General features: G+C 43.1%; 7 non-coding genes across 7 annotated transcripts; 3 read left to right on the forward strand and 4 right to left on the reverse strand.

Annotated features, from left to right (window-relative positions):
• The first annotated feature begins 6,876 nt into the window (after window positions 1-6,876).
• LOC140276181 (U2 spliceosomal RNA) lies at window positions 6,877-7,060 on the forward strand. Its single transcript, XR_011908856.1, has one exon. It is a non-coding gene; the product is annotated as a U2 spliceosomal RNA (small nuclear RNA).
• Window positions 7,061-10,302: 3,242 nt separating this feature from the next.
• Window positions 10,303-10,417, reverse strand: LOC140275801 (U5 spliceosomal RNA). The gene has a single exon (XR_011908515.1). It is a non-coding gene; the product is annotated as a U5 spliceosomal RNA (small nuclear RNA).
• Window positions 10,418-30,418: 20,001 nt separating this feature from the next.
• Window positions 30,419-30,532, forward strand: LOC140275756 (U5 spliceosomal RNA). Its single transcript, XR_011908474.1, has one exon. It is a non-coding gene; the product is annotated as a U5 spliceosomal RNA (small nuclear RNA).
• Window positions 30,533-30,840: 308 nt separating this feature from the next.
• Window positions 30,841-31,024, forward strand: LOC140276057 (U2 spliceosomal RNA). The gene has a single exon (XR_011908746.1). It is a non-coding gene; the product is annotated as a U2 spliceosomal RNA (small nuclear RNA).
• An 18,451-nt stretch (window positions 31,025-49,475) lies between these two features.
• LOC140275989 (U2 spliceosomal RNA) lies at window positions 49,476-49,663 on the reverse strand. The gene has a single exon (XR_011908683.1). It is a non-coding gene; the product is annotated as a U2 spliceosomal RNA (small nuclear RNA).
• Window positions 49,664-49,938: 275 nt separating this feature from the next.
• On the reverse strand, window positions 49,939-50,052 carry LOC140275829 (U5 spliceosomal RNA). The gene has a single exon (XR_011908541.1). It is a non-coding gene; the product is annotated as a U5 spliceosomal RNA (small nuclear RNA).
• Window positions 50,053-50,463: 411 nt separating this feature from the next.
• LOC140275924 (U2 spliceosomal RNA) lies at window positions 50,464-50,654 on the reverse strand. The gene has a single exon (XR_011908625.1). It is a non-coding gene; the product is annotated as a U2 spliceosomal RNA (small nuclear RNA).
• Window positions 50,655-72,089: the final 21,435 nt, after the last annotated feature.

Genomic DNA, 72,089 nt, shown 5'->3' on the forward strand with positions numbered 1-72,089 from the left:
CAGAACTCATGAAAATAAGCTTATTCTTGGATTCCTAAAACTTTTGATTTGCTCTTTCTTTTATTGCAAAGTACAACGTTGTTTTTTTGTTTAAATCTATCGGGACATTGATAAATATGAAGGTAAAAGCCGTTTTAACATAGTTTGAGTGAAGGAATTAATTTTATAGATAAAATCCCAAACCATGCAGAACTCCTCAAAAGGGTCGTATGGCTTAATCACAAGTTTGGCTCTTTCTCATTCAGGGTAGTATGAGAAAGTTTATGCTTGAAATATATGTAGAAATGGGTACATATGAAGGACAAAGCAGTGTTAACTTAGTTTGCGTGAAGGCATTCATTTTATACATAAAATCCGAAATCGTGCAGAACTCATGAAAATAAGCTTATTCTCGGATTCCTAAAACTTTTGATTTGCACTTTCTTTTACTGCAAAGTACAACGTTGTTTTTTGTTGAAATCTATCTAGACATTGATAAATACCAGCCGAAACTCTGCTGCCGCTTTTGATAATTTATGGTTGGGCATTCTTACCTTTTCTTACCCGCTTTTTACAAATTATGATCTTACATTCACACCTACTTGCAGTCGAACACCTTCTCATCCACTTATGATCATGTGCGGTTGGGCTTTCGCACCTTTTCTTACCCCATTTTTCAGTAATTCTGGGTGGACATTAAGACCTTCTTGCAGCCGAAAACCTCCGCTCCTCTTTTGATCATACATTGTCGGGCATTCACACCTTGTCTTACCCGCTTTTTACAAACTTTAGTCGGACATTCAAACCTTCTTGCAGCTGAACCACCTCCGCTCCCTGTTTTGATCATATATGGTCTGGCAATAGTACCTTTTCTTACCCGTTTGTGAGTAATTATGGCTGGACATTCACACCTACTTGCAGCCGAACACAACCTCTCCCGCTTTTGATGATATATGGTCCGGCATTCTTACCTTTTCTAACACATTTTTCAGCAATTATGGTCGGACATTCACACCTACTCACAGACGAACACCTCCGCTCCCACATTTGATAGTGTATAGTCGGGCATTCTCACCCTTTCTCAACAGCTTTTTGCAAATTATGATCTGATATTCACACCTACTTGCAGTCGAACAGCTCTGCTCCCGCTTTTGATTATGTTTGGTTGGATATTCGAACATTTTCTTAACTGCTTTTTACAAACTTTGGTCGGACGTTCACACCGTCTTGCAGCCGAACACCTCCGCTTCCGCTTTTGATGGTATATAGTCGGGCATTCGAGCCTTTTCTTACCCGCCTATTACTTACTATGGTTGGACATTCAAACCTTCTTGTAGCCGAACACATCCGCTCCTGCTTTTGATGATGTATGATTTGGCATTCGCACCTTTTCTTACCCATTTTTCAGTAATTTTTGGTCGGACATTCAGACCTTCTTGCACCTGAACACCTCTGCTCCCGCTTTTGATGGTGTATAGTCGGGCTTTCGAGCCTTTTCTTCCCCGATTTTTACAAATTGTGGTTGGACATTCAGACCTTGCAGCCGAAAACCTCCGCTCCCTCTTTTGATCATACATTGTCGGGCATTCGCCCCTTGTCTTACACGGTTTTTACAAACTTTAGTCAGACATTCACACCTTGCAGCTGAACCACCTCCATTCCCTGTTTTGATCATGTGTGGTCTGGAAATACTACCTTTTCTTCCCCCGTTTGTGAGTAATTATGGCTGGACATTCACACCTACTTGCAGCCGAAAAACCACCTCTCCCGCTTTTGATGATGTATTGTCCGGCATTCTAGTCTTTTCTATCACATTTTTCAGCAATTATGATCTGACATTCACACCTACTTGCAGTCGAACAGCTCTGCTCCCGCTTTTGATTATGTTCGGTTGGATATTCAAACCTTTTCTTAACTGCTTTTTACAAACTTTGGTCGGACGTTCACACCTTCTTGCAGCCGAACACCTCCGCTTCCGCTTTTGATGGTATGTATTCGGGTATTCGAACCTTCTCTTACCCGCTTTTTCCAAACATAGTTGGACTTTAATACCTTCTTGTAGCTGAACAACTCCACTCCTGCTTTTGATGATTTATGGTTGGACATTCGCATCTTTTCCTACCCATTTTTCAGTAATTATGGGTGGATATTCACACCTTCTTGCAGCTGAACACCTCCTCTCCCGCTAATGATCATGTAAGGTTTGATATTCGAAAATTTTCTTTCATGTTTTAAAGCAATTATTAATGGACATTCACACCTACTTGCAGCCGAACACCACCTCTCCCGCCTTTGATGATGTATGGACCGGCATTCTTACCTTTTCTAACACATTTTTCAGCAATTATGGTTGGAGAATCACACCTACTCACAGCCGAACAACTCCGCTACCGCATTTGATGGTGTATAGTCGGGATTTCTCACCCTTTCTCATCAGCTTTTTGCAAATTATTCTCTGACATTCACACCTACTTGCAGTCAAACAGCTCTGCTCCCACTTTTGATTATGTTTGGTTAGATATTCGAACCTTTTCTTAACTGCTTTTTCACAAACTTTGGTCGGACGTTCACACCTTCTTGCAGCCGAACACCTACGCTTCCAGTTTTGATAGTGTATATTCGGGCATACGAACCTTTTCTTACCCGCTTTTTACAAACCATGGTCGGACTTTCACACCTTCTCTTAGCTTAACAACTCCGCTCCCTCTTTTGATTGTGTACAGTTGGGTATTTTAACCTTTTCTTACCCGCTTTTTACCAACTATGATCGGACATTCACACCGTCTTACAGCGGAACACCTCCGCTACCTCTTTTGATGGTGTATGTTCGGGCATTCAAACCTTTTCTTACCCGCTTTTTAAAACCAGGGTCGGACTTTCACACCTTTTAGTAGCCGAACAACTCCGCTCCCGCTATTGATTGTGTACAGTCGGGTATTTTAACCTTTTCTTACCCGCTTTTTACCAACTATGGTCGGACATTCACACCTTCTTACAGCGGAACACCTCCGCTCCCTCTTTTGATGGTGTATGTTTGGGCATTCGAACCTTTTCTTACCCGCTTTTTACAAACTATGGTCGGACATTCAAACCTTCTTGTAGCCGAACACATCCACTCGTGCATTTGATGATGTATGGTTGGGAATTCGCACCTTTTCTTACCCATTTTTCAGTAATTATGGGTGGACATTCACACCTTCTTGCAGCTGAACACCTCCTCTCCCGCTTATTATCATGTGCGGTTTGATATTCGAAAATTCTCTTTCGTGTTTTCTAGCAATTATTGATGGACATTCAGACCTTCTTGCAGCTGAACACCTCCGCTCCAGCTTTTGATGGTGTATAGTCGGGCTTTCGAGCCTTTTCTTCCCCGGTTTTTACAAATTATGGTTGGACATTCAGACCTTCTTTCAGCCGAAAACCTCCGCTCCCTCTTTTGATCATACATTGTTGGGCATTCGCACCTTTTCTTACCCAATTTTTACAAACCTTAGTCGGACATTAACACCTTCTTGCAGCTTAACCAACTCCGCTCCCTGTTTTGATCATGTATGGTCTGGCAATACTACCTTTTCTTACCCATTTGTGAGTAATTATGGCTGGACATTCACACCTACTTGCAGCCGAACACCACCTCTCCCGCTTTTGATGATGTATGGACCGGCATTCTTACCTTTTCTAACACATTTTTCAGCAATTATGGTTGGAGATTCACACCTACTCACAGCCGAACACCTCCGCTCCCGCATTTGATGGTGTATATTCGGGCATACGAACCTGTTCTTACCCGCTTTTTACAAACCATGGTCGGACTTTCACACCTTCTTGTAGCTGAACAACTCCGCTCCCTCTTTTGATTGTGTACAGTTGGGCATACAAACCTGTTCTTACCCGCTTTTTACAAACTATGGTCGGACATTCAAACCTTCTTGTAGCCGAACACATCCACTCCTGCTTTTGATGATGTATGGTTGGGCATTCGCACATTTTCTTACCCATTTTTCAGTAATTATGGGTGGATATTCACACCTTCATGCAGCGGAACACCTCCTCTCCCACTTATGATTATGTGCGGTTTGATATTCGAAAATTTTCTTTCATGTTTTATAGCAATTATTGATGGACATTCATACCTTCTTGAAGCCGAACACATCCACTCCTGCTTTTGATGATGTATGGTTGGGCATTCGAACCTACTTGTTGCCCGTTTTTCATTAATTATGGGTGGACATTCACACCTTGTCGCAGCCAAACACCTCCGCTCCCTGTTTTGATCATGTATGTTTTGACATTCGCACCTTTTCTCACCTGCTTTTTACTATTGTCGGCCAATCACAGCTTCCTCTCCACCATACATGTATGGTAGGAAATTCTCACCCACTCTCATCCGAAGACCTCTCCTCCCGCTTTTGTTAATATATAGTCGGGCATTCGAACCTTTTCTTACACACTTTTTACAAATTATGGTCGAACATTCACACCTACTTGCAGCTGAATACTTCCGCTCCACCTTTTAGTGATGTATGGTTGGCATTTGCACCTTTTGTTACCCTCTTTTTATACTTATTGCTGAAGATTAAGTTGTTCAAACTACAATTTTTTTTCAATTGTTGAAACTTGATTTGAAGTGGATAAATAAGGAGGACAAACAGTTGTAAGTCACGCTGATAGAAGAAATTAATTTTATAGCAAAATCTGTATTTCGTCATATGTCGAGAGATGCTTATTGCTGAAGAAGTTCTTTCTCATTCTACAAAGTACAACGTTGTTTATCGTTGAAACTTGATTAGACATGAATAAATATGAAGGACAAAGCAGTCTTAACTTGGTTTGAGTTAATTAATTCGTTTTATAGGAGAATCCGAATTCGTGCTTATTTTCGGATTCCTGAAGAATGAGTCTGGTTCTTTCTCATAATACAAAGTTTGTTGTTTATTGTTGAAACTTCATCAGAAGTGAAGAAATAAATGAATGCCTATCAACAAATGTGGGATCTAAACTCTACTGCTTCCTCTAAAATAATTTCTTTTCTCAATTCAGAAATGTGTGTGTGTAAGTCACAACACCCGTGACACCAAAACGGCTTTCTTTTCTCTCTTTTCTCTACACTCTGCACTATGAGCACACACACCAAATCAGAAAGGCTTTTTTCTCTCTTTTCTACATTATGGACTGTGGGGACACAAAACCGCTCTCTCTTTTTTTTTTTGATTGTGTGCCAGGGCGTTGTCTCACGTATTAGATTATGCTTAAGATACGAATGGGTTTATCAGTCACATCAGAATCCATACATACTGATCCTCCCGTAATAAAATGGTCGGATCTTATCAAACACACTTTGTTTCTTGTGACAATCAAGTCAGCGAAACAGCGTATACACGTCAAGACACTGAATCAAGTTTGCCACAAGAACTCATAAGTTTGGCAGTATTGCTCTGCCGTCAGCAATCATACACCCATTTTATTTTCGTGAGACATGTGCAGGCACCTGTTCATCTACTGTTCTATCACTATGAATTAGTTTATCTATTATCAATAAGGATACTTCTACAACTACTATCAAAGTATGTCCAGACTTCTTATGTTGTCAGTTGCTATATATGAATAAGTGGGTAGATACTGACAAGCAATACGCATGTCACACAGCCCAAACATATAACATTTCAGGACACACCACACAGTTAACAACCACAGTGAAGTGTCAAAGCCCAAACATTCAACAGGACACTTACACAACACATTCAAATCAAACAGTCAGACAACATACAAGAACATATACCCCAGCCGGCATTGCTCCCTGCCTATTTTCCTACAGCTCACTATGTGTGCGCACACCTTTATTCACAAACTCTTCAACTTATACTCTTTTACCGAAGCTGCTACAGCTCGATTGGCCGAATACCCTTAGATCCTATTTCGGTGAATTTGACATCTGCCTTACATGTAACAGATTAGCGGTTTAGCAGTTTTAATTTAGTTTGAGTGAAGGAATTCATTTTATAGCAAAATCCGAAATCGTGAAGCACTCATGAAAGTAAGCTTATTCTCGGATTCCTGAAACTTTAGATTTGCTCTTTCTTTTACTGCAAAGTACAACGTTGTTTTTTTTGTTTAAATCTTTCTAGACATGGTAAATATGAACGACAAAGCAGTTTTAACATAGTTTGAGTGAAGGAATTCATTTTATAGATAAAATCCCAAGAGTCTGCAGAGAAAAGAGAGTGAATGCGAAGTAGACTTTAACACGGCTATGGGAGCGAGCCGAGTGTCGGCTAACCGGGAGAATTGCTTGAAAGAAACGCGACACCGAATGAGCGGTCAGAACAAAGCCTCAATACGGGATTCTCGTGGTGTTTTTGTTGCTGCCTTGTCTTTTGCATAGAGTAAAAGACAAGGCAGCCATCGAATAGGGCCCGATTGTTCCTACTTGGTCAGCCGAGGAGCAAGGGGGGGGGGGGGGGGGGGGGGCAAGCGTCTCAACCAAGCAAAGCTCACCATGGGGAAGGTGGCTATACCAACTAGCCTGATGCCCTGCTCCCGCAGTGACGGATAATCGTACTCTGGTTTCTCTTCATAACATACAAGTCTTTCGCCTTTTACTAAAGACCAAAAGAAATCTTGCTACTTTGCAGAGTGACTTCTCTGAGTAGAGTCGCCTTACTTGTTGCGACTGTGCCGATGTTCGAAGCTGGAGTGCAAAGTTGTTGCTTGAATGGTGCTTGCTGGAGCATGCGGGAGTGCAAAGTTATACCATTTAAAAGGGCTGAAGAGTGCTCAGTGCAGCGGGTGGGCGGAGGTGCAACGTGACACTCTGGCCACCTATGGCCATAAAAAGAACACTGCTACAAGTGCGCATTGTGCCAGCAAGGGCCCTCGGACCTGAAACAGTGGACAGTTATCGCTTTTCGGCCTTTTGGCTAAGATCAAATGTAGTATCTGTTCTTATCAGTTTAATATGTCCTCTATACGAGGACAACATATTAAATGGATTTTTAAGAATAGGAGTTGAAAAAGAAGCTTGCTCCGTTCACTCCAAGCCTCGACCCGGTACTGCAGTGCCGCTGGGAACGGTGCGCTCTCCTCTGCTCTTGTGAAAAAGCAAACAGCGGTGCAGGATGGAAGTTTCAGGGAGCCCAAGATGAAACTTTCTTTTAATGTGCTGAGAAAAGAGAGTGAATGCGAAGTGGACTTTAACACGGCTCTGGGAGCGAGCCGAGTGCGGGCTAACCGGGAGAATTGCTTGAAAGAAACGCGACACCGAATGAGTGGTCAGAACAAAGCCTCAATACGGTGTTCCCGTGGTGTATGTGGCTGCCTTGTCTTTTGCACAGAGTAAAAGACAAGGCAGCCATCGAATAGATTGTTTCTACTTGGTCAGCCGAGGAGCAGGGGGGGGGGGGGCAAGCGTCTCAACCAAGCAAAGCTCACCAAGTAGGAACAATCGGGCCCTTTTCGATGGCTGCAACACCTGAAAGATATTGATGCGAGACCCGATCAAATGCTTTTTCAAAGTCTAAATTTAAGATGACAAGCCGGGTGTTTCTGTCTCTAGCGTAATCAATGATGTCTCGAATCAGTACGAGGCTGTCGGTGAGTTGTCTCCCTGAGATGGCACAAGCTTGGTCTGGGTGAATTACCTCCTCTAAAACAGAGGACATCCGTGTTGCTAAAACCTTGCTAAAAAGTTTACAGTCAAAGTTTAAAAGTGTGATGGGCCTCCAATTCTTTAGGTCAGTCTTATCATTTTTTTATAAAGTAGAGTCACTATTCCCACTCTAAAACTGTCAGGCAGTCGGTCGAGTTTTTCAAAATCTTTAAAAACATCTAAAATGTCTGATGATAAAAGGTCCCAATAGGTCAGATAGAATTCTGCAGGAAGCCCGTCTAAACCCGGAGCTCGACTTCTCTTAAAACCTGTTAGGCATTTTTTTAACTCTAAAGCAGTAAAATTCTGTGTCAAGTGTGCATTCTCTTTTACGGTTTTGTCAACGAATTTTAAGATTTCTGCCGATGTTTCCAAGTGCACTGGTTTCTCTTTGTACATGTTACTATAAAAGGTATGTACAGTTTCAATCATCTCTTGTGTGGATTTTGTTAAAAACTCATCTTCTCTTTTTAGATTTTGAATACACTCCTTTTTATTTATAACTTTCTTTCTTTTTCACCTTCCTCAATTTCCTGCTCCCTGCTTCTTACAAAAATTCCTTTACTCTTTATTTCTGCTAAAACTGACATTTCCTTTTTGACATATTTGATTTCTTCTTTAAAGTCTATGCCACACTGATTTAGTTTAAAGTAGCGCTGTAAGCGTTTATGTAGTCCCATCATACATCTATTCTCTTTCCTTTTTTTACGTTTACCTTGCTGTTTAAAAAAAGTCTGGGTCGTTTCCTTCACCATTTCCCACCATTGTGCATGTGTTTCGTAGAGGTCTTGAAGGGTCTGCCACTCTTTATAACATTCCCTGTACTGACTGACTATGATTTCATCCTCCAACAGGGAACAGTTGAGTTTCCACAGACCACTTCCTACCGTCACACCAGAAGGGGGTGAAAGGGTGCAGGAGAGCATAAGGTGGTCTGAAAAGAAAACAGGGGTTAATCTAACATCAGTGGGTGGGCAATCTCTAGTAAAGAAATAATCAATGCGAGAAGCTCTGGTGCCATCATGACTAAACCAGGTGAAGCCCTCCTCTCTGGGATGCATGGTTTTAAAACAGTCAGTAAGCTTAAAATCCCTGCATATGCCCTGAAGTAAAATCGAAGTCTTATCCACTTTAAAATCTACCCCTGCTCTTTTTCTATCTTTCCTGCTCAAGATACAGTTAAAATCCCCTCCTACAACTAAAGGTACTTGCCCTAGCTTGTAAAGCTGTATATCTTCTAAAAGGTCATACCTTTCATTTTTTCCATTGAAACCATAAATATTTAAGAGGTTAAAGTCTTGCCCCATAAAATTCAAGTGTGCTAAAAGTGCCCGTCCGTCTCTCACCACTGTGCTACCTTTCACCAGAACATGCGGATTTTTAATTAGAATGGCCACACCATCATTTTTATTTTGATTTGAGCCACTCCATATCGATAAATGGGGCCACATTTCCTCCCATTGTCTATGGTTTTTTAAAAAAGGTAGTCCACATTCTTATATTAAAAACACATCTGATTTTATGGAGTCTAAGAAGGATAAAATACTCTGGGCTCTTGTCTTTGATTTCACACTTCTCACATTTAGTGTTGAGAAGGTGAGAACCATTAAAAGCATAAAGGAAAGTAGGTATGTCATTTTCGTTTTTCTAAGTTATCAAAACAAATTACACACAGGTTATTTCTTGGGAAACTAGCTCTTCCTTCATTTCTTTAGGTGAAAAGTGAGTAGGGTGATCCATATTTCCTTTTCGGACTCTCGGTGTTGGCCTCTGACGCAATGTTGCATTTAACTTTGAGTCCCTGGGGGTTGATTGCAGAGCTGAAGTTAAAAAGGAGACCTCATTTGGTGAGTCGGAGGGGAAGACTCTAGGTTCTTCCACTGAAGAACTGTCTGAAAGGGACCTAACCCTTCCCCTCTTCTCTGATACCACTGGGGAATCAGAGGCTCAGATGCCGTCCTCTTCGGCTGTTGACCTTCGGGGAGGTGAGTATCTTCACTAGACTCACCTGTCTGCTCTTCCTCCTCATTTAGCGTAGCTCCACCCTCTGCCTGTGAATTCTCACAGACTTCAACACTGAGTGGTGAGGCCTCTACAGGCCCCTCCCCTTTTTGCTCCTCACTTCCAATCCAAGCTTTTGGCGGGAAGTTTGAATTTATTGGGTCAACCTCTTCACTTTGTTCACCAACTGCCACCTTTGGTCCTTCTCTTTGTTGGCTTGACTGTGGCTTTACCGTCTTTAATTTGTTGGCAAAAGATTTAGGGCAATCTCTGAAGAGGTGATTTAATTCTCCACAGAGATTACATTTCCTGCCATTTGGACACTCTCGAAAAGTTTGCCCAATTTCTCTGCTCTTCCCACATAACACCTTGGTACAAGCCTCAACCAGGTGCCCATGCTCACCACACTTGCGGCAGAACTTGGGCTGCCCCTGGTAGTGGATGTAACCTCGGTTTTCAAGGTGGCCAGAGTGTCGCCCACCCGCTGCACTGAGCACTCTTCAGCCCTTTTAAATGGTATAACTTTGCACTCCCGCACGCTCCAGCAAGCACCATTCAAGCAACAACTTTGCACTCCAGCTTCGAACATCGGCACAGTCGCAACAAGTAAGGCGACTCTACTCAGAGAAGTCACTCTGCACAGTAAGAAGATTTCTTTTTCACAGACAGAAAGGGCTTCACTCGCAAAGGTAAAGCCTGCCAAAAATAGAAACAACTCATTAGTGCTGCTCTCCACAGAAATCTTTAGTAAAAGGCGAAAGACTTGTACGTTATGAAGAGAAACCAGAATTCCTTCACTCAAACTATGTGAAAACTGCTTTGTCCTTAATATTTACCATGTCTAGAAAGATTTAAAAAAAAAAAAACAACGTTGTACTTTGCAGTAAAAGAAAGAGCAAATCTAAAGTTTCAGGAATCCGAGAATAAGCTTACTTTCATGAGTTCTTCACGATTTCGGATTTTGCTATAAAATGAATTCCTTCACTCAAACTAAATTAAAACTGCTAAACCGCTAATCTGTTATATGTAAGGCAGATGTCAAATTCACCGAAATAGGATCAAAGGGTATTCGGCCAATCGAGCTGTAGCAGCTTCGGTAAAAGAGTATAAGTTGAAGAGTTTGTGAATAAAGGTGTGCGCACACATAGTGTGCTGTACGAAAATAGGCAGGGAGCAATGCCGGCTGGGGTATATGTTCTTGTATGTTGTCTGACTGTTTGATTTGAATGTGTTGTGTAAGTGTCCTGTTGAATGTTACATGTTTGGGCTTTGACACGCTTCACTGTGGTTGTTAACTGTGTGGTGTGTCCTGAAATGTTATATGTTTGGGCTGTGTGACATGCTTAATGCTTGTCAGTAGCTACCCACTTATTCATATATAGCAACTGACAACATAAGAAGTCCGGACATACTTTGATAGTAGTTGTAGAAGTATCCTTATTGATAATAGATCACTAATTCATAGTGATAGAACAGTAGATGAACAGGTGCTTGTCTCACGAAAATAAAATGGGTGTATGATTGCTGACGGCAGAGCAATACTGCCAAACTTATGAGTTCTTGTGGCAAACTTGATTCAGTGTCTTGACGTGTATACGCTGTTTCGCTGACTTGATTGTCACAAGAAACAAAGTGTGTTTGATAAGATCCGACCATTTTATTACGGGAGGATCAGTATGTATGGATTCTGATGTGACTGATAAACCCATTCGTATCTTAAGCATAATCTAATACGTGAGACAACGCCCTGGCACACGATAAAAAAAAAAAAGAGAGAGAGCGGTTTTGTGTCCCCACAGTCCATAATGTAGAAAAGAGAGAAAAAAAGCCTTTCTGATTTGGTGTGTGTGCTCATAGTGCAGAGTGTAGAGAAAAGAAAGCCGTTTTGGTGTCACGGGTGTTGTGACTTACACACACACATTTCTAAATTGAGAAAGGAAATTATTTTAGAGGAAGCACTAGAGTTTAGATCCCACATTTGTTGATAGGCATTCATTTATTTCTTCACTTCTGATGAAGTTTCAACAATAAACAACAAACTTTGTATTATGAGAAAGAACCAGACTCATTCTTCAGGAATCCGAAAATAAGCTCTATTTTATGAGTTATGCACGAATTCGGATTCTCCTATAAAACGAATTCATTAACTCAAACCAAGTTAAGACTGCTTTGTCCTTCATATTTATTCATGTCTAATCAAGTTTCAACGATAAACAACGTTGTACTTTGTAGAATGAGAAAGAACTTCTTCAGCAATAAGCATCTCTCGACATATGACGAAATACAGATTTTGCTATAAAATTAATTCCTTCTATCAGCCTGACTTAAAACTGTTTGTCCTCCTTATTTATCCACTTCAAATCAAGTTTCAACAATTAAAAAAAATTTGTAGTTTGAGAAAGAACAACTTAATCTTCAGCCATCAGTATAAAAAGAGGTGCAAATGCCAACCATACATGCCTAAAAGGTGGAGCGGAAGTATTCAGCTGCAAGTAGGTGTGAATGTTCGACCATAATTTGTAAAAAGCGGGTAAGAAAAGGTTCGAATGCCCGACTATATATTAACAAAAGCGGGAGGAGAGGTCTTCGGATGAGAGTGGGTGAGAATTTCCAACCATAATCTATAAAATACGGTGAAAAAAAATATGTGAATGCCTCATAGAACACTAAAAGCGGAAGTGTTCGGCTGCAAGAAGGTGTGAATGTCCGACTATATTTGGTGAAAAGCAGGTGAAGCAAGGTCTGAATGCCCAACCTTACATCATCAAAAGCGAGATCAGAGGTGTTTGGCTGCAAGAAGGCCATAGTTTGCCAAAAGCGGGTAAGGTGCGAATGACCGACTAAATATCAACAAAAGTGGGGGCGGAGGTCTTCGGATGCAAGTGGGTGTGAATATCCCACCATACAAGTATGGTGGAGAGGAAGCTGTGAATGGCCGACCATAGTAAAAGGCGGGTGAGAGAAGGTGTGAATGTCAAGCCATACATAATCAAAACAGGGAGCGGAGGTGTTCTGCTGTAAGAAGGTGTGAATGTCCAACCATAGTTGGTAAAAAGCGGGTAAGAAAAGGTTAAAATACCCGACTGTACACAATCAATAGCGGGAGCGGAGTTGTTCGGCTACTAAAAGGTGTGAAAGTCCGACCATGGTTTGTAAAAAGCGGGTAAGAAAAGGTGCGAATGCCCGACAATGTATGATCAAAAGAGGGAGTGGAGGTTTTCGGCTGCAAGAAGGTCTGAATGTCCAACCATAATTTGTAAAAACCGGGGAAGAAAAGGCTCGAAAGCCCGACTATACACCATCAAAAGTGGGAGCGGAGGTGTTCAGCTGCAAGACGGTCTGAATGTCCATCAATAATTGCTAGAAAACATGAAAGAAAATTTTCGAATATCAAACTGCACATGATCATAAGCGGGAGAGGAGGTGTTCAGCTGCAAGAAGGTGTGAATGTCTACCCATAATTACTGAAAAATGGGTAAGAAAAGGTGCGAATGCCTAACCATACATCATCAAAAGAGGGAGCGGAGGTGTTCCGCTGTAAGACGGTGTGAATGTCCGACCATAGATGGTAAAAAGCGGGTAAGAAAAGGTTAAATTACCCGACTGTACACAATCAAAAGAGGGAGCGGAGTTGTTCAGCTAAGAGAAGGTGTGAAAGTCCGACCTTGGTTTGTAAAAAGCGGGTAAGAAAAGGTTCGTATGCCCGAATATACACCATCAAAAGCGGAAGCGGAGGTGTTCGGCTGCAAGATATTGTGAACGTCCGACCAAAGTTTGTAAAAAGCAGTTAAGAAAAGGTTCGAATATCTAACCAAACATAATCAAAAGCGGGAGCAGAGCTGTTCGACTGGAAGTAGGTGTGAATGTCAGATCATAATTTGCAAAAAGCTGATGAGAAAGGGTGAGAATGCCCGACTATACACCATCAAATGCGGTAGCGGAGTTGTTCGGCTGTGAGTAGGTGTGAATCTCCAACCATAATTGCTGAAAAATGTGTTAGAAAAGGTAAAAATGCCGGTCCATACATAATCAAAGTCGGGAGAGGTGGTGTTCAGCTGCAAGAAGGTCTAAATGTCCATCAATAATTGCTAGAAAACATGAAAGAAAATTTTCGAAAATCAAACCACACATGATCATAAGTGGGAGAGGAGGTGTTCAGCTGCAAGAAGGTGTGAATGTCCACCCATAATACCTGAAAAATGGGTAAAAAAAAGGTGCGAATGCCCAACCATACATCATCAAAAGCAGGAGTGCATGTGTTCGGCTACAAGAAGGTGTGAACGTCCAACCAAAGTTTGTAAAAAGCAGTTAAGAAAAGGTTCGAATATCCAACCATACATAATCAAAAGCGGGAGCAGAGCTGTTCGACTGCAAGTAGGTGTGAATGTCAGATCATAATTTGCAAAAAGCTGATGAGAAAGGGTTAGAATGCCCGACTATACACCATCAAATGCGGTAGCGGAGTTGTTCGGCTGTGAGTAGGTGTGAATCTCCAACCATAATTGCTGAAAAATGTGTTAGAAAAGGTAAAAATGCCGGTCCATACATAATCCAAATCGGGAGAGGTGGTGTTCAGCTGCAAGAAGGTCTAAATGTCCATCAATAATTGCTAGAAAACATGAAAGAAAATTTTCGAAAATCAAACCACACATGATCATAAGTGGGAGAGGAGGTGTTCAGCTGCAAGAAGGTGTGAATGTCCACCCATAATACCTGAAAAATGGGTAAAAAAAAAGGTGCGAATGCCCAACCATACATCATCAAAAGCAGGAGTGCATGTGTTCGGCTACAAGAAGGTGTGAATGTCCGACCATAGATGGTAAAAAGCGGGTAAGAAAAGGTTAGATTACCCGACTGTACACAATCAAAAGAGGGAGCGGAGTTGTTCAGCTAAGAGAAGGTGTGAAAGTCCGACCTTGGTTTGTAAAAAGTGGGTAAGAAAAGGTTCGTATGCCCGAATATACACCATCAAAAGCGGAAGCGGAGGTGTTCGGCTGCAAGATATTGTGAACGTCCGACCAAAGTTTGTAAAAAGCAGTTAAGAAAAGGTTCGAATATCCAACCATACATAATCAAAAGCGGGAGAGGTTGTGTTCGGCTGCAAGTAGGTGTGAATGTCCAGCCATAATTACTCACAAACGGGTAAGAAAAGGTAGTATTGCCAGACCATATATGATTAAAACAGGGAGCGGAGGTGGTTCAGCTGCAAGAAGGTTTGAATGTCCAACTAAAGTTCAAATATATTAAAGAAAGCGGGAGGAGAGGTCTTCGGATGAGAGTGGTTGAAAATTTCCGACCATAATGTATAAAATGCGGTGAAAAAAAGGTGTGATAGAACACTAAAAGGTGGAGCGGAAGTGTTCGGCTGCAAGAAGGTGTGAATGTCCGACTATATTTGGTGAAAAGCAGGTGAAGCAAGGTCTGAATGCCCAACCTTACATCATCAAAAGTGAGATCAGAGGTGTTTGGCTGCAAGAAGGCCATAGTTTGCCAAAAGCGGGTAAGGTGCGAATGTCCGACTAAATATCAACAAAATTTGGGGAAGAGGTCTTCGGATGCAAGTGGGTGTGAATATCCAACCATACAAGTATGGTGGAGAGGAAGCTGTGAATAGCCGACCATAGTTTGGAAAAAGCGGGTAAGAAAAGGTTTGAATACCCGAACATACACCATCAAAAGAGGGAGCGGAGGTGTTCCGCTGTACGAAGGTGTGAATGTCCGACCATAGTTGGTAAAAAGCGGGTAAGAAAATGTTAAAATACCCGACTGTACACAATCAATAGCGGGAGCGGATGTGTTCGGCTACAAGAAGGTGTGAAAGTCCGACCATGGTTTGTAAAAAGCGGGTAAGAAAAGGTGCGAATGTCCGACAATGTATGATCAAAAGAGAGAGCGGAGGTTTTCGGATACAAGAAGGTTTGAATGTCCCACCATAGTTTGTAAAAAGCGGGTAAGAAAAGGTTCGAATTCCCGACAATACACCATCAAAAGCGGGAGCAGAGGTGTTCCGCTGTAAGACGGTGTGAATTTCCGACCATAGTTGGTAAAAAGCGGGTAAGAAAAGGTTAAAATACCCGACTGTACACAATCAATAGCGGGAGCGGAGTTGTTCGGCTACAAGAAGGTGTGAAAGTCCGACCATGGTTTGTAAAAACCGGGAAGAAAAGGCTCGAAAGCCCGACTATACACCATCAAAAAGAAGGTTTGAATGTCCATCAATAATTGCTTTAAAACAAGAAAGTAAATTTTCGAATATCAAACCGTACATGATCATAAGCGGGAGAGGAGGTGTTCCGCTGTAAGACGGTGTGAATGTCCGACCATAGTTGGTAAAAAGCGGGTAAGAAAAGGTTAAAATACCCGACTGTACACAATCAATAGCGGGAGTGGAGTTGTTCGGCTACTAAAAGGTGTGAAAGTCCGACCATGGTTTGTAAAAAGCGGGTAAGAAAAGGTTCGAATGCCCGAACATACACCATCAAAAGAGGTAGCGGAGGTGTTCCGCTGTAAGACGGTGTGAATGTCCGATCATAGTTGGTAAAAAGCGGGTAAGAAAAGGTTAAAATACCCGACTGTACACAATCAAAAGAGGGAGCGGAGTTGTTCAGCTGAGAGAAGGTGTGAAAGTCCGACCATGGTTTGTAAAAAGCGGGTAAGAAAAGGTTCGTATGCCCGAATCTATACTATCAAAACCGGAAGCGTAGGTGTTCGGCTGCAAGAAGGTGTGAACGTCCGACCAAAGTTTGTAAAAAAGCAGTTAAGAAAAGGTTCGAATATCTAACCAAACATAATCAAAAGCGGGAGCAGAGCTGTTCGACTGCAAGTAGGTGTGAATGTCAGAGAATAATTTGCAAAAAGCTGATAAGAAAGGGTGAGAAATCCCGACTATACACCATCAAATGCGGTAGCGGAGTTGTTCGGCTGTGAGTAGGTGTGATTTTCCAACCATAATTGCTGAAAAATGTGTTAGAAAAGGTAAGAATGCCGGTCTATACATCATCAAAAGCGGGAGAGGTGGTGTTCGGCTGCAAGTAGGTGTGAATGTCCATTAATAATTGCTTTAAAACATGAAAGAAAATTTTCGAATATCAAACCTTACATGATCATTAGCGGGAGAGGAGGTGTTCAGCTGCAAGAAGATGTGAATATCCACCCATAATTACTGAAAAATGGGTAGGAAAAGATGCGAATGTCCAACCATAAATCATCAAAAGCAGGAGTGGAATTGTTCAGCTACAAGAAGGTATGAAAGTCCAACCATGGTTTGTAAAAAGCGGGTAAGAGAAGGTTCGAATACCCGAATATATACCATCAAAAGCGGAAGCGGGGGTGTTCGGCTGCAAGAAGGTGTGAACGTCCGACCATAGTTTGTAAAAAGCAGTTAAGAAAAGGTTTGAATATCCAACCGAACATAATCAAAAGCGGGAGCAGAGCTGTTCGACTGCAAGTAGGTGTGAATGTCAGATCATAATTGCTGAAAAATGTGATAGAAAAGACTAGAATGCCGGACAATACATCATCAAAAGCGGGAGAGGTGGTTTTTCGGCTGCAAGTAGGTGTGAATGTCCAGCCATAATTACTCACAAACGGGGGAAGAAAAGGTAGTATTTCCAGACCACACATGATCAAAACAGGGAATGGAGGTGGTTCAGCTGCAAGGTGTGAATGTCTGACTAAAGTTAGTAAAAACCGTGTAAGACAAGGGGCGAATGCCCGACAATGTATGATCAAAAGAGGGAGCGGAGGTTTTCGGCTGCAAGGTCTGAATGTCCAACCATAATTTGTAAAAATCGGGGAAGAAAAGGCTCGAAAGCCCGACTATACACCATCAAAAGCGGGAGCAGAGGTGTTCAGGTGCAAGAAGGTCTGAATGTCCGACCAATAATTACTGAAAAATGGGTAAGAAAAGGTGCGAATGCCAAATCATACATCATCAAAAGCAGGAGCGGATGTGTTCGGCTACAAGAAGGTTTGTATGTCCAACCATAGTAAGTAATAGGTGGGTAAGAAAAGGTTCGTATGCCCGACTATACACCATCAAAAGGGGAAGCGGAGGTGTTCGGCTGCAAGACGGTGTGAACGTCCGACCAAAGTTTGTAAAAAGCATTAAGAAAATGTTCGAATATCCAACCAAACATAATCAAAAGCGGGAGCAGAGCTGTTCGACTGCAAGTAGGTGTGAATATCAGATCATAATTTGCAAAAAGCTGATGAGAAAGGGTGAGAATGCCCGACTATACACTATCAAATGTGGGAGCGGAGGTGGTTCAGCTGCAATAAGGTTTGAATGTCCGACTAAAGTTTGTAAAAAGCGGGTAAGACAAGGTGTGAATGCCCGACAATGTATGATCAAAAGAGGAGCGGAGGTTTTCGGCTGCAAGTAGGTCTGAATGTCCACCCATAATTACTGAAAAATGGGTAAGAAAAGGTGCGAAAGCCCAACCGCACATGATCATAAGTGGATGAGAAGGTGTTCGACTGCAAGTAGGTGTGAATGTAAGATCATAATTTGTAAAAAGCGGGTAAGAAAAGGTAAGAATGCCCAACCATAAATTATCAAAAGCGGCAGCAGAGTTTCGGCTGGTATTTATCAATGTCTAGATAGATTTCAACATAAAACAACGTTGTACTTTGCAGTAAAAGAAAGTGCAAATCAAAAGTTTTAGGAATCCGAGAATAAGCTTATTTTCTGCACGATTTCGGATTTTATGTATAAAATGAATTTCTTCACGCAAACTAAGTTAACACTGCTTTGTCCTTGATATGTACCCATTTCTACATATATTTCAATTATAAACTTCCTCATATTACCCTGAATGAGAAAGAGCCACACTTGTGATTAAGCCATACCTCCCTTTTGAGGAGTTCTGCATGATTTGGGATTTTATCTATAAAATTAATTCCTTCACTCAAACTATGTTAAAACGGCTTTTACCTTCAAATTTATCAATGTCTCGATAGATTTAAACAAAAAAACAACGTTGTACTTTGCAATAAAAGAAAGAGCAAATCAAAAGTTTTAGGAATCCGAGAATAAGCTTATTTTCATGAGTTCTGCACGATTTCGGATTTTATGTATAAAATGAATTCATTCACTCAAACCAAGTTAAAACTGCTTTTTCCTTCATATTTATCAATGTCTAGATCGACTTCAACAAAGAACAACATTGTATTTTGCAGTAGAAGAAAGAGCAAAACTGAAGGATCAGGAATCCGAGAATAAGCTTCTTTTCATACGTTCTGCATGATTTGGGATTTTATGTATAAAATGAATTCCTTCACTCAAACTAAGTTAACACTGCTTTGTCCTTCATATTTATCAATGTCTCGATAGATTTAAACAAAAAAACAACGTTGTACTTTGCAGTAAAAGAAAGAGCCAATCAAAAGTTTTAGGAATCCGAGAATAAGCTTATTTTCATGAGTTCTGCACGATTTCGGATTTTATGTATAAAATGAATTCATTCACTCAAACCAAGTTAAAACTGCCTTTTCCTTCATATTTATCAATGTCTAGATCGACTTCAACAAAGAACAACATTGTATTTTGCAGTAGAAGAAAGAGCAACACTGAAGGATCAGGAATCCGAGTATAAGCCTGCTTTAATGAGTTCACGCAGGCTTATACTCGGATTCCCTTAAACTTTAGATTTGCTCTTTCTTTTACTGCAAAGTACAACGTTGTTTTTTTGTTTAAATATTTCTAGACATGGTAAATATGAAGGACAAATCAGTTTTAACATAGTTTGAGTGAAGTAATGCATTTTATAAGCAAAATCCCAAATCATGCAGAACTCACGAAATGCTTTTTCTCGCTTTTCACTGCTTTTTACAAACTTTGGTCGGACGTTCACACCTTCTTGCATCCGAACACCTCCGCTTCCGCTTTTGATGATGTATATTCGGGCATTCGAACCTTTTTTTACCCGCTTTTTACGAACCATTGTCGGACTTTCACACCTTCTTGCAGCCGAACACCACCTCTCCCGCTTTTGATGATGTATGGTCCAGTATTCTTACCTTTTCTAACACATTTTTCAGCAATTATGGTCGGACATTCACACCTACTCACAGCTGGACACCTCCGCTCCCGCTTTTGATCATACAATGTCGGGACATCGCTCCTTGTCTTACCAGCTTTTTACAAACTTTAGTCGAACATTCACACCTTCTTGCAGCTGAACACCTCCGCTCCCGCTTTTGATGATGTATAGTCGGGCTTTCGAGCCTTTTCTTACCCGGTTTTTACAAATTATGGTTGGACATTCAGACCTTGCAGCCGAACACCTCCGCTCTCTCTTTTGATCATACATTGTTGGATATTCGCACCTTGTCTTACCCGCTTTTTACAAACTATAGTCAGACATTCACACCTTGCAGCTGAACCTCCGCTCCCTGTTTTGATCATGTATGGTCTGGCAATACTACCTTTTCTTCCCCCGTTTGTGAGTAATTATGGCTGGACATTCACACCTACTTGCAGTCGAACTGCTCTGCTCCCGCTTTTGATTATGTTTGGTTGGATATTCGAACCTTTTCTTAACTGCTTTTTACAAACCATGGTCGGACTTTCACACCTTCTTGTAGCCGAACAACTCCGCTCCCGCTATTGATTGTGTACAGTCGGCTTTTTTAACCTTTTCTTACCCGCTTTTTACCAACTATGGTCGGACATTCACACCGTCTTACAGCGGAACACCTCCGCTCCCGCTTTTTATGGTGTATAGTCGGGCATTCGAACCTTTTCTTACCCGCTATTTACAAACTATGGTAGGACATTCAAACCTTCGTGTATCCGAAAACCTCCGCTCTCTCTTTTGATCATACATTGTCGGACATTCGCACCTTTTCTTACCCGCTTTTTACAAACCATGGTCGGACTGTCACACCTTCTTGTAGCCGAACACCTCCGCTCCCTCTTTTGATGGTGTATGTTCGGGCATTCAAACCTTTTCTTACCCGCTTTTTACAAACCATGGTCGGACTGTCACACCTTCTTGTAGCCGAACACCTCCGCTCCCTCTTTTGATGGTGTATGTTCGGGCATTCAAACCTTTTCTTACCCGCTTTTTCCAAACTATGGTCGGCTATTCACAGCTTCCTCTCCACCATACTTGTATGGTGGGATATTCACACCCACTTGCATCCGAAAACCTCCGCCCCAAATTTTGTTGATATTTAGTCGGACATTCGCACCTTACCCGCTTTTGGCAAACTATGGCCTTCTTGCAGCCAAACAACTCTGATCTTGCTTTTGATGATGTAAGGTTGGGCATTCAGACCTTGCTTCACTTGCTTTTCACCAAATATAGTCGGACATTCACACCTTCTTGCAGCCGAACACTTCCGCTCCACCTTTTAGTGTTCTATCACACCTTTTTTTTCACCGCATTTTATACATTATGGTTGGAAATTTTCAACCACTTTCATCCGAAGACCTCTCCTCCCGCTTTTGTTAATATATTTGAACTTTAGTTGGACATTCAAACCTTCTTGCAGCTGAACCACCTCCGCTTCCTGTTTTGATCATATATGGTCTGGCAATACTACCTTTTCTTACCCGTTTGTGAGTAATTATGGCTGGACATTCACACCTACTTGCAGCCGAACACAACCTCTCTCGCTTTTGATGATGTATGGACCAGCATTTTTAATTTTTCTAACACATTTTTCAGCAATTATGGTCGGAGATTCACACCTACTCACAGCCGAACAACTCCGCTCCCGCATTTGATGATGTATAGTCGGGCATTCTCACCCTTTCTCATCAGCTTTTTGCAAATTATGATCTGACATTCACACCTACTTGCAGTCGAACAGCTCTGCTCCCGCTTTTGATTATGTTTGGTTGGATATTCGAACCTTTTCTTAACTTCTTTTTACATAATTTGGTTGGACGTTCACACCTTCTTGTAGCCGAACACTTCCACTCCTGCTTTTGATGATGTATGGTTGGGCATTCACACCTTTTTTTTGCCCATTTTTCAGGAATTATGGGTGGACATTCACACCTTGCAGCTGAACACCTCCTATCCCACCTATGATCATGTGCGGTTTGATTTTCGAAAAGTTTCTTTCATGTTTTCTAGCAATTATTGATGGACATGTAGACCTTCTTGCAGCTGAACACCTCCGCTCTCGCTTTTGATGATGTATAGTCGGGCTTTCGAGCCTTTTCTTACCCACTTTTTACAAACTTTAGTCGAACAGTCACACCTTTTTGCAGCCGAACACCACCTCTACCGCTTTTGATGATGTATGGTCCAGCATTCTTACCTTTTCTAACACATTCTTCAGCAATTATGGTCGGACATTCACACCTACTCAGAGCTGAACACCTCCGCTCCCCCATTTGATGGTCTATAGTCGGGCATTCTACAGCGGAAAAGACTCATTCTTATGTTTGGTTAGATATTCGAACCTTTTCTTAACTGCTTTTTACAAACTTTGGTCGGACGTTCACAATATCTTGCAGCCGAACACCTCCGCTTCCGCTTTTGATGGTGTATATTCGGGCATACAAACCTTTTCTTACCCGCTTTTTACAAACCAAGGTCGGACTTTCACACCTTCTCTTAGCTGAACAACTCCGCTCCCTCTTTTGATTGTGTACAGTCGGGTAATTTAACCTTTTCTTACCCGCTTTTTACCATCTATGGTCGGACATTCACACCGTCTTACAGCGGAACACCTCCGCTCCCTCTTTTGATGATGTATGGTTAGGCATTCGCACCTTTTCTTACCCATTTTTCAGTAATTATGGGTAGACATTCACACCTTCTTGCAGCTGAACACCTCCTCTCCTGCTTATGATCATGTGCAGTTTGATATTCGAAAATTTTCTTTCATGTTTTCTAGCAATTATTGATGGACATTCAGACCGTCTTGAAGCGGAACACCTCCGCTCCCACTTTTGATCATACATTGTCGGGCATTCGCACCTTTTCGAGCCTTTTCTTCCCCGGTTTTTACAAATTATGGTTGGACATTCAGACCTTCTTGCAGCCGAAAATCTCCACTCCCTCTTTTGATCATACATTGTCGGGCATTCGCACCTTTTCTTACCCGCTTTTTACAAACCATGGTCGGACTTTCACACCTTCTTGTAGCCGAACAACTCCGCTCCCGCTATTGATTGTGTACAGTCGGGTATTTTAACCTTTTCTTACCCGCTTTTTACCAACTATTGTTGGACATTCAAACCTTCTTGTAGCCGAACACATCCACTCCTGCTTTTGATGATGGGTATTCAAACCTACTTGTTGACCGCTTTTCATTAATTATGGGTGGACATACACACCTTGTCGCAGCCAAACACCTCCGCTCCCTGTTTTGATCATGTATGATTGGACATTCGCACCTTTTCTCACCCGCTTTTTACTATGGTCGGCCATTCACAGCTTCCTCTCCACCATACTTGTATGGTGGGATATTCACACCCACTTGCATCCGAAGACCTCCGCCCCCACTTTTGTTGATATTTAGTCGGTCATTCGCAGCTTACCCGCTTTTGGCAAACTATGGCCTTCTTGCAGCCAAACACCTCTGATCTCGTTTTTGATGATGTAAGGTTGGGCATTCAGACCTTGCTTCACCTGCTTTTCACCAAATATAGTCGAACAGTCACACCTTCTTGCAGCCGAACACTTCTGCTCCACCTTTTAGTGTTCTATGGGGTATTCACACCTTTTTTTTCACCGCATTTTATTGATTATGGTTGGAAATTCTCACCCACTCTTATCCGAAGACTTCTCCTCCTGCTTTTGTTAATATATAGTCGGGCATTCAACCTTTTCTTACCTGCTTTTTACAAATTATGGTCGAACATTCACACCTACTTGCAGCCGAACACCTCCGCTCCCGCTTTTGATGGTGTATAGTCGGGCTTTCGAGCCTTTTCTTCCCCGGTTTTTACAAATTATGGTTGTACATTCAGACCTTGCAGCCGAAAACCTCCACTCCCTCATTTGATCATACATTGTCAGGCATTCGCACCTTGTCTTACCCGCTTTTTATAAACTTTAGTCAGACATTCACACCTTGCAGCTGAACCACCTCCGCTCCCTGTTTTGATAATGTATGGTCTGGCAATACTACCTTTTCTTACCGGTTTGTGAGTAATTATGGCTGGACATTCACACCTACTTGCAGCCGAACACCACTTTTCCCGCTTTTGATGATGTATGGTCCGGCATTCTAGTCTTTTCTAACACATTTTTCAGCAATTATGGTTTGACATTCACACCTACTCACAGCCGAACACTTCCGCTCCCGCATTTCATTGTGTATAGTCGGGCATTCTCACCCTTTCTCATCAGCTTTTTGCAAATTATGATCTGACATTCACACCTACTTGCAGTCGAACAGCTCTGCTCCCGCTTTTGATTATGTTTGGTTGGATATTCGAAACTTTTCTTCAATGCTTTTTACAAACTTTGGTCGGACCTTCACACCTTCTTGCAGCCGAACACCTCCGCTTCCGCTTTTGATGGTATATATTCGGGCATTCGAACCTTTTCTTACCCGCTTTTTACAAACCATGGTCGGACTTTCACACCTTCTTGTAGCCGAACAACTCCGCTCCCGCTATTGATTGTGTACAGTCGGGTATTTTAACCTTTTCTTACCCGCTTTTTACCAACTATTGTTGGACATTCACACCGTCTTACAGCGGAACACCTCCGCTCCCGCTTTTGATGATGTATAGTCGGGCTTTCGAGCCTTTTCTTCCCCGGTTTTTACAAAATTATTGTTGGACATTCAGACCTTCTTGCAGCCGAAAACCTCCGCTCCCTCTTTTGATCATACATTGTCGGGCATTCGCACCTTCTCTTACCCGCTTTTTACAAACCAGGGTCGGACTTTCACACCTTTTAGTAGCCGAACAACTCCGCTCCCGCTATTGATTGTGTACAGTCGGGTATTTTCACCTTTTCTTACCCGCTTTTTACCAACTATGGTCAGACATTCACACCTTCTTACAGTGGAACACCTCCGCTCCCTCTTTTGATGGTGTATGTTCGGGCATTCGAACCTTTTCTTACCCGCTTTTTACAAACTATGGTCGGACATTAAAACCTTCTTGTAGCCGAACACATCCACTCCTGCTTTTGATGATGTATGGTTGGGCATTCGTACCTTTTCTTACCCATTTTGCAGTAATTATGGGTGGACATTCACACCTTTTTGCATTTTAACACCTCCTCTCCCACTTATGATCATGTGCGGTTTGATATTCGAAAATTCTCTTCCATGTTTTCTAGCAATTATTGATGGACATTCAGACCTTATTGCAGCTGAACACCTCCGCTCCAGCTGTTGATGGTGTATAGTCGGGCTTTCGAGCCTTTTCTTCCCCGATTTTTACAAATTATGGATGGACATTCAGACCTTCTTTCAGCCGAAAACCTCCGCTCCCTCTTTTGATCATACATTGTCGGGCATTCGCACCTTTTCTTACCCACTTTTTACAATTCATGGTCGGACTTTCACACCTTTTAGTAGCGGAGCAACTCTGCTCCCGCTATTGATTGTGTACAATAGGGTATTTTAACCTTTTCTTACCTGCTTTTTGCCAATTATGGTTGGACATTCACACCTTCTTACAGCGGAACACCTCCGCTCCCTCCTTTGATGGTGTATGTTCAGGCATTCGAACCTTTTCTTACCCGCTTTTTACAAACTATGGTCAGACATTCAAACCTTCTTGTAGCCGAACACATCCACTCCTGCTTTTGATGATGGGTATTCAAACCTATTTGTTGCCCGCTTTTCATTAATTATGGGTGGACATACACACCTTGTCGCAGCCAAACACCTCCGCTCCCTGTTAGGATCATGTATGGTTGGGCATTCGTACCTTTTCTTACCCATTTTGCAGTAATTATGGGTGGACATTCACACCTTTTTGCATTTTAACACCTCCTCTCCCACTTATGATCATGTGCGGTTTGATATTCGAAAATTCTCTTCCATGTTTTCTAGCAATTATTGATGGACATTCAGACCTTATTGCAGCTGAACACCTCCGCTCCAGCTGTTGATGGTGTATAGTCGGGCTTTCGAGCCTTTTCTTCCCCGATTTTTACAAATTATGGATGGACATTCAGACCTTCTTTCAGCCGAAAACCTCCGCTCCCTCTTTTGATCATACATTGTCGGGCATTCGCACCTTTTCTTACCCACTTTTTACAATTCATGGTCGGACTTTCACACCTTTTAGTAGCGGAGCAACTCTGCTCCCGCTATTGATTGTGTACAATAGGGTATTTTAACCTTTTCTTACCTGCTTTTTGCCAATTATGGTTGGACATTCACACCTTCTTACAGCGGAACACCTCCACTCCCTCCTTTGATGGTGTATGTTCGGGCATTCGAACCTTTTCTTACCCGCTTTTTACAAACTATGGTCAGACATTCAAACCTTCTTGTAGCCGAACACATCCACTCCTGCTTTTGATGATGGGTATTCAAACCTATTTGTTGCCCGCTTTTCATTAATTATGGGTGGACATACACACCTTGTCGCAGCCAAACACCTCTGCTCCCTGTTAGGATCATGTATGGTTGGGCATTCGTACCTTTTCTTACCCATTTTGCAGTAATTATGGGTGGACATTCACACCTTCTTGCATTTGAACACCTCCTCTCCCGCTTATGATCATGTGCGGTTTGATATTCGAAAATTCTCTTCCATGTTTTCTAGCAATTATTGATGGACATTCAGACCTTCTTGCAGCTGAACACCTCCGCTCCAGCTGTTGATGGTGTATAGTCGGGCTTTCGAGCCTTTTCTTCCCAGATTTTTACAAAATATGGATGGACATTCAGACCTTGTTTCAGCCGAAAACCTCCGCTCCCTCTTTTGATCATACATTGTCGGGCATTCGCACCTTTTCTTACCCGCTTTTTACAAACCATGGTCGGACTTTCACACCTTTTAGTAGCGGAACAACTCTGCTCCCGCTATTGATTGTGTACAATCGGGTATTTTAACCTTTTCTTACCTGCTTTTTGCAAACTATGGTCGGACATTCACACCTTCTTACAGCGGAACACCTCCGCTCCCTCCTTTGATGGTGTATGTTCGGGCATTCGAACCTTTTCTTACCCGCTTTTTACAAACTATGGTCAGACATTCAAACCTTCTTGTAGCCGAACACATCCACTCCTGCTTTTGATGATGGGTATTCAAACCTATTTGTTGCCCGCTTTTCATTAATTATGGGTGGACATACACACCTTGTCGCAGCCAAACACCTCCGCTCCCTGTTAGGATCATGTATGGTTGGGCATTCGTACCTTTTCTTACCCATTTTGCAGTAATTATGGGTGGACATTCACACCTTTTTGCATTTTAACACCTCCTCTCCCACTTATGATCATGTGCGGTTTGATATTCGAAAATTCTCTTCCATGTTTTCTAGCAATTATTGATGGACATTCAGACCTTATTGCAGCTGAACACCTCCGCTCCAGCTGTTGATGGTGTATAGTCGGGCTTTCGAGCCTTTTCTTCCCCGATTTTTACAAATTATGGATGGACATTCAGACCTTCTTTCAGCCGAAAACCTCCGCTCCCTCTTTTGATCATACATTGTCGGGCATTCGCACCTTTTCTTACCCACTTTTTACAATTCATGGTCGGACTTTCACACCTTTTAGTAGCGGAGCAACTCTGCTCCCGCTATTGATTGTGTACAATAGGGTATTTTAACCTTTTCTTACCTGCTTTTTGCCAATTATGGTTGGACATTCACACCTTCTTACAGCGGAACACCTCCACTCCCTCCTTTGATGGTGTATGTTCGGGCATTCGAACCTTTTCTTACCCGCTTTTTACAAACTATGGTCAGACATTCAAACCTTCTTGTAGCCGAACACATCCACTCCTGCTTTTGATGATGGGTATTCAAACCTATTTGTTGCCCGCTTTTCATTAATTATGGGTGGACATACACACCTTGTCGCAGCCAAACACCTCCGCTCCCTGTTAGGATCATGTATGGTTGGGCATTCGTACCTTTTCTTACCCATTTTGCAGTAATTATGGGTGGACATTCACACCTTCTTGCATTTGAACACCTCCTCTCCCGCTTATGATCATGTGCGGTTTGATATTCGAAAATTCTCTTCCATGTTTTCTAGCAATTATTGATGGACATTCAGACCTTCTTGCAGCTGAACACCTCCGCTCCAGCTGTTGATGGTGTATAGTCGGGCTTTCGAGCCTTTTCTTCCCAGATTTTTACAAAATATGGATGGACATTCAGACCTTGTTTCAGCCGAAAACCTCCGCTCCCTCTTTTGATCATACATTGTCGGGCATTCGCACCTTTTCTTACCCGCTTTTTACAAACCATGGTCGGACTTTCACACCTTTTAGTAGCGGAACAACTCTGCTCCCGCTATTGATTGTGTACAATCGGGTATTTTAACCTTTTCTTACCTGCTTTTTGCAAACTATGGTCGGACATTCACACCTTCTTACAGCGGAACACCTCCGCTCCCTCCTTTGATGGTGTATGTTCGGGCATTCGAACCTTTTCTTACCCGCTTTTTACAAACTATGGTCAGACATTCACACCTTCTTGCAGCCGAACACTTCCTTTCTACCTTTTAGTGTTCTATGGGGTATTCACACCTTTTTTTTCACCGCATTTTATAGATTATGGTTGTAAATTCTCACCCACTCTTATCCGAAGACCTCTCCTCCTGCTTTGGTTAATATATAGTCGGGCATTCGAACCTTTTCTTACCCGCTTTTTACAAATTATGGTCGAACATTCACACCTACTTGCAGCCGAACACCTCCGCTCCCGCTTTTGATGGTGTATAGTCGGGCTTTCGAGCCTTTTCTTCCCCGGTTTTTACAAATTATGGTTGGACATTCAGACCTTGCAGCCGAAAACCTCCGCTCCCTCTTTTGATCATACATTGTCAGGCATTCGCACCTACTTGCAGCCGAATACTTCCGCTCCACCTTTTAGTGATGTATGGTTGGCATTTGCACCTTTTCTTACCCTTTCTTACCCTACTGATTGCTTAAGATTAAGTTGTTTTTTCTCAAACTACAACATTTTTTTAATTGCTGAAACTTGATTTGAAGTGGATAAATAAGGAGGACAAACAGTTTTAAGTCAGGCTGATAGAAGGAATTAATTTTATAGCAAAATCTGTATTTCGTCATATGTCGAGAGATGCTTATTGCTGAAGAAGTTCTTTCTCATTCTACAAAGTACAACGTTGTTTATCGTTGAAACTTGATTAGACATGAATAAATATGAAGGACAAAGCAGTCTTAACTTGGTTAGAGTTAAGGAATTCGTTTTATAGGAGAATCCGAATTCGTGCATAACTCGTAAAATAGAGCTTATTTTCGGATTCCTGAAGAATGAGTCTGGTTCTTTCTCATAATACAAAGTTTGTTGTTTATTGTTGAAACTTCATCAGAAGTGAAGAAATAAATGAATGCCTATCAACAAATGTGGGATCTAAACTCTACTGCTTCCTCTAAAATAATTTCTTTTCTCAATTCAGAAATGTGTGTTTGTAAGTCACAACACCCGTGACACCAAAACGGCTTTCTTTTCTCTCTTTTCTCTACACTCTGCACTATGAGCACACACACCAAATCAGAAAGGCTTTTTTCTCTCTTTTCTACATTATGGACTGTGGGGACACAAAACCGCTCTCTCTTTTTTTTTTTTGATTGTGTGCCAGGGCGTTGTCTCACGTATTAGATTATGCTTACGATACGAATGGGTTTATCAGTCACATCAGAATCCATAAATACTGATCCTCCCGTAATAAAATGGTCGGATCTTATCAAACACACTTTGTTTCTTGTGACAATCAAGTCAGCGAAACAGCGTATACACGTCAAGACACTGAATCAAGTTTGCCACAAGAACTCATAAGTTTGGCAGTATTGCTCTGCCGTCAGCAATCATACACCCATTTTATTTTCGTGAGACATGTGCAGGCACCTGTTCATCTACTGTTCTATCACTATGAATTAGTTTATCTATTATCAATAAGGATACTTCTACAACTACTATCAAAGTTTGTCCAGACTTCTTATGTTGTCAGTTGCTATATATGAATAAGTGGGTAGCTACTGACAAGCATTAAGCATGTCACACAGCCCAAACATATAACATTTCAGGACACACCACACAGTTAACAACCACAGTGAAGTGTCAAAGCCCAAACATGTAACATTCAACAGGACACTTACACAACACATTCAAATCAAACAGTCAGACAACATACAAGAACATATACCCCAGCCGGCATTGCTCCCTGCCTATTTTCCTACAGCTCACTATGTCTGCGCACACCTTTATTCACAAACTCTTCAACTTATACTCTTTTACCAAAGCTGCTACAGCTCGATTGGCCGAATACCCTTAGATCCTATTTCGGTGAATTTGACATCTGCCTTACATGTAACAGATTAGCGGTTTAGCAGTTTTAATTTAGTTTGAGTGAAGGAATTCATTTTATAGATAAAATCCCAAGAGTCTGCTGAGAAAAGAGAGTGAATGCGAAGTAGACTTTAACACGGCTCTGGGAGCGAGCCGAGTGTGGGCTAACCGGGAGAATTGCTTGAAAGAAACGCGACACCGAATGAGCGGTCAGAACAAAGCCTCAATACGGTGTTCCCGTGGTGTTTTTGTTGCTGCCTTGTCGATTGCACAGGGGCAAGCGTTTCAACCAAGCAACGCTCACCATGGGGAAGGTGGCTATGGCAACTAGCCTGATGCCCTGCTCCCGCAGTGACGGATAATCGTACTCTGGTTTCTCTTCATAACATACAAGTCTTTCGCCTTTTACTAAAGACTTTCGTGGAGAGCAGCACTAATGAGTTGTTTCTATTTTTGGCAGGCTTTACCTTTGCGGGTGAAGCCCTTTCTGTCTGTGCAAAAGAAATCTTGTTACTGTGCAGAGTGACTTCTCTGAGTAGAGTCGCCTTACTTGTTGCGATTGTGCCGATGTTCGAAGCTGGAGTGCAAAGTTGTTGCTTGAATGGTGCTTGCTGGAGCATGCGGGAGTGCAAAGTTATACCATTTAAAAGGGCTGAAGAGTGCTCAGTGCAGCGGGTGGGCGGAGGTGCAACGTGACACTCTGGCCACCTATGGCCATAAAAAGAACACTGCTACAAGTGCGCATTTTGCCAGCAAGGGCCCTCGGACCTGAAACAGTGGACAGTTATCGCTTCTCTGCCTTTTGGCTAAGATCAAGTGTAGTATCTGTTCTTATCAGTTTAATATGTCCTCTATACGAGGACTACATATTAAATGGATTTTTAAGAATAGGAGTTGAAAAAGAAGCTTGCTCCGTTCACTCCAAGCATCGACCCAGTACTGCAGTGTCGCTGGGAACGGTGCGCTCTTCTCTGCTCTTGTGAAAAAGCAAACAGCGGTGCAGGATGGAAGTTTCAGGGAGCCCAAGATGAAACTTTCTTTTAATCTGCTGAGAAAAGAGAGTGAATGCGAAGTAGACTTTAACACAGCTCTGGGAGCGAGCCGAGTGTGGGCTAACCGGGAGAATTGCTTGAAAGAAACGCGACACCGAATGAGTGGTCAGAACAAAGCCTCAACACGGTGTTCCCGTGGTGTTTGTGGCTGCCTTGTCTTTTGCACAGAGTAAAAGACAAGGCAGCCATCGAATAGGGCCCGACTGTTCCTACTTGGTCAGCCGAGGAGCAAGGGGGGGGAGCAAGCGTCTCAACCAAGCAAATCTCACCAAGTAGGAACAATCGGGCCCTATTCGATGGCTGCAACACCTGAAAGAGATATTGATGCGAGACCCGATCAAAAGCTTTTTCAAAGTCTAAATTTAAGATGACAAGCCGGGTGTTTCTGTCTCTAGCGTAATCAATGATGTCTCGAATCAGTACGAGGCTGTCGGTGAGTTGTCTCTCTGAGATGGCACAAGCCTGGTCTGGGTGAATTACCTCCTCTAAAACAGAGGACATCCGTGTCGTTAAAACCTTGCTAAAAAGTTTACAGTCAAAGTTTAAAAGTGTGATGGGCCTCCAATTCTTTAGGTCAGTCTTATCATTTTTATCAGAAGTGAAGAAATAAATGAATGCCTATCAACAAATGTGGGATCTAAACTCTAGTGCTTCCTCTAAAATAATTTCCTTTCTCAATTTAGAAATGTGTTAGAAAAGGTAAAAATGCCGGTCCATACATAATCAAAATCGGGAGAGATGGTGTTCAGCTGCAAGAAGGTCTAAATGTCCATCAATTAGTGCTAGAAAACATGAAAGAAAATTTTCGAAAATCAAACCACACATGATCATAAGTGGGAGAGGAGGTGTTCAGCTGCAAGAAGGTGTGAACGTCCACCCATAATACCTGAAAAATGGGTAAAAAAAAGGTGCGAATGCCCAACCATACATCATCAAAAGCAGGAGTGCATGTGTTCGGCTACAAGAAGGTGTGAACGTCCAACCAAAGTTTGTAAAAAGCAATTAAAAAAAGGTTCGAATATCCAACCATACATAATCAAAAGCGGAAGCAGAGCTGTTCGACTGCAAGTAGGTGTGAATGTCAGATCATAATTTGCAAAAAGCTGATGAGAATAGGGTGAGAATGCCCGACTATACACCATCAAATGCGGTAGCGGAGTTGTTTGGCTGTGAGTAGGTGTGAATCTCCAACCATAATTGCTGAAAAATGTGTTAGAAAAGGTAAAAATGCCGGTCCATACATAATCAAAATCGGGAGAGGTGGTGTTCAGCTGCAAGAAGGTCTAAATGTCCATCAATAATTGCTAGAAAACATGAAAGAAAATTTTCGAAAATCAAACCACACATGATCATAAGTGGGAGAGGAGGTGTTCAGCTGCAAGAAGGTGTGAATGTCCACCCATAATACCTGAAAAATGGGTAAAAAAAAGGTGCGAATGCCCAACCATACATCATCAAAAGCAGGAGTGCATGTGTTCGGCTACAAGAAGGTGTGAACGTCCAACCAAAGTTTGTAAAAAGCAGTTAAGAAAAGGTTCGAATATCCAACCATACATAATCAAAAGCGGGAGCAGAGCTGTTCGACTGCAAGTAGGTGTGAATGTCAGATCATAATTTGCAAAAAGCTGATGATAAAGGGTGAGAATGCCCGACTATACACCATCAAATGCGGGAGCGGAGTTGTTCGGCTGTGAGTAGGTGTGAATCTCCGACCATAATTGCTGAAAAATGTGTTAGAAAAGGTAAGAATGCCGGTCCATACATCATCAAAAGCGAGAGAGGTTGTGTTCGGCTGCAAGTAGGTGTGAATGTCCAGCCATAATTACTCACAAACGGGTAAGAAAAGGTAGTATTGCCAGACCATATATGATCAAAACAGGGAGCGGAGGTGTTCAGCTGCAAGAAGGTTTGAATGTCCGACTAAAGTTCAAATATATTAACAAAAGCGGGAGGAGAGGTCTTCGGATGAGAGTGGTTGAAAATTTCCAACCATAATGTATAAAATGCGGTGAAAAAAAGGTGTGATAGAACACTAAAAGGTGGAGCGGAAGTGTTCGGCTGCAAGAAGGTGTGAATGTCCGACTATATTTGGTGAAAAGCAGGTGAAGCAAGGTCTGAATGCCCAACCTTACATCATCAAAAGCGAGATCAGAGGTGTTTGGCTGCAAGAAGGCCATAGTTTGCCAAAAGCGGGTAAGGTGCGAATGTCCGACTAAATATCAACAAAATTTGGGGCGGAGGTCTTCGGATGCAAGTGGGTGTGAATGTCCCACTATATTTGGTGAAAAGCAGGTGTAGCAAGGTCTGAATGCCCAACCTTACATAATCAAAAGCGAGATCAGAGGTGTTTGGCTGCAAGAAGGCCATAGTTTGCCAAAAGCGGGTAAGGTGCGAATGACCGACTAATTATCAACAAAAGTGGGGGCGGAGGTCTTCGGATGCAAGTGGGTGTGAATATCCCACCATACAAGTATGGTGGAGAGGAAGCTGTGAATGGCCGACCATAGTAAAAGGCGGGTGAGAGAAGGTGCGAATGTCAAACCATACATAATCAAAACAGGGAGCGGAGGTGTTCTGCTGTAAGAAGGTGTGAATGTCCAACCATAGTTGGTAAAAAGCGGGTAAGAAAAGGTTAAAATACCCGACTGTACACAATCAATAGCGGGAGCGGAGTTGTTCGGCTACTAAAAGGTGTGAAAGTCCGACCATGGTTTGTAAAAAGCGGGTAAGAAAAGGTGCGAATGCCCGACAATGTATGATCAAAAGAGGGAGTGGAGGTTTTCGGCTGCAAGAAGGTCTTAATGTCCAACCATAATTTGTAAAAACCGGGGAAGAAAAGGCTCGAAAGCCAGACTATACACCATCAAAAGTGGGAGCGGAGGTGTTCAGCTGCAAGACGGTCTGAATGTCCATCAATAATTGCTAGAAAACATGAAAGAAAATTTTCGAATATCAAACTGCACATGATCATAAGCGGGAGAGGAGGTGTTCAGCTGCAAGAAGGTGTGAATGTCTACCCATAATTACTGAAAAATGGGTAAGAAAAGGTGCGAATGCCTAACCATACATCATCAAAAAAGGGAGCGGAGGTGTTCCGCTGTAAGACGGTGTGAATGTCCGACCATAGATGGTAAAAAGCGGGTAAGAAAAGGTTAAATTACCCGACTGTACACAATCAAAAGAGGGAGCGGAGTTGTTCAGCTAAGAGAAGGTGTGAAAGTCCGACCTTGGTTTGTAAAAAGCGGGTAAGAAAAGGTTCGTATGCCCGAATATACACCATCAAAAGCGGTAGCGGAGGTGTTCGGCTGCAAGATATTGTGAACGTCCGACCAAAGTTTGTAAAAAGCAGTTAAGAAAAGGTTCGAATATCTAACCAAACATAATCAAAAGCGGGAGCAGAGCTGTTCGACTGGAAGTAGGTGTGAATGTCAGATCATAATTTGCAAAAAGCTGATGAGAAAGGGTGAGAATGCCCGACTATACACCATCAAATGCGGTAGCGGAGTTGTTCGGCTGTGAGTAGGTGTGAATCTCCAACCATAATTGCTGAAAAATGTGTTAGAAAAGGTAAAAATGCCGGTCCATACATAATCAAAATCGGGAGAGGTGGTGTTCAGCTGCAAGAAGGTCTAAATGTCCATCAATAATTGCTAGAAAACATGAAAGAAAATTTTCGAAAATCAAACCACACATGATCATAAGTGGGAGAGGAGGTGTTCAGCTGCAAGAAGGTGTGAATGTCCACCCATAATACCTGAAAAATGGGTAAAAAAAAGGTGCGAATGCCCAACCATACATCATCAAAAGCAGGAGTGCATGTGTTCGGCTACAAGAAGGTGTGAACGTCCAACCAAAGTTTGTAAAAAGCAGTTAAGAAAAGGTTCGAATATCCAACCATACATAATCAAAAGCGGGAGCAGAGCTGTTCGACTGCAAGTAGGTGTGAATGTCAGATCATAATTTGCAGAAAGCTGATGAGAAAGGGTGAGAATGCCCGACTATACACCATCAAATGCGGTAGCGGAGTTGTTCGGCTGTGAGTAGGTGTGAATCTCCAACCATAATTGCTGAAAAATGTGTTAGAAAAGGTAAAAATGCCGGTCCATACATAATCAAAATCGGGAGAGGTGGTGTTCAGCTGCAAGAAGGTCTAAATGTCCATCAATAATTGCTAGAAAACATGAAAGAAAATTTTCGAACATCAAACCACACATGATCATAAGTGGGAGAGGAGGTGTTCAGCTGCAAGAAGGTGTGAATGTCCACCCATAATACCTGAAAAATGGGTAAAAAAAAAGGTGCGAATGCCCAACCATACATCATCAAAAGCAGGAGTGCATGTGTTCGGCTACAAGAAGGTGTGAACGTCCAACCAAAGTTTGTAAAAAGCAGTTAAGAAAAGGTTCGAATATCCAACCATACATAATCAAAAGCGGGAGCAGAGCTGTTCGACTGCAAGTAGGTGTGAATGTCAGATCATAATTTGCAAAAAGCTGATGAGAAAGGGTGAGAATGCCCGACTATACACCATCAAATGCGGGAGTGGAGTTGTTCGGCTGTGAGTAGGTGTGAATCTCCGACCATAATTGCTGAAAAATGTGTTAGAAAAGGTAAGAATGCCGGTCCATACATCATCAAAAGCGAGAGAGGTTGTGTTCGGCTGCAAGTAGGTGTGAATGTCCAGCCATAATTACTCACAAACGGGTAAGAAAAGGTAGTATTGCCAGACCATATATGATCAAAACAGGGAGCGGAGGTGGTTCAGCTGCAAGAAGGTTTGAATGTCCGACTAAAGTTCAAATATATTAAAGAAAGCGGGAGGAGAGGTCTTCGGATGAGAGTGGTTGAAAATATCCAACCATAATGTATAAAATGCGGTGAAAAAAGGTGTGATAGAACACTAAAAGGTGGAGCGGAAGTGTTCGGCTGCAAGAAGGTGTGAATGTCCGACTATATTTGGTGAAAAGCAGGTGAAGCAAGGTCTGAATGCCCAACCTTACATCATCAAAAGCAAGATCAGAGGTGTTTGGCTGCAAGAAGGCCATAGTTTGCCAAAAGCGGGTAAGGTGCGAATGTCCGACTAAATATCAACAAAATTTGGGGCGGAGGTCTTCGGATGCAAGTGGGTGTGAATGTCCGACTATATTTGGTGAAAAGCAGGTGAAGCAAGGTCTGAATGCCCAACCTTACATCATCAAAAGCGAGATCAGAGGTATTTGGCTGCAAGAAGGCCATAGTTTGCCAAAAGCTTGTAAGGTGCGAATGTCCAACTAAATATCAACAAAAGTGGGGGCGGAGGTCTTCGGATGCAGGTCGGTGTGAATATCCCACCATACAAGTATGGTGGAGAGGAAGCTGTGAATGGCCGACCATAGTAAAAGGCGGGTGAGAGAAGGTGCGAATGTCAAACCATACATAATCAAAACATGGAGCGGAGGTGTTCTGCTGTAAGAAGGTGTGAATGTCCAACCATAGTTGGTAAAAAGCGGGTAAGAAAAGGTTAAAATACCCGACTGTACACAATCAATAGCGGGAGCGGAGTTGTTCGGCTACTAAAAGGTGTGAAAGTCCGACTATGGTTTGTAAAAAGCGGGTAAGAAAAGGTGCGAATGCCCGACAATGTATGATCAAAAGAGGGAGTGGAGGTTTTCGGCTGCAAGAAGGTCTGAATGTCCAACCATAATTTGTAAAAACCGGGGAAGAAAAGGCTCGAAAGCCCGACTATACACCATCAAAAATGGGAGCGGAGGTGTTCAGCTGCAAGACGGTCTGAATGTCCATCAATAATTGCTAGAAAACATGAAAGAAAATTTTCGAATATCAAACTGCACATGATCATAAGCGGGAGAGGAGGTGTTCAGCTGCAAGAAGGTGTGAATGTCTACCCATAATTACTGAAAAATGGGTAAGAAAAGGTGCGAATGCCTAACCATACATCATCAAAAGAGGGAGCGGAGGTGTTCCGCTGTAAGACGGTGTGAATGTCCGACCATAGATGGTAAAAAGCGGGTAAGAAAAGGTTAAATTACCCGACTGTACACAATCAAAAGAGGGAGCGGAGTTGTTCAGCTAAGAGAAGGTGTGAAAGTCCGACCTTGGTTTGTAAAAAGCGGGTAAGAAAAGGTTCGTATGCCCGAATATACACCATCAAAAGCGGTAGCGGAGGTGTTCGGCTGCAAGATATTGTGAAAGTCCGACCAAAGTTTGTAAAAAGCAGTTAAGAAAAGGTTCGAATATCTAACCAAACATAATCAAAAGCGGGAGCAGAGCTGTTCGACTGGAAGTAGGTGTGAATGTCAGATCATAATTTGCAAAAAGCTGATGAGAAAGGGTGAGAATGCCCGACTATACACCATCAAATCCGGTAGCGGAGTTATTCGGCTGTGAGTAGGTGTGAATCTCCAACCATAATTGCTGAAAAATGTGTTAGAAAAGGTAAAAATTCCGGTCCATACATCATAAAAATCGGGAGAGGTGGTGTTCAGCTGCAGGAAGGTCTAAATGTCCATCAATTGCTAGAAAACATGAAAGAAAATTTTCGAAAATAAAACCACACATGATCATAAGTGGGAGAGGAGGTGTTCAGCTGCAAGAAGTTGTGAATGTCCATCCATAATACCTGAAAAATGGGTAAAAAAAAAGGTGCGAATGCCCAACCATACATCATCAAAAGCAGGAGTGCATGTGTTCGGCTACAAGAAGGTGTGAACGTCCAACCAAAGTTTGTAAAAAGCAGTTAAGAAAAGGTTCGAATATCCAACCAAACATAATCAAAAGCGGGAGCAGAGCTGTTCGACTGCAAGTAGGTGTGAATGTCAGATCATAATTTGCAGAAAGCTGATGAGAAAGGGTGAGAATGCCCGACTATACACCATCAAATGCGGGAGCGGAGTTGTTCGGCTGTGAGTAGGTGTGAATCTCCGACCATAATTGCTGAAAAATGTGTTAGAAAAGGTAAGAATGCCGGTCCATACATCATCAAAAGCGAGAGAGGTTGTGTTCGGCTGCAAGTAGGTGTGACTGTTCGACTAAAGTTTGTAAAAAGTGGGTAAGACAAGGTGAGAATGCCTGACAATGTATGATCAAAAGCGGGAGCGGAGGTGTTCAGCTGCAAGAAGGTCTAAATGTCCATCAATAATTGCTAGAAAACATGAAAGAAAATTTTCGAAAATCAAACCACACATGATCATAAGTGGGAGAGGAGGTGTTCAGCTGCAAGAAGGTGTGAATGTCCACCCATAATACCTGAAAAATGGGTAAAAAAAAAGGTGCGAATGCCCAACCATACATCATCAAAAGCAGGAGTGCATGTGTTCGGCTACAAGAAGGTGTGAACGTCCAACCAAAGTTTGTAAAAAGCAGTTAAGAAAAGGTTCGAATATCCAACCATACATAATCAAAAGCGGGAGCAGAGCTGTTCGACTGCAAGTAGGTGTGAATGTCAGATCATAATTTGCAAAAAGCTGATGAGAAAGGGTGAGAATGCCCGACTATACACCATCAAATGCGGGAGTGGAGTTGTTCGGCTGTGAGTAGGTGTGAATCTCCGACCATAATTGCTGAAAAATGTGTTAGAAAAGGTAAGAATGCCGGTCCATACATCATCAAAAGCGAGAGAGGTTGTGTTCGGCTGCAAGTAGGTGTGAATGTCCAGCCATAATTACTCACAAACGGGTAAGAAAAGGTAGTATTGCCAGACCATATATGATCAAAACAGGGAGCGGAGGTGGTTCAGCTGCAAGAAGGTTTGAATGTCCGACTAAAGTTCAAATATATTAACAAAAGCGGGAGGAGAGGTCTTCGGATGAGAGTGGTTGAAAATTTCCAACCATAATGTATAAAATGCGGTGAAAAAAAGGTGTGATAGAACACTAAAAGGTGGAGCGGAAGTGTTCGGCTGCAAGAAGGTGTGAATGTCCGACTATATTTGGTGAAAAGCAGGTGAAGCAAGGTCTGAATGCCCAACCTTACATCATCAAAAGCAAGATCAGAGGTGTTTGGCTGCAAGAAGGCCATAGTTTGCCAAAAGCGGGTAAGGTGCGAATGTCCGACTAAATATCAACAAAATTTGGGGCGGAGGTCTTCGGATGCAAGTGGGTGTGAATGTCCGACTATATTTGGTGAAAAGCAGGTGAAGCAAGGTCTGAATGCCCAACCTTACATCATCAAAAGCGAGATCAGAGGTATTTGGCTGCAAGAAGGCCATAGTTTGCCAAAAGCGGGTAAGGTGCGAATGTCCAACTAAATATCAACAAAAGTGGGGGCGGAGGTCTTCGGATAAAGGTCGGTGTGAATATCCCACCATACAAGTATGGTGGAGAGGAAGCTGTGAATGGCCGACCATAGTAAAAGGCGGGTGAGAGAAGGTGCGAATGTCAAACCATACATAATCAAAACAGGGAGCGGAGGTGTTCTGCTGTAAGAAGGTGTGAATGTCCAACCATAGTTGGTAAAAAGCGGGTAAGAAAAGGTTAAAATACCCGACTGTACACAATCAATAGCGGGAGCGGAGTTGTTCGGCTACTAAAAGGTGTGAAAGTCCAACTATGGTTTGTAAAAAGCGGGTAAGAAAAGGTGCGAATGCCCGACAATGTATGATCAAAAGAGGGAGTGGAGGTTTTCGGCTGCAAGAAGGTCTGAATGTCCAACCATAATTTGTAAAAACCGGGGAAGAAAAGGCTCGAAAGCCCGACTATACACCATCAAAAATGGGAGCGGAGGTGTTCAGCTGCAAGACGGTCTGAATGTCCATCAATAATTGCTAGAAAACATGAAAGAAAATTTTCGAATATCAAACTGCACATGATCATAAGCGGGAGAGGAGGTGTTCAGCTGCAAGAAGGTGTGAATGTCTACCCATAATTACTGAAAAATGGGTAAGAAAAGGTTCGAATGCCTAACCATACATCATCAAAAGAGGGAGCGGAGGTGTTCCGCTGTAAGACGGTGTGAATGTCCGACCATAGATGGTAAAAAGCGGGTAAGAAAAGGTTAAATTACCCGACTGTACACAATCAAAAGAGGGAGCGGAGTTGTTCAGCTAAGAGAAGGTGTGAAAGTCCGACCTTGGTTTGTAAAAAGCGGGTAAGAAAAGGTTCGTATGCCCGAATATACACCATCAAAAGCGGTAGCGGAGGTGTTCGGCTGCAAGATATTGTGAACGTCCGACCAAAGTTTGTAAAAAGCAGTTAAGAAAAGGTTTGAATATCTAACCAAACATAATCAAAAGCGGGAGCAGAGCTGTTCGACTGGAAGTAGGTGTGAATGTCAGATCATAATTTGCAAAAAGCTGATGAGAAAGGGTGAGAATGCCCGACTATACACCATCAAATCCGGTAGCGGAGTTATTCGGCTGTGAGTAGGTGTGAATCTCCAACCATAATTGCTGAAAAATGTGTTAGAAAAGGTAAAAATGCCGGTCCATACATCATCAAAATCGGGAGAGGTGGTGTTCAGCTGCAAGGTCTAAAAGTCCATCAATAATTGCTAGAAAACATGAAAGAAAATTTTCGAAAATAAAACCACACATGATCATAAGTGGGAGAGGAGGTGTTCAGCTGCAAGAAGTTGTGAATGTCCACCCATAATACCTGAAAAATGGGTAAAAAAAAAGGTGCGAATGCCCAACCATACATCATCAAAAGCAGGAGTGCATGTGTTCGGCTACAAGAAGGTGTGAACGTCCAACCAAAGTTTGTAAAAAGCAGTTAAGAAAAGGTTCGAATATCCAACCAAACATAATCAAAAGCGGGAGCAGAGCTGTTCGACTGCAAGTAGGTGTGAATGTCAGATCATAATTTGCAAAAAGCTGGTGAGAAAGGGTGAGAATGCCCGACTATACACCATCAAATGCGGGAGCGGAGTTGTTCGGCTGTGAGTAGGTGTGAATCTCCGACCATAATTGCTGAAAAATGTGTTAGAAAAGGTAAGAATGCCGGTCCATACATCATCAAAAGCGAGAGAGGTTGTGTTCGGCTGCAAGTAGGTGTGACTGTTCGACTAAAGTTTGTAAAAAGTGGGTAAGACAAGGTGAGAATGCCTGACAATGTATGATCAAAAGCGGGAGCGGAGGTGTTCAGCTGCAAGAAGGTCTACATGTCCATCAATAATTGCTAGAAAACATGAAAGAAACTTTTCGAAAATCAAACCGCACATGATCATAAGTGGGATAGGAGGTGTTCAGCTGCAAGGTGTGAATGTCCACCCATAATTCCTGAAAAATGGGTAAAAAAAAGGTGTGAATGCCCAACCATACATCATCAAAAGCAGGAGTGGAAGTGTTCGGCTACAAGAAGGTGTGAACGTCCAACCAAAATATGTAAAAAGCAGTTAAGAAAAGGTTTGTATATCCAACCAAACATAATCAAAAGCGGGAGCAGAGCTTTTCGACTGCAAGTAGGTGTGAATGTCAGATCATAATTTGCAAAAAGCTGATGAGAAAGGGTGAGAATGCCCGACTATACACCATCAAATGCGGGAGCGGAGTTGTTCGGCTGTGAGTAGGTGTGAATCTCCGACCATAATTGCTGAAAAATGTGTTAGAAAAGGTAAGAATGCCGGTCCATACATCATCAAAAGCGAGAGAGGTTGTGTTCGGCTGCAAGTAGGTGTGAATGTCCAGCCATAATTACTCACAAACGGGTAAGAAAAGGTAGTATTGCCAGACCATATATGATCAAAACAGGGAGCGGAGGTGGTTCAGCTGCAAGCAGGTTTGAATGTCCGACTAAAGTTCAAATATATTAAAGAAAGCGGGAGGAGAGGTCTTCGGATGAGAGTGGTTGAAAATTTCTGACCATAATGTATAAAATGCGGTGAAAAAAAGGTGTGATAGAACACTAAAAGGTGGAGCGGAAGTGTTCGGCTGCAAGAAGGTGTGAATGTCCGACTATATTTGGTGAAAAGCATGTGAAGCAAGGTCTGAATGCCCAACCTTACATCATCAAAAGCGAGATCAGAGGTGTTTGGCTGCAAGAAGGCCATAGTTTGCCAAAAGCGGGTAAGGTGCGAATGTCTGACTAAATATCAACAAAATTTGGGGCAGAGGTCTTCGGATGCAAGTGGGTGTGAATATCCAACCATACAAGTATGGTGGAGAGGAAGCTGTGAATAGCCGACCATAGTTTGGAAAAAGCGGGAAAGAAAAGGTTTGAATACCTGAACATACACCATCAAAAGAGGGAGCGGAGGTGTTCCGCTGTACGAAGGTGTGAATGTCCGACCATAGTTGGTAAAAAGCGGGTAAGAAAAGGTTAAAATACCCGACTGTACACAATCAATAGCGGGAGCGGATGTGTTCGGCTACAAGAAGGTGTGAAAGTCCGACCATGGTTTGTAAAAAGTGGGTAAGAAAAGGTGCGAATGTCCGACAATGTATGATCAAAAGAGAGAGCGGAGGTTTTCGGATACAAGAAGGTTTGAATGTCCCACCATAGTTTGTAAAAAGCGGGTAAGAAAAGGTTCGAATGCCCGACTATACACCATCAAAAGCGGGAGCAGAGGTGTTCCGCTGTAAGACGGTGTGAATGTCCGACCATAGTTGGTAAAAAGCGGGTAAGAAAATGTTAAAATACCCGACTGTACACAATCAATAGCGGGAGCGGAGTTGTTCGGCTACAAGAAGGTGTGAAAGTCCGACCATGGTTTGTAAAAACCGGGAAGAAAAGGCTCGAAAGCCCGACTATACACCATCAAAAAGAAGGTTTGAATGTCCATCAATAATTGCTTTAAAACAAGAAAGTAAATTTTCGAATTTCAAACCGTACATGATCATAAGCGGGAGAGGAGGTGTTCCGCTGTAAGACGGTGTGAATGTCCGACCATAGTTGGTAAAAAGCGGGTAAGAAAAGGTTAAAATACCCGACTGTACACAATCAATAGCGGGAGCGGAGTTGTTCGGCTACTAAAAGGTGTGAAAGTCCGACCCTGGTTTGTAAAAAGCGGGTAAGAAAAGGTTCGAATGCCCGAACATACACCATCAAAAGAGGGAGCGGAGGTGTTCCGCTGTAAGACGGTGTGAATGTCCAATCATAGTTGGTAAAAAGCGGGTAAGAAAAGGTTAAAATACACGACTGTACACAATCAAAAGAGGGAGCGGAGTTGTTCAGCTAAGAGAAGGTGTGAAAGTCCGACCATGGTTTGTAAAAAGCGGGTAAGAAAAGGTTCGTATGCCCGAATATACACTATCAAAACCGGAAGCGTAGGTGTTCGGCTGCAAGAAGGTGTGAACGTCCGACCAAAGTTTGTAAAAAAGCAGTTAAGAAAAGGTTCGAATATCTAACCAAACATAATCAAAAGCGGGAGCAGAGCTGTTCGACTGCAAGTAGGTGTGAATGTCAGAGAATAATTTGCAAAAAGCTGATGAGAAAGGGTGAGAAATCCCAACTATACACCATCAAATGCGGTAGCGGAGTTGTTCGGCTGTGAGTAGGTGTGATTCTCCAACCATAATTGCTGAAAAATGTGTTAGAAAAGGTAAGAATGCCGGTCCATACATCATCAAAAGCGGGAGAGGTGGTGTTCGGCTGCAAGTAGGTGTGAATGTCCATTAATAATTGCTTTAAAACATGAAAGAAAATTTTCGAATATCAAACCTTACATGATCATTAGCGGGAGAGGAGGTGTTCAGCTGCAAGAAGATGTGAATATCCACCCATAATTACTGAAAAATGGAAAGGAAAAGATGCGAATGTCCAACCATAAATCATCAAAAGCAGGAGTGGAGTTGTTCAGCTACAAGAAGGTATGAAAGTCCAACCATGGTTTTTAAAAAGCGGGTAAGAGAAGGTTCGAATACCCGAATATATACCATCAAAAGCGGAAGCGGGGGTGTTCGGCTGCAAGAAGGTGTGAACGTCCGACCAAAGTTTTTAAAAAGCAGTTAAGAAAAGGTTTGAATATCCAACCGAACATAATCAAAAGCGGGAGCAGAGCTGTTCGACTGCAAGTAGGTGTGAATGTCAGATCATAATTGCTGAAAAATGTGATAGAAAAGACTAGAATGCCGGACAATACATCATCAAAAGCGGGAGAGGTGGTTTTTCGGCTGCAAGTAGGTGTGAATGTCCAGCCATAATTACTCACAAACGGGGGAAGAAAAGGTAGTATTTCCAGACCACACATGATCAAAAGAGGGAGCGGAGGTTTTCGGCTGCAAGGTCTGAATGTCCAACCATAATTTGTAAAAATCGGGGAAGAAAAGGCTCGAAAGCCCGACTATACACCATCAAAAGCGGGAGCAGAGGTGTTCAGGTGCAAGAAGGTCTGAATGTCCGACCAATAATTCCTGAAAAATGGGTAAGAAAAGGTGCGAATGCCAAGTCATACATCATCAAAAGCAGGAGCGGATGTGTTCCGCTACAAGAAGGTTTGAATGTCCAACCATAGTAAGTAATAGGTGGGTAAGAAAAGGCTCGAATGCCCGACTATACACCATCAAAAGCGGAAGCGGAGGTGTTCGGTTGCAAGACGGTGTGAACGTCTGACCAAAGTTTGTAAAAAGCTTTAAGAAAATGTTCGAATATCCAACCAAACATAATCAAAAGCGGGAGCAGAGCTGTTCGACTGCAAGTAGGTGTGAATATCAGATCATAATTTGCAAAAAGCTGATGAGAAAGGGTGAGAATGCCCGACTATACACTATCAAATGTGGGAGCGGAGGTGTTCGTCTGTGAGTAGGTGTGAATGTCCGACCATAATTGCTGAAAAATGTGTTAGAAAAGGTAAGAATGCCGGACCATATATCATCAAAAGCGGGAGAGGTGGTGTTCGGCTGCAAGAAGGTGTGAATGTCCAGCCATAATTACTCACAAACGGGTAAGAAAAGGTACTATTGCCAGACCATATATGATCAAAACAGGGAGCGGAGGTGGTTCAGCTGCAAGAAGTTTTGAATGTCCGACTAAAGTTTGTAAAAAGCGGGTAAGACAAGGTGTGAATGCCCAACAATGTATGATCAAAAGAGGAGCGGAGGTTTTCGGCTGCAAGAAGGTCTGAATGTCCACCAGTAATTACTGAAAAATGGGTAAGAAAAGGTGCGAAAGCCCAACCGCACATGATCATAAGTGGATGAGAAGGTGTTCGACTGCAAGTAGGTGTGAATGTAAGATCATAATTTGTAAAAAGCGGGTAAGAAAAGGTAAGAATGCCCAACCATAAATTATCAAAAGCGGCAGCAGAGTTTCGGCTGGTATTTATCAATGTCTAGATAGATTTCAACAAAAAACAACGTTGTACTTTGCAGTAAAAGAAAGTGCAAATCAAAAGTTTTAGGAATCCGAGAATAAGCTTATTTTCATGAGTTCTGCACGATTTCGGATTTTATGTATAATATGAATTTCTTCACGCAAACTAAGTTAACACTGCTTTGTCCTTCATATGTACCCATTTCTACATATATTTCAAGCATAAACTTCCTCATATTACCCTGAATGAGAAAGAGCCACACTTGTGATTAAGCCATACCTCCCTTTTGAGGAGTTCTGTATGATTTGGGATTTTATCTATAAAATTAATTCCTTCACTCAAACTATGTTAAAACGGCTTTTACCTTCATATTTATCAATGTCTCGATAGATTTAAACAAAAAAACAACGTTGAACTTTGCAATAAAAGAATCAAATCAAAAGTTTTAGGAATCCGAGAATAAGCTTATTTTCATGAGTTCTGCACGATTTCGGATTTTATGTATAAAATGAATTCATTCACTCAAACCAAGTTAAAACTGCTTTTTCCTTCATATTTATCAATGTCTAGATCGACTTCAACAAAGAACAACATTGTATTTTGCAGTAGAAGAAAGAGCAACACTGAAGGATCAGGAATCCGAGAATAAGCTTATTTTCTTATGGGCAAGTGGGAACTGCTTTGTCCTTCATATTTATCAATGTGTAGATGGATTTCAACGTCTTCTACTGCAAAGTCCAATGTTTTTCTTTGTTGAAGTCGATCTAGACATTGATGAATATGGAAGGACAAAGCAGTTTTAACTTGGTTTGAGCAAAGCAATTCATTTTATAGCAAAATCCGAAATCGTGCAGAACTCAGGAAAGCAGGCTTATACTCGGATTCCTGAAACTTTAGATTTGCTCTTTCTTTTACTGCAAAGTACAACGTTGTTTTTTTGTTTAAATATTTCTAGACATGGTAAATATGAAGGACAAATCAGTTTTAACATAGTTTGAGTGAAGTAATGCATTTTATAAGCAAAATCCCAAATCATGCAGAACTCACGAAATGCTTTTTCTCGCTTTTCACTGCTTTTTACAAACTTTGGTCGGACGTTCACACCTTCTTGCATCCGAACACCTCCGCTTCCGCTTTTGATGATGTATATTCGGGCATTCGAACCTTTTTTTACCCGCTTTTTACAAACCATTGTCGGACTTTCACACCTTCTTGCAGCCGAACACCACCTCTCCCGCTTTTGATGATGTATGGTCCAGTATTCTTACCTTTTCTAACACATTTTTCAGCAATTATGGTCGGACATTCACACCTACTCACAGCTGGACACCTCCGCTCCCGCTTTTGATCATACAATGTCTGGACATCGCTCCTTGTCTTACCAGCTTTTTACAAACTTTAGTCGAACATTCACACCTTCTTGCAGCTGAACACCTCCGCTCCCCCTTTTGATGATGTATAGTCGGGCTTTCGAGCCTTTTCTTACCCGGTTTTTACAAATTATGGTTGGACATTCAGACATTGCAGCCGAACACCTCCGCTCTCTCTTTTGATCATACATTGTTGGGCATTCGCACCTTGTCTTACCCGCTTTTTACAAACTATAGTCAGACATTCACACCTTGCAGCTGAATCTCCGCTCCCTGTTTTGATCATGTATGGTCTGGCAATACTACCTTTTCTTCCCCCGTTTGTGAGTAATTATGGCTGGACATTCACACCTACTTGCAGTCGAACAGCTCTGCTCCCGCTTTTGATTATGTTTGGTTGGATATTCGAACCTTTTCTTAACTGCTTTTTACAAACCATGGTCGGACTTTCACACCTTCTTGTAGCCGAACAACTCCGCTCCCGCTATTGATTGTGTACAGTCGGCTATTTTAACCTTTTCTTTCCCGCTTTTTACCAACTATGGTCGGACATTCACACCGTCTTACAGCGGAACACCTCCGCTCCAGCTTTTTATGGTGTATAGTCGGGCATTCGAACCTTTTCTTACCCGCTATTTACAAACTATGGTAGGACATTCAAACCTTCGTGTATCCGAAAACCTCCGCTCTCTCTTTTGATCATACATTGTCGGACATTCGCACCTTTTCTTACCCGCTTTTTACAAACCATGGTCGGACTGTCACACCTTCTTGTAGCCGAACACATCCGCTCCCGCTATTGATTGTGTACAGTCGGGTATTTTAACCTTTTCTTACCCGCTTTTTACCAAGTATGGTCGGACATTCACACCTTCGTACAGCGGAACACCTCCGCTCCCTCTTTTGATGGTGTATGTTCGGGCATTCAAACCTTTTCTTACCCGCTTTTTCCAAACTATGGTCGGCTATTCACAGCTTCCTCTCCACCATACTTGTATGGTGGGATATTCACACCCACTTGCATCCGAAGACCTCCGCCCCCACTTTTGTTGATATTTAGTCGGTCATTCGCAGCTTACCCGCTTTTGGCAAACTATGGCCTTCTTGCAGCCAAACAACTCTGATCTTGCTTTTGATGATGTAAGGTTGGGCATTCAGACCTTGCTTCACCTGCTTTTCACCAAATATAGTCGGACATTCACACCTTCTTGCAGCCGAACACTTCCGCTCCACCTTTTAGTGTTCTATCACACCTTTTTTTTCACCGCATTTTATACATTATGGTTGGAAATTTTCAACCACTTTCATCCGAAGACCTCTCCTCCCGCTTTTGTTAATATATTTGAACTTTAGTTGGACATTCAAACCTTCTTGCAGCTGAACCACCTCCGCTCCCTGTTTTGATCATATATGGTCTGGCAATACTACCTTTTCTTACCCGTTTGTGAGTAATTATGGCTGGACATTCACACCTACTTGCAGCCGAACACAACCTCTCTCGCTTTTGATGATGTATGGACCGGCATTTTTACCTTTTCTAACACATTTTTCAGCAATTATGGTCGGAGATTCACACCTACTCACAGCCGAACAACTCCGCTCCCGCATTTGATGATGTATAGTCGGGCATTCTCACCCTTTCTCATCAGCTTTTTGCAAATTATGATCTGACATTCACACCTACTTGCAGTCGAACAGCTCTGCTCCCGCTTTTGATTATGTTTGGTTGGATATTCGAACCTTTTCTTAACTTCTTTTTACATATTTTGGTTGGACGTTCACACCTTCTTGTAGCCGAACACTTCCACTCCTGCTTTTGATGATGTATGGTTGGGCATTCACACCTTTTTTTTGCCCATTTTTCAGGAATTATGGGTGGACATTCACACCTTGCAGCTGAACACCTCCTATCCCACTTATGATCATGTGCGGTTTGATTTTCGAAAATTTTCTTTCATGTTTTCTAGCAATTATTGATGGACATGTAGACCTTCTTGCAGCTGAACACCTCCGCTCCCGCTTTTGATCATACATTGTCAGGCATTCGCACCTTGTCTTACCCACTTTTTACAAACTTTAGTCGAACAGTCACACCTTTTTGCAGCCGAACAACACCTCTACCGCTTTTGATGATGTATGGTCCAGCATTCTTACCTTTTCTAACACATTCTTCAGCAATTATGGTCGGACATTCACACCTTGTCGCAGCCAAACACCTCCGCTCCCTGTTTTGATCATGTATGGTTGGACATTCGCACCTTTTCTCACCCGCTTTTTGCAAACTATGGTCGGCCATTCACAGCTTCCTCTCCACCATACTTGTATGGTGGGATATTCACACCCACTTGCATCCGAAGACCTCCGCCCCCACTTTTGTTGATATTTAGCCGATCATTCGCACCTTACCCGCTTTTGGCAAACTATGGCCTTCTTGCAGCCAAAAACCTCTGATCTCGCTTTTGATGATGTAAGGTTGGGCATTCAGACCTTGCTTCACCTGCTTTTCACCAAATATAGTCGGACATTCACACCTTCTTGCAGCCGAACACTTCCGCTCCACCTTTTAGTTTTCTATGGGGCATTCACACCTTTTTTTACACCGCATTTTATAAAAACACCACAGGAACACCGTATTGAGGCTTTGTTCTGACCGCTCATTCGGTGTCGCGTTTCTTTCAAGCAATTCTCCTGGTTAGCCCGCACTCGGCTCGCTCCCAGAGCCGTGTTAAAGTCTGCTTCGCATTCACTCTCTTTTCTCAGCAGATTAAAAGAAACTTCCATCCTGCACCGCTGTTTGCTTTTTCACAAGAGCAGAGGAGAGCGCACCGTTCCCAGCGGCACTGCAGTACCGGGTCGATGCTTGGAGTGAACGGAGCAAGCTCCTTTTTCAACTCCTATTGATAAAAATCCATTTAATATGTAGTCCTCGCATAGACATATCACATATTAAACTGATAAGTACAGATACTACACTTGATCTTAGCCAAAAGGCCGAGAAGCGATATCTGTCCACTGGTTCACGTCCGAGGGCCCTTCCTGGCACAATGCGCACTTGTAGCGGTGTTCTTTTTATGGCCATAGTGTCACTTTGCACCTCCGCCCACCCGCTGCACTGAGCACTCTTCAACCCTTTTAAATGGTATAACTTTACACTACCGCACGCTCCAGCGAGCACCATTCAAGCAACATCGGCACAGTCGCAACAAGTAAGGCGACTCTACTCAGAGAAGTCACTCTGCACAGTAAGAAGATTTCTTTTGCACAGACAGAAAGGGCTTCACCCGCAAAGGTAAAGCCTGCCAAAAATAGAAACAATTCATTAGTGCTGCTCTCCACGGAAGTCTTTAGTAAAAGGCGAAAGACTTGTACATTATGAAGAGAAACCAGTGTACGATTATCCATCACTGCGGGAGCAGGGCATCAGGCTAGTTGGCATAGCCACCTTCCCCATGGTGAGCTTTGCTTGGTTGAGACGCTTGCTCCCCCCCCTTGCTCCTCGGCTGACCAAGTAGGAACAATCGGGCCCTATTCGATGGCTGCCTTGTCTTTTACTCTGTGCAAAAGACAAGGCAGCCACAAACAACACAGGAACACCGTATTGAGGCTTTGTTCTGACTGCTCATTCGGTGTCGCGTTTCTTTCAAGCAATTCTCCCGGTTAGCCCGCACTCGGCTCGCTCCCAGAGCCGCGTTAAAGTCTGCTTCGCATTCACTCTCTTTTCTCAGCAGATTAAAAGAAAGTTTCATCTTAGGCTCCCTGAAACTTCCATCCTGCACCGCTGTTTGCTTTTTCACAAGAACAGAGGAGAGCGCACCATTCCTAGCGGCACTGCAGTACCGGGTCGATGCTTGGAGTGAACGGAGCAAGCTCCTTTTTCAACTCCTATTGATAAAAATCCATTTAATATGTAGTCCTCGCAAAGAGGACATATCAGACATTAAACTGATAAGAACAGATACTACACTTGATCTTAGCCAAAAGGCCGAGAAGTGATAACTGTCCACTGGTTCACGTCCGAGGGCCCTTCCTGGCACAATGCGCACTTGTAGCGGTGTTCTTTTTATGGCCATAGTGTCACTTTGCACCTCCGCCCACCCGCTGCACTGAGCACTCTTCAGCCCTTTTAAATGGTATAACTTTACACCACCACACGCTCCAGCGAGCACCATTCAAGCAACAACTTTGCACTCCAGCATCGAACATCGGCACAGTCGCAACAAGTAAGGCGACTCTACTCAGAGAAGTCACTCTGCACAGTAACAAGATTTCTTTTGCACAGACAGAAAGGGCTTCATCCGCAAAGGTAAAGCCTGCCAAAAATAGAAACAACTCATTAGTGCTGCTCAACGTTGTACTTTGCAGTAAAAGAAAGAGCAAATCTAAAGTTTCAGGAATCCGAGAATAAGCTTACTTTCATGAGTTCTTCACGATTTCGGATTTTGCTATAAAATGAATTCCTTCACTCAAACTAAATTAAAACTGCTAAACCGCTAATCTGTTACATACAAGGCAGATGTCAAATTCACCGAAATAGGATCTAAGGGTATTTGGCCAATCGAGCTGTAGCAGCTTCGGTAAAAGAGTATAAGTTGAAGAGTTTGTGAATAAAGGTGTGCGCACACATAGTGAGTTGTAGGAAAATAGGCAGGGAGCAATGCCGGCTGGGGTATATGTTCTTGTATGTTGTCTGACTGTTTAATTTGAATGTGTTGTGTAAGTGTCCTGTTGAATGTTACATGTTTGGGCTTTGACACGCTTCACTGTGGTTGTTAACTGTGTGGTGTGTCCTGAAATGTTATATGTTTGGGCTGTGTGACATGCTTAATGCTTTTCAGTAGAAACCCACTTATTCATATATAGCAACTGACAACATAAGAAGTCCGGACATACTTTGATAGTAGTTGTAGAAGTATCCTTATTGATAATAGATAAACTAATTCATAGTGATAGAACAGTGGATGAACAGGTGCCTGCACATGTCTCATGAAAATAAAATGGGTGTATGATTGCTGACGGCAGAGCAATACTGCCAAACTTATGAGTTCTTGTGGCAAACTTGATTCAGTGTCTTGACGTGTATACGCTGTTTCGCTGACTTGTCACAAGAAACAAAGTGTGTTTGATAAGATCCGACCATTTTATTACGGGAGGATCAGTATGTATGGATTCTGATGTGACTGATAAACCCATTCGTATCTTAAGCATAATCTAATACGTGAGACAACGCCCTGGCACACAATCAAAAAAAAAAGAGAGAGAGCGGTTTTGTGTCCCCACAGTCCATAATGTAGAAAAGAGAGAAAAAAGCCTTTCTGATTTGGTGTGTGTGCTCACAGTGCAGAGTGTAGAGAAAAGAGAGAAAAGAAAGCCGTTTTGGTGTCACGGGTGTTGTGACTTACACACACACATTTCTGAATTGAGAAAGGAAATTATTTTAGAGAAAGCACTAGAGTTTAGATCCCACATTTGTTGATAGGCATTCATTTAATTTTTCTTTTAATCAGTTTTAAAGTGAATACTAACTGAGAAATGAAAAAGGTGAAGAGTTTAGAAGCTTGGTTCAAGAGCAAAACTTGGTTTATGATCAGCTGAGTCTCTAAACAGAACAGCAAAGGGCTTCATCGAACATTTAAAAAAGATTCAGATTGTTAGAATATCCAGAATTTATAGGAATGGTGGTGATTACTCTTATTTTCTAGAATGGAAATAACTGCACCATGTCTGTTTTATGAATTTAAGGGGCTAAAAAGTTTTGTTCTCGTTTTTCTATGATTAACCGAATGTATGTGAGAGTCCAAACAGACAGAAGGGTTACGGCCGAGCGCTGGACCTTCCAAAAAAGATGAGACAGGCTGGACCTGTGCCATACTAGTTAAGACCTGCCTGTGGATAACAGGTTCTTTAAACTCTCACACAAACAAACTCACACACGTTCGCACACATACACCCATACACACACATTCTTGAACTTGCTGCAAGATGAAACATTTGCATTAACTGACTCCAGCAACTCTGAGTCTCATTGAGAGACTTTTCTCAACAATTGGGTCCTCAAACCAGATCTCAACGTTTTTTCCGCTTTCCAGGGTCGGAGCTGAAACCGTGCACGGGGGAGTCCAGTACTCCTAATGAAAGACCCCCTGCTGAATTGCGGTAATTAGGGGCCAGTGTCCACTGAAAGGGGGAAAAAGGGACGAGATCGTACTTTTGAATCAATGGCCAGAAGCCATTGGCAGTGCAGGCATCAACAATAATGGTGTTATTTCACCCATTAACACTTAAGGTACCTCATGCAGTGGCTGTGATATGGTTACTTAACAAAATATCTTTACCAGACATCTCTCCTACATAACAGTTCTTCTTTCACAGCCACACCTTGTTGTCGAGAGATGTGCTACACTTAATCCATCCAAACTGCTTCCTACCCCACAGATGGAAAGCCTCATGATTGCATGTCAGAAATAACCATCAGTGTTTTACCCAGGCCAGACTTAACTGATATACCTTATGAAAATGCAGAAATAACTATATTTATTCAACAGGTCAAGCAAAAACCCTGATGGCACAAATGCTACAGGATTTGCAGTAGTAACAGAAACTGAAGTTTTCTTAAAACAACCACTACCAAAAAATTACTCTGTTCAAGCAGTCGAATTGGTAGCTTTAACTGAAGCTTGTAAATTAAATAACAAAAAGGTTGTTAACGTTTACACTGACAGTCAGTATGCCTTCTCAACTGTACATGTGTTAACACAGCATTGGAAAAACAGGTATGTTGACATCCACAGCTAAATGTATAAACTACAAATATTTTAGCATTATTAGATGTTATTCAATTGCCATCTACAATAGACTCGTATGAATGACCGGAAGGAAAACCATACTGCCAAAGAATTTGTTTAAATATGCTGCAGTATTGAGTCTCAACAGGAGGGATGGAAGCAATAATGAACAAGGTTTTTACAGCATATGGTTTTACTAATTATTGAATTTTTTTTTTTAGAATAAATAAATGAATAAAGTTTTGTCTAGCAGGTCAAATATGTGCAAAATACATTCCACAGGGCAATCTAAGACCAAAACGAAGATAATTCCCTAAGCCAGTGTATCTTTTTCAACATATTTGTTTGGATTTCATTATTTCATTATTGTGTAGATTTCATTGAACTAAATTAATGTTAAGGGAAACGATTCTGCTCAGTGACAACAGAGGTTTTTACCAAATGGTCTGAAATATTTAAAAAATCACGCGTAAAATAACTCATTTCTAGATTTGAAATTCCTGAAAAGATCTTCAGTGATAATTTGACACACTTTGTAAACTATGTCATCTCACTGATGGCAAAGAACTTAAAATAGATCTTAGAAACCACTGTGATATAGAAGGTTTCGCTAACACATTGGAATTGTTTTACTATTTACATATGCATGTGCAGTGAAGAATTGCTTGCTGCTGATAAATGCAAAGAAGAACAGCTTACACATAGATGCTCACATATAGGCTGCTGAATGCAATGAAGACCTGCTTATCCAGTAAATTTCAATGTCAATGTGTAATATTCAATTAGGATTTGCAAAACAGTGAAGTTAAACAATGAATGGGTCCATAGTCGGTATGAGAAGACTACAGGAATATTTACCTGGGTGTACGTTCAAACAGAGATGAGAAAATTGCGATAAATTATTGTTTGTTTGTTTGTTAGTATGTATATGAATGTTATGTGTATAAACTGTGTTGAGTTGTAGTTACTCAGTAGTGTCTCAGTGAAACAACCGACGGGGGAAGCCTTGCGGTGACAACAAAAGCAGTGTTTTACTGATCAGTCAAGTTGCTCCAGTGTACTCCATACAAACTGGTTGGCTACTGAAGGGATAGAAAATGGCGAATACTTGTTTTAAAGCAAAAAAGGAATTAGATGGGAAAAATACATGTTTTAACGGAACCCAGACAATACTATATAGATGTCGCCACTGAAGTAAAGAACATTTACGTGGGATGGTGTGAGGGTCCTCGTTTGGCTGACGTTCGCCGATATGCTCGCCATGCTCAGAACCAAGTTGAGACGCGTAAGACAACCAAAAGGGACAAGTGTGAAAAGGAGCTGCATTTATCAACCATGACCATGTATTACGCAGTGGGTGTAAACAGAGGACGAGGCCGAAGTCGAAGACGTGGACGTGTGGGAGAGGAGGTCGAAATGGGCCACGCCAGAGCTATGATCCGAATATTTGTTTTTACTGTGGCCAGACTGGACACTGGAAGAAGGACTGTCCACAGCTAAAAAGTGATGAAATTGGGCAAAAGGCTGACTGAGGGTGGGAGGCAGGTTCTGGACGTCACGCGGCAGCGGAGCCTCCACTAATGGGTGATAGCACAAACACACTCACACATTTTTCCTGCTCTGTGTAGTGAAGCAACGCTTGCCGACTGTGATTCACGTAGTAAAGTTTTGCATGCTTTTTCAGTCCTAGAGCAAAGATATTTCTCTCAGAATATAGGAACTTATGTTCATCAGTAGTGACGTCAGGGGAGTTTGATTGTCCTCCAAAGTTAAGTGGAAACCACGTTTACTGTATGTCTGCATCAGGCCAGGTTGTGAAGGAGAAAATGACAATGCCCATTGCGTGTTGTCACTCCCGATGAGCTCTCCTTCAAACACTCATTTTTGTTATCAGAGTTGTGTCCCATTAACCTGATGGGCTGTGATCTCATGTGTAAATTAGGCATTATTTTAACTTCTACACCAGAGGGTGTTAAGGTTATGTTACAGCCTGACAGTTTTCACAGCAGTGCAGTTTGATTCATTGGCACTTACATATGCTTATGAGTGGAAACTTCCCAGCTCTCCTTTTTCACAACAACTAGTGGAAGAAGCAAAAGCGTTAGTTTCACCCCTTTCTGATTTCATGCAACCTACTGATTTGCACTGCACATCACACATTTCTTTGGGGCCTGACAATGACTATGAGAAGAAGTGAAAAAATATGTGCGCCTACTTTATTGGCTGTGTCGCTCACTCCAGAGCACTTCGATTTTTTTAATGTTTGTGGTACTCGCCCTCACATTTCCTTGGCCAAACGTACACACTGGCAGTGACAAGGTGTGGGAGAGTTTGTTGCTACATGTCAGAAAGAAATGGAGTGGACTGTTTCACCTGCTGATCCAAATTTGATGTTTTCTGAACGATTGTCAGCATACAAAAAAACATTTTTGAGTACAATGCATTGTCAAAGAACTGTGGACTTAATTCCTACCACAGAATCACATTTTGAAGCATGTTTTTTATCTGAAACAGATTTGTCTTCGATACCCATGTTGGCTGAAGTGCCCAATGATCTTTGGGCTAAGAGCAAATATGATGTGGGGTTGATAAAAGGCTGTGAACCAGTAATTGTCACCCCTAAATCAGACTTTTGTCCATGTAAAAAACAATACCCTTTTAAGCCTGAAGCAATTAAAGGGATTAAACCTGTTTTTCAATCTTTTCAGAAAACAGGCGTTATTGTTCCTTTTGAAAATTCACCTGTGCTTACTCCATTGTTTCCTGTTAAAAAGATTAAAGATGCTGGCCAGTGTTGAGGTCAACCTGTACCTCTTTCCGAGTCCGTTGATGCAGTGAAGGAGGAAGACAGAGGAGACGATATAAGAATCATCACAGTTTTATTTGCGCAGTTTGCAAAGTGCGGAGAGCAGTTCAGTACAATGCATGCGAACAGCACAAAGTACGGAAAAGCTCTGTCTTTGTCTAGGGGTGTGATGTTATATAGACTTGAGTTCAGTCTCCGCCTTATGAGATGTGTGTGCGTCAATATCTTATCTCTTCCTCTATGTGTGTGCGTGTGTGTACTGGTATAAGGCGTTACTTTCAGAAGACCGTTGTGGGTGCGGTCCTAGTTTTACAACATGTTGTTCTCAGAGATATTTCCTTATCAGGCTGCTGTGCAAGCACAGAAATGAGCAAGCCAGTTATACAGGATATCACCTTATACAGCTATCCTCACTCACAATACCCCCTTTTGATCTCTATTAAGAGATCACACAAATGGCTGAGTAACAATACATGACTAAAAATAAATTGAAAAACCCCACGCCCCCTTTTGATAACAACAAGATGATCACACAATCTCCGACATTCTGATGATATCATCTTCATCTGTATCAGGATCGGGAGGGTTCAGCAGTGGCATTACCAAAGGGGAGGGAGCCTTCCCCTCTATAGTGGTAGTTATAAGTCTAATGGCAAGTGAACGAATACATGGGATACAGCAGCAACCACAAGTCACCAAAATAGCGACGAATATAGCAAGAGATACAAAAAGTGACATTATCAGAGTCTTCCATTTCCCAAACACCTTGGTCAGCCATTCATCCAGCGGATTGTCAATCCCCGAGTGTTCATGCATTGTTTTAGAGAGCGTGCGCAAACCTTGTAGGGCTTTCGATACCGAACCATCTGGAGCCGTATTATTGGGGATAAATGTGCAACACATATCACCAAACATGGCACAAACACCACCTTTTTCCGCTAACAACATGTCTAAGGCCATCCTATTTTGCACCGCCATGAGCGAGGTGGGAGCTGTCTGTTCTGCCAAACCTGCAACAGCATCCCTGGTCAAATTGGTCAGTCGCAACACGTTATAATGTACATAATTAATCCGATCCACATTTTTATTCGGAGTCACCGGAAAGAAGGCCGCTATAATAGGAATATTCTCGAATCCTGCCGCAACTTGATCCGCCAATTTAAATTCGTTAGGAACTCCACGTGGTACTCCAATAGCATCCATGTAGGTGGGGTTATCAACTGATAAATCAAAATTGTGTGTGCTGCGCCGTGTAAGAATATGGCGACGTCGTCGGCGAGTCAAAGCCGCACTGCTGTCCCGTTCCCCATGTAAATGTCTTAACCTATCTCCTAACAGGATAAGAGGAGTACGTAATCTGACCATCGCGCAAACCCCCCTGCTGTGAGGTGGGACCCTGACATGTAATTTAGGTTGACCACAATAGAAATACAATCCTGCTCTCGCCCACCCTCCTAATTCATTACCTGGCCTCATCCCCCGACACCATGAGGGATCTATAGCGCCTAACTGAACATCGGGTGATGGCTTGGTATGATTAACCGTGCAGCGCGGGGTTGTAATGTTAAAGCACACATACGAACCATTACCCTTCTCTGGCGTAAATGGGCCAACTATAGTCTTGTTGCTAATTGGTGGGAAAAGACTGCCCAGAGTCTGGCAGCTTGTATCTCTGCCCCAAGTTAGATTCATCATACATTGATACCCTGATGTGTCATTAGTAATTAGAGGAGCTGGGACGGTAACCAGTTTAGGGCGCGCAGACGCACAGGCCACCCAATCTCCTTTACTATTTTCCTGAGCAGTTTGAGCTACCCAAGATAGCCATAAATTTTCCTCTGAGACGCCAGTGGCCATACGCACTACATCTGCGGGTTTCAGTTGAGCAAAGTCAATTACCTTAAACTTAGAATTGCTGTCTTGGATTACCGATTCGGCCAGTTTCTTATCCTGTCCAACTGGTGGGTTTACAGTTGTGTCTGGCGAAGGGGTGCTAGTTAAATTGACTGGTGGTGTGATGAAATTGACTTTTACAAAAGCCTGAGGGTCATTACCTGAGGTCTCCACCCCGAGAATGAAATACACTGTTTTGTCATGATTTTGCCCTTCCGGGTGAAATCCGCCTGTCATTTTATCAATTGATAACATGAGAGGGTTCAGACCTTGCTTATCATTAACCCATCCTTCTCTGGCTAAGGCGACTTTCGCAGCTTTGGTTGCATTCCCATACGTATAAGTGGGCGTCCATGGCCCTGTATAACCCACCGCCTGACCCCACGAGTGGCACAGACGCTTCCACCACGTGGAGCCACCTGGCGTTCGGCGCCTTGCGCAATCTTCACTTACAAAGGAGTCAGCACAGAGATAAACATCATATCCTCTCCAACCCGCTGCATTGCCTCCGCATTTAATAACGTCGCACAAATCGAATTGAAACGCTGTGGTGGAGCCTACTGTGTAATTCAACTCCAAGCCGCCATATTGGTTCAAACAAAAATCTTGTTTTTGAGTTTGTCGTTTGGGTCGTTTGTGTGCAGGACTGGGTTCACATAACCAGAAGATCAGGGGAACAATCACGCACGTGATGGCTACACAACATGTGAGAATTTTCCAACTCCCAAACAATAACATTCTAATATGTTTCACTGTGTCTCAAGTATGATAAAAATAGCAAGCAAAACTTTCTTGGTAAGTCAGACCTTATCCGTCAGGGTGCTCTAGGCGGGGTTACCCCTAGAGGAGCTTTAAACCTTATAGTTTGTCAACATTACCCAACTCCTTAGCAAATAGCACACATTATTAAAAAGATAACATAAGGGTGATACTGCAATGATTATAACTTGGTATGACCTGTAAGAGCAAGTTTAAGCAAAGCCCCAGCAAACACGATTATGAGTATAACAAATCCAAAATAAACGAATTCAACTGCGATGACGTCATCTGGTCCCGTTCTTCTGAGAAGCACAACTCCGGGTGCTCTTTAAGGAAAGTCAGTCGCTGGTAATATGAAGAAGGTGAGGGCTGACGTTTCCAGATGAGGGTTGAGTTGGAGCCCGGGTCTAACACCCTTCCTGCTCGTAAATGATGTCGTTGCAAGGAGGCAGAAGTGTACTACTTCTGCCTGCAAAATGCCACCAGGGGATTATTCTGCCCCTTGTTGGTTGGTGGTCTTTTCCTCTGTACCAGCTGGTACAGTGTGCAAATCTTTCAGCGCCTGGTGAGTCGCTGCTAGGGAGCGTTGAGGTTCCTCGGCTGCCGCACACTGGCTCCAATGGAACCACGTATCACCTTTCCCTTTGACTCGGACTGCGTGGGAGGTCCTCTCGGTCACCTGATAGGGCCCTGTCCACCTTGGCTCCGACCACTTTCTTTTGATGACCCTCAGCAATACCCACTCAGCCTCTGGAGCCGGCGCTGGTTGGCCCTCTCCTCTGCTACTCGCCACCTGCTTTGAAAATTCTGCAACGAGACTTTGGAGTTCATGGAAATACATTTTGTGGGTTAGGTGTTGTTCAATATGTCCTGTTCCTGGCAACTTAGATTGAGGTCCAGGAAAAGCTCTCCCTGTCTGGAGCTCATGTGGTGTAAACCTTGTGGACTGATTAACAGAGCTCCTGATGGACATTAAGGCTAAGGGCAACGCATCTAGCCAATTCATTTTGGTCTGTGCACAGATTTTAGCCAATTTGCTCTTCACTGTCTGATTCATTCTCTCAACCTTACCCTGTGATTGTGGATGGTAGACAGTACCAAACTTGTGTTTTAGCCCTAGCATGGCCTCAACCTGTTGCAACTCTTGGTTTTTTAAGTGAGTGCCGTTGTCTGACCTGATCCTTTCTGGAAATCCATGCCTGGGGATATAATGGTTGATCAGAAATTTTATTACCGACTTACCATCCTCTTTCTTGGTAGGCCATGCTTCAGGCCATCCTGAATATGCGTCCACACACATCAGAATATACCTATACCCTTTCACCGGTGTGATCATGTCTGTGTAATCAATGATGATTTCTTTCCCTGGCTTTACCTCCAATGGATAACGTCCAGGGTGTGGTTTCACTGTTGGTCTGACATTGTACTTTAGACACTCCTCGCATGACCCCACAAAATGTTTGGCCATGTCCTTTAGGTATGGATGCCACCAGTGCTCTAGATTTCTCATCATTTGAGCTACCCCCACATGTCCCACTCCATGTGCCTCCGCCAACGCTGTCTGTCTGATCCCTGGAGGTAGTATAGGTCGTCCATCTGGGCCCCTCCAGAGGCCGTGTACTTCTGTCGCCCCTCTCGCTTTCCATAATGTCTTTTCTTGTGGAGAGGCCGCAGCTTGCTCAGCTATCAGTGCGGTCATGTCTGTGTCTTTCTCTGTCTCAGCGCACATGAGGATCGCCTTCACCACATATCCTGCCGCGGTTTTAGCTGCCATATCTGCTGCGTCGTTTCCCTTTTTTGTAGGTGAGTCATTTTTCTCATGGCCCTTACATTTGATAACAGCTACTTTGCTCGGGAGTAGTAGGGCCTCCGCTAGCTCTTTCATTTCTGCCTCATGTCTGATGGGTTTATTTGTTGCGGTTAGAAATCCAGCCCTCAACCACTGTTTCAGTTCCACATGTACTGCTCCTGCTGCATAGGCTGAATCTGTGTAAATGTTTACTTCCTGCCCTTCCCCTAGCCTCAGTGCTGCTATTACTGCCAGTACTTCTGCTCTTTGTGCTGACTGCTGTCCTTCCAGTCTCTCTGTTTGTCGTGTGATCAGTTCCCCTTGCACGTCTTCTACAACTGCATATGCTGCTTTCAGTCCTTCTCGTTCATCCCTGAAGCAACAGCCGTCTGTGTACAGTTCTCTGGCCCCTGGTATCGGTTCTGTTTGTAGGTCCAGTCGTACTTTCTCCTCTTTCTGCACTCTGTCCGTACACTCATGTGGCTCACCTGTTCCTAGCTGATCTGCCATGTTTATGCCTTCATGAGTGAAAGTCAGGTTTGGTGCCTCGAGAATTTTGCTCAGTCGTCTTTGTCTCAGAGCAGTCAGCGTAAAAGTCTGTGAGTTCACATAGGCCACAACGCTATGTGTGGTCAGAATGTGCAGTTGATGTCCCATGACAATGTGTGCAGTTTTTTGAATGAGCTTCGCTATCCCTGCTGCCTGTTGTGTACACATAGGATGGCGCTTTTCCATATTGTCTAGCATCACACTGATATACATTAGTACTACTCTCTCACCCCCTTTTCTCTGGAACAGGACGCCATTAGTGCAAAGTTCTGTTCCAGAGACATCCAAGTAGAATGGTAAGCTATAATCGGGTATAGCTAGGTCTGCTGCTGTGTAGAGGGCCTGTTTTAGTGCAATAAAGGCTTCCTCCGCCTCCTGAGTCCAATTCAGGGTCGCTGACAGGTTGCGCATGCCTTGTTCTTTCACTAGGGCCCGCAGAGGTCTAGTTAAGCCGGTGTAATTGGCTATGTAAGTCCTACTATAGCCCGTCAACCCTAGGAAAGACAACATGTCCTTTACCTTCACTGGCTTAGAGTGATGGAGAATAGTAGACCTGTGCTGAGGGGAGAGCCCTGCTCCTTTTTGGGAAATTTGCCTGCCCAAAAACGCTACCTGCCGCCGTGCAACCTGAAGTTTGGCTTTGCTGACCTTGAACCCTGTTCTTGCAAGATGTAAAAGGACATTTTTAGTTGCTTCCAAACACAGAGCCGCAGTGGGCGCTGCCAACAACAAATCATCTACATACTGAACGAGAGTCACCTGCTCTGGTAGTGGGCAATCACTCAGGATATCTTTTAAAACCTGGTTAAAAATCCCTGGGGACAAAGCGAACCCTTGTGGCAGCCTGGTGTACTGTAGCTGCTTGTGCTGATACGAAAACGAGAAAATGTGCCTGCAGTCTTCCGCCAAGGGAAGACAAAAGAATGCATTAGCCAAGTCAATGCAGGTAAACCACTCATGTTTAGGATCCAAATTGGTTAGAGCCACATATGGATTCGGAACAGGAACTGTAGGAGTGAGGAGAATATCGTTGATTGCCCGTAGGTCATGTGCCATGCGATATTTACCTGTCCCTTTCTTTTCAATAGGTAAAATGGGTGTGTTCCACTCTGAGGACGAGGGTTCTAACACCCCCTTTTGTAACAGGCCATCAATAGTGTCCCTAAGTCCTTCTTCCGCCTGAGGTTTATGAGGATACTGCCTTATCCAAATAGGGGGACCCTCACGCACCTGGAATGTAATGGGCTTGTACTTAACTTGTCCAACATCTGTCGGACCCTGTGCCCATAGGTGTTCAGGGAGGCTGGCGAGTAGAGCTGCCGCCTCCACGTGATCTGTACGTTCACGGCCATGATGTCTAGAGATCTGTGCATGCTCTAATGTGACTGTATCTTCCCCTGAAACCTGAATGCGATATGTGCGAGCTTGCGCAGAATACTGAACTTGTGGAAGTTGTGTATTTACCCAATCGGATTGTAGGAGTGCCCGTTTAACAATACTCCCTAGCTCTTTTGCCTGATGCTGTGGGTGTAATGCCAATGATACATGTGGGGCCGCTTCTTCTGCCATCATATACCAGGGAAGTTGTGCAGAGGTCAGGGCAACACCTGCCGCCACGCCTTCAGGCGCCACATAAATATTATGTGTCTTAATTTGCCAATCTCGACCTTCAAGTTGGTCCTGAAAATTTTCCTGATACCAATCTGTCTGTAACCCATCATAGAATAGAGTAACATGGGGGGAATCTGGAGGTGAGACATAGGGTTCGAGTTGGGAAATCCAGGGTTTCCACTGGAGGTAAGCCGAGAGGATACCACGCCGCTCAGATGTTTCCGGCTGTAATAGACCCCAGTATATGTCCGCGTATTGTTCATTCACTGGCTGCACAAGATATTGACCAGTGATGTTCTCCATCGGTCCAGAGCACGGCAAATGAGATCCATCAGGCATGACAACAACCAGGCCATCGGCGCTGCAGAGTATCGTGGCCCCCAGTTTTATCAGGAGATCTCTTCCCAGCAAGTTCATCGGTACAGAAGGTGAATGTACAAATGGATGTGTCACAGTCTGTTTTCCCACCTGGGTGAGTAGCGGCTTAGTGAACGGCAGTGTCTTTTTCTCCCCAGAGAAGCCCATAAGCGTGATGGTATGCGATGACAGGGAACCAGCTGGTACAACTTTCAATGTGGAACATGTGGCTCCAGTGTCAACCAAGAAAGGCAGATCTTTTTTCTCAATCTGAACTGACAGCATCGGTTCTGCCGTAGTGATGCTGTCTGAGAGTCTCTGTGGGGTGTGTCAATACTGACCGGACTGGTCAGGGTTCTCCCCATTGTCCCACAATGGGAACTGACCAGCAGCAGCTGCTCCCCAAGGCTGCTGAGGATACATAGGTGCAGTAACAGGAGGTCCGGAGCCGCGACCCCTGCCTCTCCCAGGAGGACCACTATCCACACCTTTCTGTGCTCTTGGATTATGTGGGCAGCTTCTTATCCAATGATTAGGGTCTCCACAGAGATAACAACAACGAGTCTCCCCTGACTGTCCTCTTCCTGTACCGCCCCTTAGTCCCCGACCTCTTCCCCCAAAGCCTCCACCCCGCATTGGTCCTCCCCCATGTCTTCTCCCGCCTGATGGGGGCTGCGGTACCCATGGTGGGACCGGAAATAAATCAGGAACCTGTGGTGGCTCGGCAGCCAACATGACCCTCGCAGCTTCCCCTTTTTGTTTTTTATTTTTATCATTACATTTCTGTCTGGCTTCCGTTAATTGTAATTTTAACAGCTGAACCTGCAATTCTTTTAAGTCATCCTGTTCTTTCTGTGTATTATCTTGTGCACGGGTGAGATGGTGAATTAAGTGTTTCTCCCAGACATGTGATTCAGCACCGAGCATGTCCGGGTTATTAACCATGGCTGTTTTGACATTCTCCGGCACTCCATCCAGTATAGCCTGTCTAAACCACTCCCTCTGAGCTCCAGCTCTCCCTGGGTGGCATCCTGTGTGTTTCAACCATAAATCCTTGCTCTGATCCACATACTCCCTGGGATTTTGTTTGGGGTCCCATCTCATCTTTGGCATTACGGTGGCGTTAGGTAGTGGATATTTTTCTCTCATAGCTTTCCCTATTTCAGTGCTATGATGCGTGAAAGGGGTGTCATCTGTCACCCTGTCTGTATGAGCGATAGTCTCAATTTCTCTCATGTCCCCACCCGTCATGCATCGTCCTGCAATAGCTCTAAAGTCCCCCAATGCCAATTTCTGTCCTGCCGTCAGAGAATCCAATTTGCTGAGCCACAAATTTCCACCCTCGGCTACAGGTGGTAATTTCTCCACTATGGCCTGCATGTCCCCTATAGTAAATGGTCGGTACCGGTCACCTTGTCCTGGTACTGCTGTTAGTGGGTACATTGTGACCGGAAGGATTGTCCCACCACGTCGGCGCTGGCTAACTCTTCTGCCTATCGTATCTGTCAGTTCCTCTGCCACCTTCATTCCTTTCTCTACACTTCTCACCAGTCCGTCCCTTTTTTGACAGAGCTCTTCTATCTCTCTCCGACATAACTCATCTAGCTCTCTCTCTTTCCTGACGGCTGAATCTTCCTCCTCTTCCCTCCATGATCCTGCCAAGCTAAAACTTACTGGTACTTCTTGTCTTTCACCTTCCCACTGTCCCTTTCCTTGAAAAGAAGCTGTCCCTGCTGCTTCTGCTTCCTCCTCACAATCTGAAATCTCACTTCCCCTCATGACCTGCCTCCGTGGCTGTGGTGTGACTTTTCGTTTTACCGTGTGCTGTGGAGCCTGTTCTCTTGCCTGTCTCTGCGAGAATGGGTCTGGGGGCGCCGAAAGGTTATCACCTGTGAAGGGGTTATAAGAGGATTTGGACGTCGTCCCTGTCCTTACTGAAGTCTCAGGGCTTGATGCTGTAGGAGTGGCTGCACCTGCTTCAGTCACACTGTCACTTACAAGTGTCTCTTCTGAGGATCCAACCTGAAGTGTACCACTAGTCACATATAGTGTGGGATATAACCCTGGTGTCGGTGCAGCAGGCGGTGCATATGGAGGTGGGCATGTAGGAGTGTCAGGTGCAGTTACCATTTGTTTGCCTCCTGGTTTTCCTGCGTTCTCATGGAGATGTCTCACACTTTGCCAGAAGACCGCCAGCTCAGACCAGCCCCGTCGTCGCTCCTCCTGCTCTTTCGCCTCCTTTTTTAATTTCGAACATTGCAGCACACCTGCCTTTTGTCCCTGCTCTGCCAGCTCTTCTTTCCTCACCTTACATTCTTTCTCCTTTTCCCACAACCAGGCCCCTAACGGACCGGGGTCTGACATTTTCTTGCCCTTATATCTCACCAATTGTTCCACTTGTCCCTTTATGTCGGCTAATTTCCTGTCCCTACCCTTTTTAGGTAACACTGCCCCTGCTGCTTTTAACGTATTCTCTAACTGCAGCTCGAGGGGCCTCCAGGCACCCATACCTGGGCCCCATCCCCCATCATCTATTTCCCTGTCAAACTCTCCCTCCATTTTACTTCTCTTTTTCTAAATTCTGAGGCCAGCCGGTTTGTATGACGTACGTCCGAGCAACAGGCCTTGTAAGGTGATGATTTATTAACGGCCAGTCAGTTTGTATGGCATAACACCCGAGCAACTGACCCTTTTGACAAACCAAGCCACTTATGTTAGCACCGCTAGGTTTCGATGGCTCAGACAGATTACGTTATCACCGTTAGGTTTCCTCTGTCTGATTGTCGAGTTTGTCAAGACACCGTTTTATGTACCCATTCACCTTTAGACACCTCAGAATTTTATTTTTCCCACAGCCCGCTTCTCCTTATTTCTCTCAAACAAATACAAAACACACAAAGCACGTTAAAATCTTCACAAACTTTTTCAAAATGCACTTATAGAAAAATACCTCAGGAACCCTGTTCCTGTACTCTAGTATAGGGGACTCTAGCCCCAAACAGACTTCAAGAATTTATGAGGAGTATAACCTCAAGGGACTCTAACCCAACTCCGTAGAGTATACTACTTTAGGGGACTCTAACCCCAAACAGACTTCAAGAATTTATGAGGAGTATAACCTCAAGGGACTCTAACCCAACTCCGTAGAGTATACTACTTTAGGGGACTCTAACCCCAGGGACTCAAACCCAGTAGAATTCGGGGTGTCTTCACCTCCCCGGGACTCTAACCCAGCAGCCTCTCAGGCTTCCGGTTCCTCGTCAGGCAACCGGTGGGGTCCGCCACGACCAAAGACAGTCTGTTTTATCCTCTTTTATATTCACTTTTCTCTTATAGTTTCACGCAGTTATCGACATTAATTCTTATCGTCTTTTGCTGATTCAACCACCAGTTTCAGGACAGGACACGTTGTTTTAAAATATTCAATGTGCAGAGTTTGATAAAACAGGTTCTGCTTACCTCTGTGTTAACGTGCCGGCTCGTGTCCCGTCTCTGTCACCGTGAAGGAATCTTTTATCCGAATGAACTCCGTCCTCTCCTCACCACATCCCAAACGAGCCCCCAAAATTGTTGAGGTCAACCTGTACCTCTTTCCGAGTCCGTTGATGCAGTGAAGGAGGAAGACAGAGGAGACGATATAAGAATCATCACAGTTTTATTTGCGCAGTTTGCAAAGTGCGGAGAGCAGTTCAGTACAATGCATGCGAACAGCACAAAGTACGGAAAAGCTCTGTCTTTGTCTAGGGGTGTGATGTTATATAGACTTGAGTTCAGTCTCCGCCTTATGAGATGTGTGTGCGTCAATATCTTATCTCTTCCTCTATGTGTGTGCGTGTGTGTACTGGTATAAGGCGTTACTTTCAGAAGACCGTTGTGGGTGCGGTCCTAGTTTTACAACATGTTGTTCTCAGAAATATTTCCTTATCAGGCTGCTGTGCAAGCACAGAAATGAGCAAGCCAGTTATACAGGATATCACCTTATACAGCTATCCTCACTCACACCAGCCAGATGAATGGCGTTTTGTACAGGACCTCCAAGCGGTGAATGCTAAAGTTCAGCCACATGCTCCTACTGTGCCCAACCCACACACTATTTTGTCTCAAATTACATCAGATGCACAGTTTTTCTCAGTGGTTGACTTGTCGCCAGTGCACCCTGATAGCCCATTTTGGTTTGCTTTTTAGTTTGAAGGGAGATCTTGGACTTTTACCCGGTTATGACAGGGGTACTGTGAAAGTCCCACTATTTACAATGCTGCCCTCAAAGCTAGTCTGGATTAACTTCAATCAACCACAGGCTCTGCTCTTTTGCAGTATGTGGATGACATCCTTTTATGTAGTCCATCTAAACAACAGTGTGAAAAAGACCAAATGACTCAAATAACTTTCTTGCTTTCAAAATTTTTCCTCTAGTGACGCTGACTTAGAGAGGGATGAAGATAATCATATTTAATTGTTCATGTTTTGATTGTTTATCTTTGGACCCTTTATCACTATGATGCCTGCATTTTAAACTCACGTTGTGTGCAAATGCAGGCTGATGTTTTACAGATAAAGTTATTATTTTCCTTGTTTCTTTTGGGTTGATTAATATAATGGTATTATTATAATCAAAAGGGAGGAATGTAATGGAAAATAATTCTTATATGCATTGTATTGAGTGTTACTGTGTATAACCTGCAAATGACTGAGCTGCAAGGTACCACCCTGCCCTGTTTTCTTAAATTCCTCTTTACAATGGTGGGCTTGTTAATATGAGATAGCTGCACTTTAGGGGGGACAGGGTTAGGCTGGTATTTACGAGTGTGTCTGGGTAACCTCAACTGATGGTTGGGAAGGAAAGTTAGAAGAACAATCAATTATACCCAAAAACAGATGACGTGATGAGCGGGCAATATAACTGTGTGTTTTTGCTTCAGTGGTCAGAGCAACTCTGTATTCTGTACTGTGTTGTTCTCTCTTGCAAGATATTATTATTAAAGCCTCTTATCTCCTCACAAGAAAATAACTGACTCCCAAAATGCAAGTGTCAGGACAAATGATCAAACTTCTCCAAGCTTCAGTCTGCAGAGAGGTACTAGACAGGGTTGCTCACTTTCTCCCTCACTTTTTGCTATTTTCATCAAACCTTTAGCAGCTGCTATCAGACAAGATAGAAATATTAAAGACATCCAACCCCAAAATATTGAGCATAAAATAAGTCTTTATGCTGATGATGTATTACTTTTCCTTCAGAACTCACAGACGTCTCTCACTCCCACGATCACACTCATAAATAAATTCTCAGCACTTTCTGACTACTCTATCAATTTGTCTAAGACCACAGTTCTGCCCATTAACTGTAGGGTCCAGAATATACCTGCGATCACTTTACAGTCAGGAAATATTAGATATTTAGGCATAAACATTTCCTCCAGGCTCTCAGAGCTAACAAAGCTAATTTATGTGCAATTATTAATGACAGTAGAGGACAATCTCTCTCGTTGGAAGTCCTTACCTATATCACTTATGGGGAGAGTTACAACCATTAAAATGATGATACTACCAAAAGTTAACTATTTGTTCTCAATGATCCCCATAAAACCAACCTGCTACTTGGTTTAAGTCACTAGATTCATGCATCTCCAAATTTCTGTGGAAAAACAAACCACCACGTATTAGTTTAAAAACCCTACAGAAGACCAAGGACAGTGGTGGATTAGATTTACCTAATTTTCAGCACTATTCCTTAGCCAATAGGTTACGGTATATATCAAAATGGTTTAAACCTAGCCCAATAGATGAACATGGATAAATATAGAACAAGCATTGTGTGATAATCTGGAAATCTCTGACCTGCCACTTATTAGTCAAAACGTAAAAAATCACAAATGTTTCAAAAGCATTAACATCAGCACCTCTCTGACAGCCTGGTGGGAATTTCTTAAAATAACAAAGTCTTCACTTGTCCCGTGTAAGCTTACACCCATCTGGAACAATCCTGACATCCTGCAAAACAAAAAAATGCTAAACTTTACTCTGTGGAAGATCAAAGGAATCAAACATCTGGAACATATAATCCAAAATGGACATTTTATTTCATTTGATGAGCTCATATCACAACATGAGATAGGCAGCAATAAATTCCTAGAAAATCAACAACTTAAGTCTATAATAACAAAGAAATATATCCTCCACCAACCAGACTTACAACTCCCGATTAGGGTAGCAGAATTTCTAAGCATCTGCACCCCAAAACTACTATAAAAAATATATAAATTATTGTCTAAGATAGATGACACAATGTCTCTACCGTCCTCAAAATGGGAGGCAGATTTATCCATCAGTTCTAGTCATAGCTTCTGGCCACAAATATGTTTGAACACCTTCAGAATGACTCAAAATCCTAATTTACAGCTCATACAATACAAAATTCTTCATAGAACACACTATACAGGACAAAGGATGTTCAGGATGGGTCTAACACACTCAAACATCTGCTCACATTGCACAGATAACACACCTGATGATTATGCACACGCTTTGTGGTTTTGTGCGCCTGTCCAGAAGTTCTGGCTTGAAGTCTGTGCGGACCTATCAACATGGCTAAAGTGTAGCATTCCTGCATGCCCCACACTGTGCATACTGGGTGACTTAGACAACATCAACGTGGAATTTAGCTTAGCACACATGATCCTCACAGTGTTATGTATAGCAAAGAAAACTATTCTCATGAACTGGAAAGCGAAGAACAATCTGTGTATTAACCAGTTTAGAAATTTTCTTTTAGATTATATTAGCATGGAAACAATGTCTGCCTCCTCAAAACATCAATTGGCTGAATTTAATTCTCTCTGGTCCCCTCTGATTAGCTTGATCACATAGTGTTGGTGGTGGGTTGCTGTCCCGTCGCTCTGGGCGGTTGGGTGTGTGCTGGGGGGGGCTGTGTGGCTTCGGGCGTCTGGTGGTCTCTCGGGTCATGGGGAGCGGGTTGGTCATTGCTGGGGGGGACTGTGTGTCGGGCTTGGAGGGCAGTTTTGGGGGCTTGCGGGTGGGGCTGTCTTGCGGTGTGGGGCGGGGTCCCTTAGGGGCCTTGGGGTGGTGGCTGCTGGCTCTGTACCGGGTGACCGGGCCGCTCTGGCGTGGGTGGTGGAGCTGGGCCTGGACCTGGTGGCTTGCCGCTGCCTTGCGCCCGGGGCGGGGCTGCTGCCTGTGCCTGGGGGGTCTGGGTTGCCCTGGACATGCCACAGTATGCGTGGGTTGGTGCAGGTCCTGGTGCCGGCCTTGTTGCTCTGGGAACTCCAAGGTGTCCGCAGGTGGTTATTTTTTTTAGGGTGTTGGGGCGTGCGGTGAGGGGGAGGGGGTCTGTGTGGGGGTGTGCTTTTCCCCTGTTGGGGGGGGCCTGGGGGGGCCTGGGTGATGGTGGGTCTCGCTGCTGCGACTGGTGTGACCGGGTGATTTGTTTGTTTGTTTGTTTGATTTTTGTTGTTGTTTGTTTGTTTTTGTAGAGGTCCTCCGGGGTGGGGTTGGGTTGAGTGGGGTGGGGCGGGATGGGTTCCTTCTGGGGGTACAGTAGCTCCCGGAATATGGTGACTGCAGGCCCCGAGCCTGGTGGACATCAGGCCCTCCTGCCCTGTGTTGGGTCCCAGGTAGCGGGGATGCCTATTGCAGCCAGTCTCTGGCTGCCCTCTCCGGGGTGGGAGGGACCAGGAGGATGAATTAATTATTCTGCTAGTTTATATATTGTAAACATAAACAATACACATTTATAAAACTTCCCTTGGCAAAGCAAATCTGTTTGGCATAAAGGTATTCAGACTACAATTCTGCTGACATAATGCACAATTCCGGATTTTGATATAAAATGAATTCCTTCACTCAAACCAAGTTAAAACTGCTTTTTCCTTCATATTTATCCATGTCTAAATAGCTTTAAACAAAAAAGAACGTTGTACTTTGCAGGATAGGAAAGAACAACACTAAACCTTTAGGAATCCGAGAATAAGCTTATTTTCACGAGTTCTACACAATTTCGGATTTTGATATAAAATGAATTCCTTCACTCAAACCAAGTTAAAACTGCTTTGTCCTTCATATTTATCCATGTCTAAATAGCTTTAAACAAAAACGAACGTAGTACTTTTCAGGATAGGAAACAACAACACTAAATTTTTTCAGGAATCCAAGAATAAGCTTCTTTTCACGAGTTCTACACAATTCCGGATTTTGATATAAAATTAATTCCTTCACTCAAACCAAGTTAAAACTGCTTTGTCCTTCATATTTTTGCATGTCTAAATAGGTTTCAGGCATAAAATTCTTCATATTACCCTGTATGTGAAAGAAGCATACTTGTGATGGAGCAATACACTCCTTTTGGGTAACCTAAACTGATGGTTGGGGAGGAAAGTTAGAAGAACAATCAACTATCAACCAAAGACAGATGACGTGATGAGCGGGCAATATAACTGTGTGTTTTTGCTTCAGTGGTCAGAGCAACTCTGTATTCTGTACTGTGTTGTTCTCTCTTTCAAGATATTATTATTAAAGCCTCTTATCTCCTCAGAAGAAAATAACTGACTCTGTGCGTTACTAAACTTCCACCACAATTTTGGCGTCACGAACAGGATCCCTCGACTGGTGTCTCTGGACCGGATCGCAGTGCATGGCCAGCCTGGACTGAAGTAGCTGTTCCAGCCTCATACCTCCAAGGCCTTTTCTGAGAGAGAGGACTGGCAGGTCCTTTTCTTGAATACCAGCGCTGGGATCATTTTTGAAATATGATAGTCTGAGACGATAGGACTGCTTTTTAGTTTTTATTTGAATAAAAGAGTGTTTCCCGGTTGTGTCATTAGTGAGACAGAGATTTCATGGGTAAGTGAAACTTTTGAAGCAGTCCGAAGA

The sequence above is a fragment of the Leuresthes tenuis genome, unplaced genomic scaffold (genome assembly GCF_036924035.1).
Source record: "Leuresthes tenuis unplaced genomic scaffold, fLeuTen1.0.hap1 SCAF_18, whole genome shotgun sequence".
NCBI classification, from domain to species: domain Eukaryota; kingdom Metazoa; phylum Chordata; class Actinopteri; order Atheriniformes; family Atherinopsidae; genus Leuresthes; species Leuresthes tenuis.